The sequence below is a fragment of the Anomaloglossus baeobatrachus genome, chromosome 7, assembly GCF_048569485.1.
Source record: "Anomaloglossus baeobatrachus isolate aAnoBae1 chromosome 7, aAnoBae1.hap1, whole genome shotgun sequence".
In the NCBI taxonomy this organism is placed as follows: Eukaryota; Metazoa; Chordata; class Amphibia; order Anura; family Aromobatidae; genus Anomaloglossus; species Anomaloglossus baeobatrachus.
The window spans coordinates 303,148,090-303,217,938 of record NC_134359.1 but is presented as its reverse complement, the minus strand read 5'-3'; the positions used below and the strand labels follow the sequence as shown (position 1 = coordinate 303,217,938).

General features: G+C 51.3%; 4 protein-coding genes across 4 annotated transcripts; all 4 read left to right on the top strand.

Moving 5' to 3' along the window:
- The first annotated feature begins 13,735 nt into the window (after positions 1–13,735).
- Positions 13,736–36,818, top strand: LOC142246795 (microfibril-associated glycoprotein 4-like). The gene is made up of 8 exons (XM_075319846.1): positions 13,736–13,831; positions 15,039–15,214; positions 23,587–23,790; positions 23,966–24,063; positions 31,757–31,908; positions 31,994–32,090; positions 32,384–32,566; positions 36,275–36,818. Exons 1-8 carry the CDS (start codon positions 13,736–13,738, stop codon positions 36,520–36,522), a joined length of 1,254 nt encoding a protein of 417 aa, XP_075175961.1. The 3' UTR covers positions 36,523–36,818.
- Positions 36,819–48,537: 11,719 nt separating this feature from the next.
- Positions 48,538–53,486, top strand: LOC142246558 (microfibril-associated glycoprotein 4-like). The gene is made up of 5 exons (XM_075319626.1): positions 48,538–48,606; positions 50,881–51,038; positions 51,291–51,387; positions 51,474–51,668; positions 52,202–53,486. Exons 1-5 carry the CDS (start codon positions 48,564–48,566, stop codon positions 52,465–52,467), a joined length of 759 nt encoding a protein of 252 aa, XP_075175741.1. The 5' UTR covers positions 48,538–48,563; the 3' UTR covers positions 52,468–53,486.
- Positions 53,487–57,578: 4,092 nt separating this feature from the next.
- LOC142246557 (microfibril-associated glycoprotein 4-like) lies at positions 57,579–62,997 on the top strand. Its single transcript, XM_075319625.1, has 6 exons — positions 57,579–57,760; positions 57,968–58,052; positions 58,184–58,341; positions 61,690–61,786; positions 61,882–62,076; positions 62,341–62,997. The coding sequence occupies exons 1-6, from the start codon at positions 57,755–57,757 to the stop codon at positions 62,589–62,591; spliced, it is 792 nt and encodes a 263-aa protein (XP_075175740.1). The 5' UTR covers positions 57,579–57,754; the 3' UTR covers positions 62,592–62,997.
- Positions 62,998–67,436: 4,439 nt separating this feature from the next.
- Positions 67,437–69,721, top strand: LOC142246555 (microfibril-associated glycoprotein 4-like). Its single transcript, XM_075319624.1, has 6 exons — positions 67,437–67,460; positions 67,650–67,716; positions 68,489–68,649; positions 68,719–68,815; positions 69,006–69,188; positions 69,366–69,721. Exons 1-6 carry the CDS (start codon positions 67,455–67,457, stop codon positions 69,617–69,619), a joined length of 768 nt encoding a protein of 255 aa, XP_075175739.1. The 5' UTR covers positions 67,437–67,454; the 3' UTR covers positions 69,620–69,721.
- The last annotated feature ends 128 nt before the right edge of the window (positions 69,722–69,849 follow it).

Below are 69,849 nucleotides of genomic sequence, written 5' to 3'. Positions count from 1 at the left end.
ACAATAGTGACGGCACAGAAACAGCACTGCATCAATGCTCTAAAATACTGCACTCCAGAGCTGCACTCACTATTCTGCTGGTGCAGTCACTGTGTACATGCATTACATTACTGCTCCTGAGTTACCTCCTGTATTATACTCCAGAGCTGCACTCACTATTCTGCTGGTGCAGTCACTGTGTACATACATTACTGATCCTGAGTTACCTCCTGTATTATACTCCAGAGCTGCACTCACTATTCTGCTGGTCACTGTGCACATACATTACTGATCCTGAGTTACCTCCTGTATTATAGTCCAGAGCTGCACTCACTATTCTGCTGGTGCAGTCACTGTGTACATACATTACTGATCCTGAGTTACCTCCTGTAGATCTTTTATTATAAAAGTAAAAAACATAGTAATAATATAATAACAGAAATATAACAAAATATCAATCAGAAAATAATCAGCTCAATGAGAACTGGTTCAGCCGCTCGCTCTCTACTGCACTTGCTCTCTCCTCTGCTCGCTCTCTCTCCTGCTCGCTATCTTTTCTGCTCGCTTTCTCCTCTGCTCGCGCTCTCTCCTCCGCTCGCTCTCTCCTCCGCTCGCTCTCTCTTCCGCTCGCTCTCTGTCTTGCGCTCAGACTCTCTTCCGCTCGCTCTCTCCTCCGCTCGCTCTCTCCTCCGCTCGCTCTCTCCTCACACACAATATTCACTAATAACTAATTACATCACTGATGTCTGCTCCGGCTGCCAAAGAAAATAACCAAAATAATAAAATAAAGTAATATTAAGTATAAAATATCCTATAACCCCCCCCCCACTCCAGACCACCATCCCCACCCCCCACACACTCCAGACCACCATCCCCACCCCCCACACACTCCAGACCACCATCCCCACCCACCACATACTCCAGACCACCATCTCCACCCCCCACACACTCCAGACCACCATCCCCACCCCCCACACACTCCAGACCACCATCCCCACCCCCCACACACTCCAGACCACCATCCCCACCCCCCACATACTCCAGACCACCATCTCCACCCCCCCACTCAAGACCACCATCCCCACCCCCACACACTCTCCAGACCGCCATCCCCACCCCCACACACTCTCCAGACCGCCATCCCCACCCCCGCACTGACCTGAGCGCTGCTCCTGCGTCTCATGCCTCAGTCCATGTCCAACGTCCGAGGACCAGATCAGGCAACTCCAGTGTGTACCCCAAATGTCCCAAAGTCCCGGAAGATCAACCCACCTCCCACCACCCAACCTAACGCCTACACCCATATCTATATACACAATATATACAAAATATACAAAAACATCAACAAAACAAAAAATGAAGAAAAAACAAAAAACAACATAACCAAAAAGCCCAAGTTCGAAGCCTGCACTATACACTGATCAAAACAAAACTCTATGGTGTCAGCAGCAGCCCCCCACCAGGAAAGGAGACCAGTAGACTAAGGCACACTAAAAGAAAAGCCCCTCCAGAGAACAGCCGCCCTCCGCGTGTCCAGTCTCTCATACTCCAGAGAAGAGTCGCCCTCCGCGTGTCCAGTCTCTCATACTCCAGAGAAGAGTCGCCCTCCGCGTGTCCAGTCTCTCATACTCCAGAGAAGAGTCGCCCTCCGCGTGTCCAGTCTCTCATACTCCAGAGGAGAGCCGCCCTCCGCGTGCCCAGTCTCTCATATTCCAGAGAAGAGTCGCCCTCCGCGTGTCCAGTCTATCATACTCCAGAGGAGAGCCGCCCTCCGCGTGTCCAGTCTCTCATACTCCAGAGAAGAGCCGCCCTCCACGTGCCCAGTCTCTCATACTCTAGAGGAGAGCCGCCCTCCGCGTGCCCAGTCTCTCATACTCCAGAGGAGAGCCGCCCTCCGCGTGCCCAGTCTCTCATACTCCAGAGGAGAGCCGCCCTCCGCGTGTCCAGTCTCTCATACTCCAGAGAAGAGCCGCCCTCCACGTGCCCAGTCTCTCATACTCTAGAGGAGAGCCGCCCTCCACGTGCCCAGTCTCTCATACTCCAGAGGAGAGCCGCCCTCCGCGTGCCCAGTCTCTCATACTCCACAGGAGAGCCGCCCTCCATGTGCCCAGTCTCTCATACTCCAGAGAAGAGCCGCCCTCCGCGTGCCCAGTCTCTCATACTCCAGAGAAGAGCCGCCCTCCTCGTGCCCAGTCTCTCATACTCCAGAGAAGAGCCGCCCTCCGCGTGTCCAGTCTCTCATACTCCAGAGAAGAGCCGCCCTCCGCATGCCCAGTCTCTCATACTCCAGAGAAGAGTCTCCCTCCGCATGCCCAGTCTCTCATACTCCAGAGGAGAGCCACCCTCCGCATGCCCAGTCTCTCATACTCCAGAGGAGAGCCGCCCTCCGCGTGTCCAGTCTCTCATACTCCAGAGAAGAGCCGCCCTCCGCGTGTCCAGTCTCTCATACTCCAGAGAAGAGCCGCCCTCCACGTGCCCAGTCTCTCATACTCCAGAGAAGAGTCTCCCTCCGCGTGTCCAGTCTCTCATACTCCAGAGAAGAGCCGCCCTCCGCGTGTCCAGTCTCTCATACTCCAGAGAAGAGCCGCCCTCCACGTGCCCAGTCTCTCATGCTCCAGAGGAGAGCCGCCCTCCGCGTGCCCAGTCTCTCATACTCCAGAGGAGAGCCACCCTCCGCGTGCCCAGTCTCTCACACTATAGAGAAGATCCACCCTCCGCGTGCCCAGTCTCTCATACTCCAGAGGAGAGCCGCCCTCCGCGTGCCCAGTCTCTCATACTCCAGAGGAGAGCCGCCCTCCACGTGACCAGTCTCTCATACTCCAGAGAAGAGCCGCCCTCCGCGTGCCCAGTCTCTCATACTCCAGAGGAAAGCCGCCCTCCGCATGCCCAGTCTCTCATACTCCAGAGAAGAGTCGCCCTCCGCGTGCCGTCTCTCATACTCCAGAGAAGAGCCGCCCTCCGCGTGTCCAGTCTCTCATACTCCAGAGAGCCGCCCTCTGCGTGCCCAGTCTCTCATACTCCAGAGGAAAGCCGCCCTCCGCATGCCCAGTCTCTCATACTCCAGAGGAGAGCCGCCCTCCGCGTGCCCAGTCTCCCATACTCCAGAAAAGAGCCAGTCTTCGCGTGGCCAGTCTCTCATACTCCAGAGGAGAGCCGCCCTCCGCGTGCCCAGTCTCCCATACTCCATAGAAGAGCCGCCCTCCACATGCCCAGTCTCACATACTCCAGAGAAGAGCCACCCTCTGCATGCCCAGTCTCTCATACTCCAGAGAAGAGCCGCCCTCCGTACGCCCAGTCTCTCATACTCCAGAGAAGAGCCGCCCTCCACGTGTCCAGTCTCCCATACTCCAGAGAAGAGCCGCCCTCCACGTGTCCAGTCTCTCATACTCCAGAGAAGAGCCGCACTCCGCGTGCCCAGTCTCTCATACTCCAGAGAAGAGCCGCCCTCCACGTGCCCAGTCTCTCATACTCCAGAGGAGAGCCGCTCTCCATGTGCCCAGTCTCTCATACTCCAGAGAAGAGCCGCCCTCCGCGTGCCCAGTCTCTCATACTCCAGAGAAGAGCCACCCTCCGTGTGCCCAGTCTATTATACTTCATAGAAGAGCCGCCCTCCACTTGCCCAGTCTCTCATACTCCAGAGGAGAGCCGCCCTCCACGTGCCCAGTCTCTCATACTCCAGGGAAGAGCCGCCCTCCGCGTGCCCAGTCTCTCATACTCCAGAGAAGAGCCACCCTCCGTGTGCCCAGTCTATTATACTTCATAGAAGAGCCGCCCTCCACTTGCCCAGTCTCTCATACTCCAGAGGAGAGCCGCCCTCCACGTGCCCAGTTTCCCATACTCCAGAGGAGAGCCGCCCTCCGCGTGCCCAGTCTCTCATACTCCAGAGGAGAGCCGCCCTCCACTTGCCCAGTCTCTCATACTCCAGAGGAGAGCCACCCTCCGTGTGCCCAGTCTCTCATACTCCAGAGAAGAGCCGCCCTCCACTTGCCCAGTCTCTCATTCTCCACAGAAGAGCCGGTCTCCGCATGCCCAGTCTCTCATACTCCAGAGAAGAGCCGCCCTCCGCGTGCCCAGTCTCTCATACTCCAGAGGAGAGCCGCCCCCTGCGTGCCCAGTCTCTCATACTCCAGAGGAGAGCCGCCTCCCGCGTGCCCAGTCTCTCATACTCCAGAGGAGAGCCACCCTCCGCGTGTCCAGTCTCTCATACTCCAGAGAAGAGCCGCCCTCCTCGTGTCCAGTCTCTCATACTCCAGAGGAGAGCCGCCCCCCGCATGCCCAGTCTCTCATACTCCAGAGGAGAGCCGCCCCCCACGTGCCCAGTCTCTCATACTCCAGAGGAGAGCCACCCCCCGCGTGCCCAGTCTCTCATACTCCAGAGGAGAGCCGCCCTCCGCGCGCCCAGTCTCTCATACTCCAGAGGAGCGCCGCCCCCCACGTGCCCAGTCTCTCATACTCCAGAGGAGAGCCGCCCTCCGCGCGCCCAGTCTCTCATACTCCAGAGGAGAGCCGCCCCCCGCGTGCCCAGTCTCTCATACTCCAGAGGAGAGCCACCCCCCGCATGCGCAGTCTCTCATACTCCAGAGGAGAGCCGCCCTCCACTTGCCCAGTCTCTCATACTCCAGAGAAGAGCCACCCTCCGTGTGCCCAGTCTTTTATACTCCATAGAAGAGCCGCCCTCCACATGTCCAGTCTCTCATACTCCAGAGAAGAGCCGCCCTCCATGTGTCCAGTCTCTCATACTTCAGAGGAGAGCCGCCCTCCACTTGCCCAGTCTCTCATACTCCAGAGAAGATCCGGCCTCCGCGTGCCCAGTCTCTCCTACTCCAGAGAAGAACCGCCCTCCGCGTGCCCAGTCTCTCATACTCCAGAGGAGAGCCACCCTCCACGTGCCCAGTCTTTTATACTCCACAGAAGAGCCGCCCTCCGCTTGCCCAGTCTCTCATACTCCAGAGGAGAGCCGCCCTCCACTTGCCCAGTCTCTCCTACTCCAGAGAAGAGCCGCCCTCCACTTGCCCAGTCTCTCATACTCCAGAGAAGAGCCGGTCTCTGTGTGCCCAGTCTCTCATACTCCAGAGGAGAGCCGCCCTCCCTGTGCCCAGTCTCTCCTACTCCAGAGAACAGCCGCCCTCCATGTGCCCAGTCTCTCATACTCCAGAGAATAGCCGCCCTCCGCGTGTCCAGTCTCCCATACTCCAGAGGAAAGCCGCCCTCCGCATGCCCAGTCTCTCATACTCCATAGAAGAGCCACCCTCCGCGTGCCCAGTCTCTCATACTCCAGAGAAGAGCCGCCCTCCACATGCCCAGTCTCTCATACTCCAGAAAATAGCCGCCCTCCGTGTGCCCAGTCTCTCATACTCCAGAGAAGAGCCGCCCTCCACATGGCCAGTCTCTCATACTCCAGAGAAGAGCCACCCTCCGCGTGCCCAGTCTCTCATACTCCAGAGGAAAGCCGCCCTCCACATGCCCAGTCTCTCATACTCCAGAGAAGAGCCACCCTCCGCGTGCCCAGTCTCTCATACTCCAGAGAAGAGCTGCCCTCCATATGCCCAGTCTCTCATACTCCAGAGAAGAGCTGCCCTCCATATGCCCAGTCTCTCATACTCCAGAGAATAGCCACCCTCCGCGTGCCCAGTCTTTCATACTCCAGAGAAGAGCCGCCCTCCGCGTGCCCAGTCTCTCATACTCCAGAGAAGAGCCGGTCTTCGCGTGCCCAGTCTCTCATACTCCAGAGAATAGCCGCCCTCTGCGTGCCCAGTCTCTCATACTCCAGAGAAGAGCCGGTCTTCGCGTGCCCAGTCTCTCATACTCCAGAGGAGAGCCGCCCTCCGTGTGCCAAGTCTCTCATACTCCAGAGAAGAGCCGCCCTCCACGTGCCCAGTCTCTCATACTCCAGAGGAGAGCCGCCCTCCACGTGACCAGTCTCTCATACTCCAGAGGATAGCCGCCCTCCGTGTGCCCAGTCTCTCATACTCCAGAGAAGAGCCGCCCTCCACATGGCCAGTCTCTCATACTCCAGAGAAGAGCCACCCTCCGCGTGCCCAGTCTCTCATACTCCAGAGGAAAGCCGCCCTCCACATGCCCAGTCTCTCATACTCCAGAGAAGAGCCACCCTCCGCGTGCCCAGTCTCTCATACTCCAGAGAAGAGCTGCCCTCCATATGCCCAGTCTCTCATACTCCAGAGAAGAGCTGCCCTCCATATGCCCAGTCTCTCATACTCCAGAGAATAGCCACCCTCCGCGTGCCCAGTCTTTCATACTCCAGAGAAGAGCCGCCCTCCGCGTGCCCAGTCTCTCATACTCCAGAGAAGAGCCGGTCTTCGCGTGCCCAGTCTCTCATACTCCAGAGAATAGCCGCCCTCTGCGTGCCCAGTCTCTCATACTCCAGAGAAGAGCCGGTCTTCGCGTGCCCAGTCTCTCATACTCCAGAGGAGAGCCGCCCTCCGTGTGCCAAGTCTCTCATACTCCAGAGAAGAGCCGCCCTCCACGTGCCCAGTCTCTCATACTCCAGAGGAGAGCCGCCCTCCACGTGACCAGTCTCTCATACTCCAGAGGAGAGCCGCCCTCCGCGTGCCCAGTCTCTCATACTTCAGAGGAGAGCCGCCCTCCGCGTGCCCAGTCTCTCATACTCCAAAGAAGAGCTGCCCTCCATGTGCCCAGTCTCTCATACTCCAGAGAGGAGCCACCCTCTGTGTGCCGAGTCTCTCATACTCCAGAGAAGAGCCGCCCTCCACATGCCCAGTCTCTCATACTCCAGAAAATAGCCGCCCTCCGTGTGCCCAGTCTCTCATACTCCAGAGAAGAGCCGCCCTCCACATGGCCAGTCTCTCATACTCCAGAGAAGAGCCACCCTCCGCGTGCCCAGTCTCTCATACTCCAGAGGAAAGCCGCCCTCCACATGCCCAGTCTCTCATACTCCAGAGAAGAGCCACCCTCCGCGTGCCCAGTCTCTCATACTCCAGAGAAGAGCCGCCCTCCGCGTGCCCAGTCTCTCATACTCCAGAGAAGAGCCGGTCTTCGCGTGCCCAGTCTCTCATACTCCAGAGAATAGCCGCCCTCTGCGTGCCCAGTCTCTCATACTCCAGAGAAGAGCCGGTCTTCGCGTGCCCAGTCTCTCATACTCCAGAGGAGAGCCGCCCTCCGTGTGCCAAGTCTCTCATACTCCAGAGAAGAGCCGCCCTCCATGTGCCCAGTCTCTCATACTCCAGAGGAGAGCCGCCCTCCACGTGACCAGTCTCTCATACTCCAGAGGAGAGCCACCCTCCGCGTGCCCAGTCTCTCATACTTCAGAGGAGAGCCGCCCTCCGCGTGCCCAGTCTCTCATACTCCAAAGAAGAGCTGCCCTCCATGTGCCCAGTCTCTCATACTCCAGAGAGGAGCCACCCTTTGTGTGCCGAGTCTCTCATACTCCAGAGAACAGCCGCCCTCCGCGTGTCCAGTCTCTCATACTCCAGAGGAAAGCCGCCCTCCGCGTGCCCAGTCTCTCATACTCCAAAGAAGAGCCGCCCTCCATGTGCCCAGTCTCTCATACTCCAGAGAAGAGCCGCCCTCTGCATGCCCAGTCTCTCATACTCCAGAGGAGAGCCGCCCTCCGCGTGCCCAGTCTCTTATACTCCAGAGAAGAGCCGGTCTTCGCGTGCCCAGTCTCTCATACTCCAGAGAATAGCCGCCCTCCGCGTGCCCAGTCTCTCATACTCCAGAGAAGAGCCGCCCTCCATATGCCCAGTCTCTCATACTCCAGAGGAGAGCCGCCCTCCGCGTGCCCAGTCTCTCATACTCCAAAGAAGAGCCGCACTCCACGTGTCCAGTCTCTCATACTCCAAAGACGAGCTGCACTCCACGTGTCCAGTCTCTCATAATCCAGAGAAGAGCCGCCCTCCATGTGTCCAGTCTCTCATACTCCAGAGGAGAGCCGCCCTCCGCTTGCCCAGTCTCCCATACTCCAGAGAAGAACCGCCCTCCGCTTGCCCAGTCTCCCATACTACAGAGAAGAGCCGCCCTCCACGTGCCCAGTCTTTTATACTCCACAGAAGAGCCGCCCTCCGCTTGCCCAGTCTCTCATACTCCAGAGGAGAGCCGCCCTCCACTTGCCCAGTCTCTCATACTCCAGAGAAGAGCCGCCCTCCACTTGCCCAGTCTCTCATACTCCAGAGGAGAGCCGCCCTCCACTTGCCCAGTCTCTCATAATCCAGAGAAGAGCCGTCCTCCCTGTGCCCAGTCTCTCCTACTCCAGAGAACAGCCACCCTCCATGTGCCCACTCTCTCATACTCCAGAGAAGAGCCGCCCTCCGCGTGCCCAGTCTCTCATACTCCAGAGAAGAGCCGGTCTTCGCGTGCCCAGTCTCTCATACTCCAGAGAATAGCCGCCCTCTGCGTGCCCAGTCTCTCATACTCCAGAGAATTGCCGCCCTCTGCGTGCCCAGTCTCTCATACTCCAGAGAAGAGCCGGTCTTCGCGTGCCCAGTCTCTCATACTCCAGAGGAGAGCCGCCCTCCGTGTGCCAAGTCTCTCATACTCCAGAGAAGAGCCGCCCTCCACGTGCCCAGTCTCTCATACTCCAGAGGAGAGCCGCCCTCCACGTGACCAGTCTCTCATACTCCAGAGGAGAGCCGCCCTCCGCGTGCCCAGTCTCTCATACTTCAGAGGAGAGCCGCCCTCCGCGTGCCCAGTCTCTCATACTCCAAAGAAGAGCTGCCCTCCATGTGCCCAGTCTCTCATACTCCAGAGAGGAGCAACCCTCTGTGTGCCGAGTCTCTCATACTCCAGAGAACAGCCGCCCTCCGCGTGTCCAGTCTCTCATACTCCAGAGGAAAGCCGCCCTCCGCGTGCCCAGTCTCTCATACTCCAAAGAAGAGCCGCCCTCCATGTGCCCAGTCTCTCATACTCCAGAGAGGAGCCACCCTCTGTGTGCCGAGTCTCTCATACTCCAGAGAAGAGCCGCCCTCTGCATGCCCAGTCTCTCATACTCCAGAGGAGAGCCGCCCTCCGCGTGCCCAGTCTCTTATACTCCAGAGAAGAGCCGGTCTTCGCGTGCCCAGTCTCTCATACTCCAGAGAATAGCCGCCCTCCGCGTGCCCAGTCTCTCATACTCCAGAGAATAGCCGCCCTCCGCGTGCCCAGTCTCTCATACTCCAAAGAAGAGCCGCACTCCACGTGTCCAGTCTCTCATACTCCAAAGACGAGCTGCACTCCACGTGTCCAGTCTCTCATAATCCAGAGAAGAGCCGCCCTCCATGTGTCCAGTCTCTCATACTCCAGAGGAGAGCCGCCCTCCGCTTGCCCAGTCTCCCATACTCCAGAGAAGAACCGCCCTCCGCTTGCCCAGTCTCTCATACTCCAGAGGAGAGCCGTCCTCCCTGTGCCCAGTCTCTCCTACTCCAGAGAACAGCCACCCTCCATGTGCCCACTCTCTCATACTCCAGAGAAGAGCCGCCCTCCGCGTGTCCAATCTCTCATACTCCAGAGAGCCGCCCTCCGCGTGCCCAGTCTCTCATACTCCAGAGGAGAGCCGCCCTCCGCGTTCCCAGTCTCCCATACTCCAGAGAAGAGCCGCCCTCCACATGCCCAGTCTCACATACTCCAGAGAAGAGCCACCCTCCGCGTGCCCAGTCTCTCATACTCCAGAGAAGAGCCGCCCTCCGTACGCCCAGTCTCTCATACTCCAGAGAAGAGCCGCCCTCCACGTGCCCAGTCTCACATACTCCAGAGAAGAGCCGCACTCCGCGTGCCCAGTCTCTCATACTCCAGAGAAGAGCCGCCCTCCGCGTGCCCAGTCTCTCATACTCCAGAGAAGAGCCACCCTCCATGTGCCCAGTCTTTTATACTTCATAGAAGAGCCGCCCTCCACTTGCCCAGTCTCTCATACTCCAGAGGAGAGCCGCCCTCCGCGTGCCCAGTCTCTCATACGCCAGAGAAGAGCCGCCCTCCGCGTGCCCAGTCTCTCATACTCCAGAGGAGAGCCGCCCCCCGCATGCCCAGTCTCTCATACTCCAGAGGAGAGCCGCCCTCCGCGTGCCCAGTCTCTCATACTCCAGAGGAGAGCCGCCCCCCGCGTGCCCAGTCTCTCATACTCCAGAGAAGAGCCGCCCTCCGCGTGCCCAGTCTCTCATAATCCAGAGAAAAGCCACCCTCCGCGTGCCCAGTCTCCCATACTCCAGAGGAGAGCCGCCCTCCACTTGCCCAGTCTCTCATACTCCAGAGAAGAGCCGGTCTCCGCATGCCCAGTCTCTCATACTCCAGAGAAGAGCCGGTCTCCGCGTGCCCAGTCTCTCATACTCCAGAGAAGAGCCGGTCTCTGCGTGCCCAGTCTCTCATACTCCAGAGGAGAGCCGCCCCCCACGTGCCCAGTCTCTCATACTCCAGAGAAGAGCCGCCCTCTGTGTCCCCAGTCTCTCATACTCCAGAGGAGAGCCGCCCTCCGCGTGCCCAGTCTCTCATACTCCAGAGGAGAGCCGCCCTCTGTGTCCCCAGTCTCTCATACTCCAGAGAAGAGCCACCCTCCATATGCCCAGTCTCTCATACTCCAGAGGAGAGCCGCCCTCCATATGCCCAGTCTCTCATACTCCAGAGGAGAGCCGCCCTCCGCGTGCCCAGTCTCTCATACTCCAGAGAAGAGCCACCCTCCGCGTGTCCAGTCTCTCATACTCCAGAGGAGAGCCGCCCTCCATATGCCCAGTCTCTCATACTCCAGAGGAGAGCCGCCCTCCGCGTGCCCAGTCTCATACTCCAGAGGAGAGCCGCCCTCTGTGTCCCCAGTCTCTCATACTCCAGAGAGCGCACCTTCACCAGATCACCGAGTATGGTCTTAAACACATCATTCACTGGGAGGATTTTCCGATTTGTCGATACTAAGCACCGTGCGTTCCACGTGTGATAACTAACCACTACACTAACTAGAAATAAAGTGCAGCGGTCCTGAACATCCAGGTCTCCAAACGCTCCATAGTCTCATTCCACATAGGAGAGATCGGCCAGCTGAGACCAGCCAATGGAGGCGCCCACCCTGTTGTATACCTCTGTGTTAAAGGGACAACGAAGCAGGAAATGGTCCATGCTTGCCAGCACAGTACCACACTCCTCTCGAGGGTAATTCCTGTCCTCAGAGCTCCTACACTTCAGATTGTTCCTCACACAGAGTTTCCCATGGAAACAGCACCAAACCAAATCCCAAAACTTCGAGGGGACCGCCCATCTACTCAGTCTTCAGTATCTGGTGACCATCCATTGCCTCTGTCCTCAGTATTCAGTGACCACTCATCTCCTCTGTCCTCAGTATTCAGTGACTGCCCATCTCCTCCATCCTCAGTATTCAGTCACCACCCATCACCTCCGTCCTTTGTATTCGGTGACCACTCGTCTCCTTGAGCCTCCGTATTCAGTGACCGCTAGTCTCCTCCATCCGTCCATCTTCCTTATTTGGTAACCACCTGTCGCCTCTGTCTTCAGTATTCGGTGGCCACCCGTCGCCTCTGTCCTCAGTATCCAGTGACCACCTGTTTCCTCTGTCCTCAGTAGTTGGTGACCACCCATCGTCACTGTCCTCAGTATTCGGTGGCCACCCGTTGCTTCCATCACTTCTTCTCGGTCACTTGTACACAGGTTATGAAGGATCTCAGCAGGAGATTGTTCCAAACATCTTGGAGACCTGACCCCCGATCTTCTTTGTATGACTCTTGTGCGGATCCTTCTGTCTCTTGATCCCAGACAGACGGATGATGTCAGATCGGGGCTCTTTGGGGTCATCACCTCGAGGACTCCTCGTTATTAGTGACTTCGGATGGATGTTGGGGGTCTTTGTCCGTCGGCAGAACACCTTTGGGGCTGATCTGATGTATCATGTGATGGGGAGGTATCTGGATGGACTTCACCCCATGATGCCCCTGTCTGATCTCCTCCCTCCAGGCTCGGGTCGTGCTTTGCTGCCCCCTGGTGGGAGGATTGCTGCTCTGCAGGAATGATCTGGTGTCAGGGCTATGTGAGGCGTGTTTTGGGCAGATAAAGGCTTCAGGCCTGAGCAGCACTGGAGTGTGTGGCCCCCATCAGCGAGGATGCTGGGAGTTGCACTGCCGGTGTCGGTGCTGTCACTTCGTACAGTCTCAGACTTGGCCCCAATGTTTAGTCTGTGGATTTCGGGCCGAGTTCCCAGACGCTTGGACACCAAACTTTCATTACATCATTTTCTGCAGAACATTACCCCCGCGCCGCGGTCTGCGCAGCATTATGTGCTTAACCGCGTGTGTACCAGAGCCGAGGAGATACTGTCAGCTCAGCTGTGTATCTAATCCTCTCCTGTGTTAGACTGTCTGCTGAGCTGTGTATCTAATCCTATCCTGTGTGATACTGTCTGCTGAGCTGTGTATCTAATCCTATCCTGTGTGATACTGTCTGCTGAGCTGTGTATCTAATCCTCTCCTGTGTGATACTGTCTGCTGAGCTGTGTATCTAATCCTATCCTGTGTGATACTGTCTGCTGAGCTGTGTATCTAATCCTATCCTGTGTGATACTGTCTGCTGAGCTGTGTATCTAATCCTCTCCTGTGTGATACTGTCTGCTGAGCTGTGTATCTAATCCTATCTTGTGTGATACTGTCTGCTGAGCTGTGTATCTAATCCTCTCCTGTGTGATACTGTCTGCTGAGCTGTGTATCTAATCCTCTCCTGTGTGATACTGTCTGCTGAGCTGTGTATCTAATCCTCTCCTGTGTGATACTGTCTGCTGAGCTGTGTATCTAATCCTCTCCTGTGTGATACTGTCTGATGAGCTGTGTATCTAATCCTCTCCTGTGTGATACTGTCTGCTGAGCTGTGTATCTAATCCTATCCTGTGTGATACTGTCTGCTGAGCTGTGTATCTAATCTTATCCTGTGTGATACTGTCTGCTGAGCCCTGTATCTAATCCTATCCTGTGTGATACTGTCTGCTGAGCTGTATCTAATCCTCTCCTGTGTGATACTGTCTGATGAGCTGTGTATCTAATCCTCTCCTGTGTGATACTGTCTGCTGAGCTGTGTATCTAATCCTATCCTGTGTGATACTGTCTGCTGAGCTGTGTATCTAATCTTATCCTGTGTGATACTGTCTGCTGAGCCCTGTATCTAATCCTATCCTGTGTGATACTGTCTGCTGAGCCCTGTATCTAATCCTCTCCTGTGTCATACTGTCTGCTGAGCTGTGTATCTAATCCTCTCCTGTGCGATACTGTCTGCTGAGCCGTGTATCTAATCCTCTCCTGTGTGATTCTGTCTGCTGAGCTGTGTATCTAATCCTCTCCTGTGTGATACTGTTTGCTGAGCTGTGTATCTAATCCTCTCCTGTGTGATACAGTCTGCTGAGCTGTGTATCTAATCCTATAATGTAGTGGTTCCATGTTACAGATCCGAGCATCTCATCCTCTGGACGCCGTCTTGGAGGCACATTCAGCAGGTGTCTGTGCTGATGATGAGGATACACTGAGATCGGATAAAACTAGAAAACAGGTGAAGAAGGAAACAAAACTCTGAGCAGCGGCCAAAACCATCAATGACCAACCCTGCAGCCGCGAGCGCTCCACAACTCTCTACAGACAGATGCAGCTGAGTTGTGTACCACAAACAAGAAGAGTCACCAGGAGGAGCATCAGACGAGGATCATACATAGAGAGTCATGAGGAGGAGGATCATACATGAACAGTCACGAGGAGGAGGACCATGTGAGGATCATACATGAAGAATCACCAGGAGGTGGATCATATATGAAGAGTCACCAGGAGGAAGACCATACATGAATAGTCATGAAGAGGAGGATCAGGTGAGGATCATAAATGAAGAGTCACCAGGAGGAGGATCATATGTGAAGCGTCACCAGGAGGAGGATCAGGTGAGGATCCTACATGAAGAGTCACCAGGAGGAGAATCAGGTTGGGATCATATATGAAGAGTCACCAGGAGGAAGATCAGGTAAGGATCATTCATGGTCACCAGGAGGAGGATCAGATGATGATGATGATATATAGTTACAAGGAAGCAGACCGGGTGAGGATTGTACATGGAGAGTCACATGGAGGACAAGGATCAGGTTAGTATCAGATATAAGGACTCACAAGGAGAAGGATCAGGTGATGATCATTCATGAAGAGTCACAAGGAGGAGCATCAGGTGAGGATCATACATGAGGAATCACCAGGAGGAGGATCGAGTAAGGATAACAGATGAAGAGTCACCAGGAAAAGGATCGAGTGAGGATCGTAAATGAAGAGTCACCAGGAGGAGGACCAGGTGAGGATGATACATAAAGAGTCACAAGGAGGATCGAGTGAGGATCATCCATGAACATTCACCAGGAGGAGGATCAGGTGAGGATCATAAATGAAGAGTCACCAGGAGGAGGATCAGGTGAGGATCATAAATGAAGAGTCACCAGGAGGAGGATCAGGTGAGGATCATAAATGAAGAGTCACCAGGAGGAGGATCAGGTAAGGATCATAAATAAAAAGTCACCAGGAGGAGGATCAGGTGAGGATCATAAATGAAGAGTCACCAGGAGGAGGATCATAAATGAAGAGTCAACAGGAGGAGGATCAGGTGAGGATGATGCATAAAGAGTCACAAGGAGGAGGATCGAGTGAGGGTCATACATGAAGATTCACCAGGAGGAGGATCAGGTGAATGAAGACTTAAACATTGCAGACACAAGTGCTGATAACAGACAGTCAGAGGGTGGAATCGCCGCACGACTCGTACACATTTCATAAGTCGACCTCTCAGCTCTTGGCTCCATGTACAAATCATAACAAAACACCATAAATCATCTATGACAGATCTGGCGGGAGACCAGAAACCTCTAGATAGGAAACCACCAGGGATTGGAAAATTGTGGAGAGGGACAGGAAGATGTGAAGCCAATGGGAACGAGTCACAAAGTTCACGGCATCTTCTCCAGAAAGTTTGACCCTTTATTGATCGTGTCTGGAAATTTTTCAACATTTTGCCCTAAAAATCACAACAAAAACAGGACAATCGTCCAGAACTAGAAACTCGTCCCCTCATTGTCTGATTTTTGGATATTTCAGCTCTTAATTATACAGATTTTTATATTACTGGTCATCTCCACGGCCGGCTGCAATCACAAGTATCCAACCGAAATGTCTGAAATATCTGAGGGTTGTTCACCCCGTTGTTACGCCTTATGGTCCATCTCCCCGCTCACCAGTCCTGGAGCTCGTGTGACCTTTGTTTCTCAAGAGTTTCTCCTCTCTTGCGAGTTAGGTCTTCAGACTTCTTCATGATCTCTTTGATTGTGAATCTTGATGCTGCTCATCATCTTCCTCTTTTCTTGAATGTTCCGCAATGACGCAGTCTTCTACGATGAGCTTCATCTCCTCATAATGTCCCAGGAGAGGATGAGGCTTCTTTTAGTGAAGGAGATTTTTAAGGTTCTTTGACCCATTTCCACAATCCTCCACATAAACATCACGTCCCACTATGTATAATGTCTTCACCCGGCATCGGCGGTGCCAAACCAACCACAGTAAAGTCCCTGTCACACACAGAGACAGATCTTTGGCTGATCTGTGGTTGCAGTGAAATCATGGACATATTGTTCCATTTGTACACAGCCACAAACCTGGCACTGATTGTCCACAATTTCACTGCAACCACAGATCTACCACAGATCTACCACAGATCTACCACAGATCTACCACAGATCTACCACAGATCTACCACAGCTCTACCACAGATCTACCACAGCTCTACCACAGATCTACCACAGATCTACCACAGATCTACCACAGCTCTACCACAGATCTACCACAGATCTACCACAGATCTTCCACAGATCTACCACAGATCTACCACAGCTCTACCACAGATCTACCACAGCTCTACCACAGATCTACCACAGCTCTACCACAGCTCTATCACAGATCTACCACAGATCTACCACAGATCTACCACAGCTCTACCACAGATCTACCACAGCTCTACCACAGCTCTACCACAGCTCTACCACAGCTCTACCACAGATCTACCACAGCTCTACCACAGCTCTACCACAGATCTACCACAGATCTACCACAGATCTACCACAGCTCTACCACAGATCTACCACAGATCTACCACAGATCTACCACAGCTCTACCACAGCTCTACCACAGATCTACCACAGATCTACCACAGATCTACCACAGATCTATCTGTGTGTGTGACAGGGCCTTTAGGTGAGAAGTTTTTTGGCTCTCATGTCTTGTAGATTTGGTGACCCTATGTATGCAGGGGTGTAGCTATCTGGGTGCACAGATGGCAGCTGTATAAGGTCCTTAGAGCCTTTGTGGAGCCAGAAAATCCTCTACCCTATAGGAAAACTCTCAATGTCACCTGATAGGTGGGTGAGTACGCCTCTATGTATCACCCCCACAGAGGTCCGAAGCATTGGGAGGGATCTTTCTTTTGCTTCTTTTCATGTATTGCGGTCCCCACCTTTCCTCACTAACAGCCCGGACCATCCTGGGATGTACTGCTGAAGCTTGGTGGTTTGGAGAGTAGCACCATTTAAAGGTCTCCACCTTTCCTTGGACTATCGTGTCATGTGCTGCCCAGGGTTGGTGGTCCGGAGAGTTGCATCATTTGGGTTACTGCTGTGCAGTTCACCTTTGTCCCCAGTGGTCTCCTCTGGTCCTGGTGAGATTTCTCTCTTTTATGGTCCTCACCTTTGGTCGGTCATCCTGTCATGTGCTGTCCAGGGTTGATGGTCCAGAGAGTTGCACCATTTGGAGTAATTCTATGGGGGTCACCTTTGTCCCCTGTGGTCTTCTCTGGTCCTCGTGGAATTTCTCTCTTTTGTCACCTCTTTTATGGTTCTCACCTTTCCTCGGACCATTCTATTATGTGCTGCCCTTGATTGGTGGCCTGGAGAGTTACACCATTTGGGGTAATAAGATGGAGTTCACCTTTGTCCCTAGTGGTCTCCTTCAGTCCTGGTGGGATTTTTCTTTTCTTGTCACCTCAATTATGGTCCCCACCTTTCCACGGACCATCCTGTTCTGTGCTGCCCATGGTTGGGGTCAGCAGTTGGAGTAATCCTATGGATGTCACCTTTGTCCCCAGTGGTCTCCTCTGGTCTTGGTGGGGTTTCTCTCTTTTATGGTCCTCACCTTTCCTCGGACCATCCTGTCATGTGCTGCCCAGGGTTGGTGGTCCGGAGAGTTGCATCATGCGGGGTAATGCTATGGCAGTCACCTTTGTACCCAGTAGTCTCCTCCGGTCCTGGTGGGATTTCTCTCTTGTATGGTCCTCACCTTTTCGCGGACCATTCTGTTCTGTGCTGCCCATGGTTGGTGGTCAGCATTTGGGGTAATCCTATGGATGTCACCTTTGTCCCCAGTGGTCTCCTCTGGTCTTGGTGGGGTTTCTCTCTTTTATGGTCCTCACCTTTCCTCGGACCATCCTGTCATGTGCTGCCCAGGGTTGGTGTCTGGAGAGTTGCATCATGCGGGGTAATGCTATGGCAGTCACCTTTGTCCCCAGTGGTCTCCTCTGGTCCTGGTGGGGTTTCTCTCTTCTATGGTCCTCACCTTTCCGTGGACCATCCTTTTCTGTGCTGCCCATGGTTGGTGGTCAGAATTTGGGGTAATGCTATGGAGGTCACCTTTGTCCCCAGTGGTATCTGTCAGGGCCAGGCGGTCGGGCAGACCCAGGAGGTGGATCCACTGGGCCGAACTCTAAGATGGTGGTAAGGAGTCCGGTAGCTGAAGCACTATGGGCAGTAGAACAGTCCGTGCCAGTGAGTGTAACGAAGAAGTCCCTGGGACCACGGAGTCACAGATGGTAGTCCGGGTGACGTAGCTCAGGTTCGGAAGCCGAGGTGATGTCAGGCGGGGTCCGGAACCTTTGGAGCGTGATGACGGGTCACCGCAGGGATCCGAGATGGTACGGACTGTCAGATGGCAGACGGACAGCGTGCGGGGTTCGGGATTCAGCAGGACCGGATGGCGAGGCAGGAACAGCTCTAGAAGAGAGATACGTGAGTATGGCACGAAGACACAAGGAGACCTGACTCCTAGCTTGGAAAACACGAAGATCAGGCCCCGCCCTCTTGGACAATACACCCCTTTATACCCTGTACCTGTTTAGCCTCATTTCCTGTTAAAGGACGCTGGCCCTTTAAGAAAGGGTCAGTGACCGCGCGCGCGCCCTAATGCGCATGCGCGCAGCCCGGGTGCCAGAAGCCAGGGAAGGAGGCTGAGAAGAGGACGCAGGGGAGCCGGCCAGGGCCTGGGAAGCCGTCGGGCGCCGCGATCGGAGACCAGGGGGCCTGGGAAGGACGGGCACCGGAGCCAAGGACCCGGGGAGCGTGGCAGGTGAGCCGGGGAGCGGGGCTGAGGACCCGGGGAGCGGAGCAGAGGACCCGGGGAGGGGAGCCAAGGACCCGGGGAGCGTGACAGTACCCCCCCCCCCCACGCCCCCCTCCCCGCAACCGGGACATGAAGGCACGGATCAGAGGAGTGCCCACGTTCTCCCTGGGCTCCCAGGACCTATCCTCAGGACCATACCCCTCCCAGTCCACCAGGAAGAACTGGCGACCTCGTACGGTCTTCATGGCCACGACATCCCTTACCGCATAGACGTCGTCATCGGCAATAGGTGGAGGAGCCGGACTGGCAGCAGCGGAGAAGGGACCAAGGACAACCGGCTTGAGCAGGGAGACGTGGAATGAGTTGGGTATCCTCATCGTGGCCGGGAGCTGTAGCTTGTAGGAGACCTCATTGATCTTGCTGAGGACCTTAAACGGCCCGATGTAGCGAGGACCCAGCTTGTAGGAAGGTATCTTCAATCGGATGTACTGGGAAGCAAGCCAGACCAGGTCACCAGGAGAGAAACACGGAGGATCCAGACGCCTCTTGTCAGCGTGTTTCTTCATCCGCTGGGAAGCGCGTCCAAGGGACGCCTGGACAGAGTCCCAAATGGTAGCGAAGTCACGGGCTACAGTATCAGCCGCAGGGACATCCGAAGAAGGGGATATAGGCAATGGGACGGAGGGCTGAAGTCCGTAAACGACATGGAAGGGAGACTTGGAGGACGACTCACTGATGTGGTGGTTATGTGAGAATTCAGCCCAAGGCAGAAGCGTGGACCAGTCGTCGTGATGGGCGTTGACATAGTGACGTAAGAAGGATGTCAAGATTTGATTGACCCTCTCCACTTGGCCATTAGACTGAGGATGGTATGCAGAAGAAAAGTCCAGAGTTACTCCCAGATGGTTGCAGAGCGCCCTCCAGAAGCGGGAGGTGAACTGAGTTCCTCTGTCGGACACGATATGGGATGGAAAACCATGCAAGCGGAAGATGTGATGTATATAGGCTTCCGCGAGTTCCTGAGCAGAGGGCAGTCCAGCCATGGGGATGAAGTGAGCCATTTTGGAGAACCGGTCCACCACGACCCATATGACTGTGTGTCCAGAGGATAATGGCAAGTCCGTAATAAAATCCATCGCTATGTGTTGCCACGGCACTGAGGGTATAGGCAGAGGCAGAAGACGGCCATAGGGCAGGTGTTTGGGCGTCTTGTTCCTGGCACAAGAGGAGCAGGCAGAGACAAAAGCGGTGACGTCCGTGCGAAGGGATGGCCACCAGTAATGGCGTACAATCGCACCCCATGTTCTCTTCTGGCCTGCATGACCGGCTGTTTTTGAGGCATGACCCCAGTGTAACACTTTTTGCCTGTCAGTCTCAGAGACATAGGTCTTTCCGGGCGGTATCTGGGCCAGGGTGACAGGGGCCACCGGAATGATCTTGCTAGGAGAGATGATGGGTTGGGTAGTCTCTTCCTCCTGCTCCATGGGCATGAAAGACCTAGACAAGGCATCAGCGCGTACATTCTTGTCCGCGGGTCGGAAATGGAGCTGGAAGTCAAACCTGGCAAAGAATAGGGACCACCTGGCTTGCCGTGGGTTCAGTCGCTGAGCGGACCGCAGGTATTCCAGGTTCTTGTGGTCCGTGTAGATAATCACGGGGTACACTGCTCCTTCCAGGAGGTAGCGCCACTCCTCCAGAGCCAGTTTGACCGCCAATAGTTCTCGGTCACCGATGGTGTAATTACGTTCAGGCGCTGAGAAGCTCTTGGAGAAGAAACCGCACGTCACCATCTTGCCGGAGGAGGACTTCTGCATGAGCACTGCTCCGGCTCCCGAGGAGGAGGCATCCACCTCCAAGGTGAACTGGCGGTTTAACTCCGGACGGTGGAGTACAGGAGCGGAGGCAAATGCTCGCTTCAGAGAGCAAAACGCGGCGTCGGCCGCAGGTGACCAGTCCTTTGGATTAGCCTCCTTTTTGGTCAAAGCGGAGAGAGGAGCAGTCAGGGCAGAGAAGTGAGGGATAAACTGGCGGTAGTAGTTGGCGAATCCCAGGAACCGTTGGATTGCCTTCAGTCCAGAAGGGGGAGGCCAGTTGAGTATGGAGGAGACCTTCTTTGGATCCATCTGCAGTCCAGTGCCCGAGATGATGTATCCCAGGAAAGGGAGAGAAGACTGCTCAAAGACACACTTCTCGTATTTGGCGTAGAGACGATTCTCTCTCAGTCTTTGTAGAACCAGCTGTACGTTCTCTCTGTGGGTCTGGAGGTCCGGAGAGAAGATAAGGATGTCATCCAGATAAACTACTACACAGATGTAGAGGAGGTCCCGGAATATGTCGTTCACCAATTCTTGGAAGACTGCTGGTGCGTTACACAGGCTGAAGGGCATCACGCAGTATTCATAATGCCCATCGCGAGTATTAAACGCGGTCTTCCATTCGTCCCCAGAGCGGATACGAACTAGGTTGTAGGCACCCCGAAGATCCAGCTTGGTGAACACACGGGCTCCTCTGAGCCGGTCGAACAATTTGGGGATGAGCGGCAGAGGGTACTTGTTTTTAACCGTGATCTGATTCAGACCCCGGTAGTCGATGCATGGGCGTAGGTCACCCTCTTTCTTCTTAACGAAGAAGAAGCCTGCTCCCGCAGGAGAGGAGGATCTCCGGATGAATCCCCTTGCCAGGCTCTCTGTGATGTAGGTAGACATGGCCCTGGTTTCGGCTGGAGACAACGGATATATCCGTCCTCGAGGCGGTGTAGTTCCTGGGAGCAGGTCGATGGCACAATCGTAGGGACGGTGTGGCGGAAGTACCTCAGACTCCTTCTTGTCAAAAACGTCTGCGAAGGACCAATAGGCCGAAGGCAGTTCCGGTAGGTTCTCTGGAACCGGAGGTCGTCGGATGGGTTGTATGGACTTCAGACACTTCTCATGACAAGCAGGACCCCATCGGGTGATTTCGCCAGTACCCCAGCTGACTGATGGTTCGTGTGTCCGCAACCAGGGAAGTCCCAGCAGGATTTGATGGGACATGTGTGGAAGGACGTAGAGAGCGATGTTCTCGGTGTGCAGGGCACCGATACGCAGTTCGACCGGACTGGTGACCCAGGAGATGGTATCAGAGAGGGGTCTCCCATCCACAGAGGCAATCACTAGGGGCTTCTCGAGTGGAGTAACAGGCAGCTGGTACTTGTCCACCGTGGCCTGCTGGATGAAATTGCCTGCTGCTCCAGAGTCGAGGTATGCCTCAGCCGTGAAGCGCGTCTCTCCCGTTGACACTTGCACAGTCCACATAACCGGGTCTGAGAGAGTCCCAGCACCTAGGGTGGCCTCTCCTACCAACCCTAGGCTTTGGAGTTTCCCGGCCTTTCCGGACAGGAGCGTAGGAGGTGTGTGTCCTCTCCGCAGTAAACGCAGAGACCCTTGGCGAGCCGCTCTGCTCGACGTTGTTCAGACTGTCGTACTCGGTCGATCTGCATGGGCTCGTGGACGGGAATCCCAGCTGTTGATGACTGAGATACGGAGGGCTTCTGTGGAGGAGAGGAATGCCGTACCGGACGTCTCTCACGAGACAGCTCTTTGGAGCGCTCCTGAAAACGAATGTCCACTCGAGTTGCTAGGGCAATCAGGGCATCTAGGGTGGAGGGCACGTCACGACCCGCCAACTCATCTTTGATGCGACTCGAGAGTCCTTCCCAGAAGGCGGCTGTTAGGGCCTCATTATTCCACCCGAGTTCTGAAGCCAAAGTGCGGAAACGGATGGCGTATTGGCCCACCGTCAGTGTTCCTTGACGTAAGCGGAGGAGGGATGAAGCAGACGCAGAGGCGCGTCCCGGCTCGTCAAAGGTGCTGCGAAAGGCCTGCAGGAACTCTTGAAGATCCTTGGTCATAGGGTCCTCCTTCTCCCACAACGGGTTCATCCACGCCAGTGCCTCGCCCTCCAGGTGAGACATGATGAAGGCGACCTTGGCTTGGTCGGAGGCAAACAGATGTGGCAGCTGCGTGAAATGGAGGGAGCATTGGTTTATAAACCCCCTGCAGGACTTGGGATCTCCGGCGTACCGGGGTGGTGAGGCCAAACGCAGTCTGGAAGCATCCGAAGAAGCAGCCACGGGAGCGGGGGACGTGGCTTGACTAGTGGCGGCTTGGGATGTCGAAGACGTGACTGCCGCTTGTAGCGTGGTCAGGCGGGTGTCCACGGAAGTCATAAAGTTCAGCATGCGGGTCTGGACTTCACGCTGGCGTTGGAGTTCCTCTTGCAAGGCTGCTAGTGCTGCAGCGGGATCCATGGCCTGATCTTACTGTCAGGGCCAGGCGGTCGGGCAGACCCAGGAGGTGGATCCACTGGGCCGAACTCTAAGATGGTGGTAAGGAGTCCGGTAGCTGAAGCACTATGGGCAGTAGAACAGTCCGTGCCAGTGAGTGTAACGAAGAAGTCCCTGGGACCACGGAGTCACAGATGGTAGTCCGGGTGACGTAGCTCAGGTTCGGAAGCCGAGGTGATGTCAGGCGGGGTCCGGAACCTTTGGAGCGTGATGACGGGTCACCGCAGGGATCCGAGATGGTACGGACTGTCAGATGGCAGACGGACAGCGTGCGGGGTTCGGGATTCAGCAGGACCGGATGGCGAGGCAGGAACAGCTCTAGAAGAGAGATACGTGAGTATGGCACGAAGACACAAGGAGACCTGACTCCTAGCTTGGAAAACACGAAGATCAGGCCCCGCCCTCTTGGACAATACACCCCTTTATACCCTGTACCTGTTTAGCCTCATTTCCTGTTAAAGGACGCTGGCCCTTTAAGAAAGGGTCAGTGACCGCGCGCGCGCCCTAATGCGCATGCGCGCAGCCCGGGTGCCAGAAGCCAGGGAAGGAGGCTGAGAAGAGGATGCAGGGGAGCCGGCCAGGGCCTGGGAAGCCGTCGGGCGCCGCAATCGGAGACCAGGGGGCCTGGGAAGGATGGGCACCGGAGCCAAGGACCCGGGGAGCGTGGCAGGTGAGCCGGGGAGCGGGGCTGAGGACCCGGGGAGCGGAGCAGAGGACCCGGGGAGGGAAGCCAAGGACCCGGGGAGCGTGACAGTATCTTCTGGTCTTGGTGGGATTTCTCTCTTCTATGGTCCTCACCTTTCCGTGGACCATCCTTTTCTGTGTTGCCCATGGTTGGTGGTCAGCATTTGGGGTAATGCTATGGCGGTCACCTTTGTCCCCAGTGGTCTCCTCTGGTCCTGGTGGGGTTTTTCTATGGTCCCCACTTTTCCTCGGACCCTCCTGTCATGTGCTGCCCAGGATACTCGTGTGTACAGGGCTGGACGGTGGCATCGCAGCCCCTCGTCCTGTGCGCCATTTACACATCCCCCCGTCTCAGTCCTCCCGTCACATCCCTGGAGTAGGGGAGGCTGTGGAAGGAGGGGGCCCAGGACCAGACGCTCCATATAAATACAAGACCTTAAATAGCAACCCCACACTACACAGGACACAGCAGACATGGAGGTAAGGGGGAGCGCAGCGCTGTCTGCGGGGGGCACCACGGCTGAATGTGGGTCAAGGGGTTGAGGGAAATCTGGCCTGAAAATGGGGTCACCACAGGACTGACGGGGGTGGAAGACATCGCATCTTAAAGGGATAGTCCATGCTGACCAGGACTTTGTGGTTTGTTGTGTTGCAGGCTGCGGGGCGCCCCGGGACACTACATCCTCCTCCTCCTGCTGGCCGCCCTCAGCTCAGTGGGGAGTCAGCAAACGGGAAAGCAGAACGGGGATCATTGTAAGTGACATGTAAGGTGGACGTCCAGGACCCTGCGCCCCCGGATGCAGCAGAGCTGGACGTGTACCTCTCTACAGCTCCAGTGCTGGGGCATCGCAATAACTCTACACGTTCTAGAGAAAACCCACAAATCATTGTATCACTTTATACCTGACAAACTCAGCTCTGCTACATCTGACAAACTCAGCTCCACTACATCTGATGAGCTCAGCTCTGCTACACCTGACAAACTCAACTCCACTACATCTGACAAACTCAGCTCCACTACATCTGATGAGCTCAGCTCTGCTACACCTGACAAACTCAACTCTGCTACATCTGATGAGCTCAGCTCTGCTACACCTGACAAACTCAGCTCCACTACATCTGATGAGCTCAGCTCTGCTACACCTGACAAACTCAACTCTGCTACATCTGATGAGCTCAGCTCTGCTACACCTGACAAACTCAGCTCCACTACATCTGATGAGCTCAGCTCTGCTACATCTGACAAACTCAGCTCCACTACATCTGATGAGCTCAGCTCTGCTACACCTGACAAACTCAACTCCACTACATCTGACAAACTCAGCTCCACTACATCTGATGAGCTCAGCTCTGCTACACCTGACAAACTCAACTCTGCTACATCTGATGAGCTCAGCTCTGCTACACCTGACAAACTCAGCTCCACTACATCTGATGAGCTCAGCTCTGCTACACCTGACAAACTCAACTCTGCTACATCTGATGAGCTCAGCTCTGCTACACCTGACAAACTCAGCTCCACTACATCTGATGAGCTCAGCTCTGCTACACCTGACAAACTCAGCTCCACTACATCTGATGAGCTCAGCTCTGCTACATCTGACAAACTCAGCTCCACTACATCTGATGAGCTCAGCTCTGCTACACCTGACAAACTCAACTCTGCTACATCTGATGAGCTCAGCTCTGCTACACCTGACAAACTCAGCTCCACTACATCTGATGAGCTCAGCTCTGCTACACCTGACAAACTCAGCTCCACTACATCTGATGAGCTCAGCTCTGCTACATCTGACAAACTCAGCTCCACTACATCTGATGAGCTCAGCTCTGCTACACCTGACAAACTCAACTCTGCTACATCTGATGAGCTCAGCTCTGCTACACCTGACAAACTCAGCTCCACTACATCTGATGAGCTCAGCTCTGCTACACCTGACAAACTCAGCTCCACTACATCTGATGAGCTCAGCTCTGCTACATCTGACAAACTCAGCTCCACTACATCTGATGAGCTCAGCTCTGCTACACCTGACAAACTCAACTCTGCTACATCTGATGAGCTCAGCTCTGCTACACCTGACAAACTCAGCTCCACTACATCTGATGAGCTCAGCTCTGCTACACCTGACAAACTCAGCTCCACTACATCTGATGAGCTCAGCTCTGCTACATCTGACAAACTCAGCTCCACTACATCTGATGAGCTCAGCTCTGCTACACCTGACAAACTCAACTCTGCTACATCTGATGAGCTCAGCTCTGCTACACCTGACAAACTCAGCTCCACTACATCTGATGAGCTCAGCTCTGCTACACCTGACAAACTCAGCTCCACTACATCTGATGAGCTCAGCTCTGCTACATCTGACAAACTCAGCTCCACTACATCTGATGAGCTCAGCTCTGCTACACCTGACAAACTCAACTCTGCTACATCTGATGAGCTCAGCTCTGCTACACCTGACAAACTCAGCTCCACTACATCTGATGAGCTCAGCTCTGCTACACCTGACAAACTCAGCTCCACTACATCTGATGAGCTCAGCTCTGCTACATCTGACAAACTCAGCTCCACTACATCTGACAAACTCAGCTCCACTACATCTGATGAGCTCAGCTCTGCTACACCTGACAAACTCAGCTCCACTACATCTGATGAGCTCAGCTCTGCTACATCTGATGAGCTCAGCTCTGCTACACCTGACAAACTCAACTCTACTACATCTGACAATGTTGTGAAATTCAAGTCGTCTCTCAATCATATGACAAAGTCTGGACATCTAAATGTCAATCTGTGTCAGCTCTGCTTCATGCCGCTAACAGCTCTGCAACATCTGAAAGTCATTATTTGCCGCTTGTGACAAACTCATCTCAGCTCAATCTGGTAAACTTGTCTCAGCTAGTTCTGAAAAATGAATCTAACAAATTCATCTCTACTACATCTGACAAACTCATCTCTAAACATGACAAACTCAGCTCTGCTACATCTGATAAGCTCAGCGCTGCTACATCTGACAAACTCAGCTCTGCTACATCTGGTAAACTCATCTCAGCTAGTTCTGCAAAATGAATATCCGAGTAATCTAACAAATTCATCTCTACTACATCTGACAAACTCATCTCTAAACATGACAAAACCAGGACTGCTACATCTGATAAGCTCAGCTCTGCTACATCTGACAAAGTCAGCTCTGCCACATCTGATGAGCTCAGCTCTGCTACATCTGATAAGCTCAGCTCTGCTACATCTGATAAACTCAGCTCCGCTACATCTGCTCCGCTACATCTGCTCCGCTACATCTAGACTTCTTTTTCTAGTGGTATGCACAGGTAAGTGGTTGTCCTGTGGTTGACATCTGTTGCAGTGTAGACGGGCGGTGTAGCAGAGCTGGGGTGTAGTGTAGAGGGGTGGTGTGGCAGAGCCGGGGTGTAGTATGGAGGGGCGGTGTAGCAGAGCCGGGGTGTAGTGTAGAGGGGCGGTGTAGCAGAGCTGGGGTGTAGTGTAGAGGGGTGGTGTAGCAGAGCTGGGGTGTAGTGTAGAGGGGCGGTGTAGCAGAGCTGGGGTGCACTGTAGAGGGGCGGTGTAGCAGAGCTGGGGTGTAGTGTAGAGGGGTGGTGTGGCAGAGCCGGGGGTGTAGTATGGAGGGGCGGTGTAGCAGAGCCGGGGTGTAGTGTAGAGGGGCGGTGTAGCAGAGCTGGGGTGTAGTGTAGAGGGGTGGTGTAGCAGAGCTGGGGTGTAGTGTAGAGGGGCGGTGTAGCAGAGCTGGGGTGCAGTGTAGAGGGGCGGTGTAGCAGAGCTGGGGTGCAGTGTAGAGGGGCGGTGTAGCAGAGCTGGGGTGTAGTGTAGAGGGGTGGTGTAGCAGAGCTGGGGTGTAGTGTAGAGGGGTGGTGTAGCAGAGCTGGGGTGTAGTGTAGAGGGGCGGTGTAGCAGAGCTGGGGTGTAGTGTAGAGGGGCGGTGTAGCAGAGCTGGGGTGTAGTGTAGAGGGGCGGTGTAGCAGAGCTGGGGTGTAGTGTAGAGGGGAGGTGTAGCAGAGCTGGGGTGTAGTGTAGAGGGGTGGTGTAGCAGAGCTGGGGTGTAGTGTAGAGGGGCGGTGTAGCAGAGCTGGGGTGTAGTGTAGAGGGGCGGTGTAGAAGAGCTGGTGTGTAGTGTAGAGGGGCGGTGTAGCAGAGCTGGGGTGTAGTGTAGAGGGGTGGTGTAGCAGAGCTGGGGTGTAGTGTAGAGGGGCGGTGTAGCAGAGCCGGGGTGTAGTGTAGAGGGGCGGTGTAGCAGAGCTGGGGTGTAGTGTAGAGGGGCGGTGTAGCAGAGCCGGGGTGTAGTGTAGAGGGGCGGTGTAGCAGAGCTGGGGTGTAGTGTAGAGGGGCGGTGTAGCAGAGCCGGGGTGTAGTGTAGAGGGGCGGTGTAGCAGAGCTGGGGTGTAGTGTAGAGGGGCGGTGTAGCAGAGCCGGGGTGTAGTGTAGAGGGGTGGTGTAGCAGAGCTGGGGTGCAGTGTAGAGGGGCGGTGTAGCAGAGCTGGGGTGCAGTGTAGAGGGGCGGTGTAGCAGAGCTGGGGTGTAGTGTAGAGGGGTGGTGTAGCAGAGCTGGGGTGTAGTGTAGAGGGGCGGTGTAGCAGAGCTGGGGTGTAGTGTAGAGGGGCGGTGTAGCAGAGCTGGGGTGTAGTGTAGAGGGGCGGTGTAGCAGAGCTGGGGTGTAGTGTAGAGGGGTGGTGTAGCAGAGCTGGGGTGTAGTGTAGAGGGGCGGTGTAGCAGAGCTGGGGTGTAGTGTAGAGGGGCGGTGTAGCAGAGCCGGGGTGTAGTGTAGAGGGGTGGTGTAGCAGAGCCGGGGTGTAGTATGGAGGGGCGGTGTAGCAGAGCTGGGGTGTAGTGTAGAGGGGCGGTGTAGCAGAGCTGGGGTGTAGTGTAGAGGGGCGGTGTAGCAGAGCTGGGGTGTAGTGTAGAGGGGCGGTGTAGCAGAGCCGGGGTGTAGTGTAGAGGGGTGGTGTAGCAGAGCCGGGGTGTAGTATGGAGGGGCGGTGTAGCAGAGCTGGGGTGTAGTGTGGGGACAGTGGGATCTCACTATGACCTCATATTTCTCACATCTGTGCAGAGGAGCGATGCTCTGCAGCTACATTCCAGCGGAGCCCAGTGGACGCCTGACACTCGATGCTCCCCACCTGAGCCCCAGCCTCCCCCCACTCTGGGGGGCGCAGACTTTCCAGCTGTTTTTTTGGCCCCCGGAGCTCGCACCTGTTCTCAGGCTCAGACTATTTACATAGTAAGGTCAGGGCTGGATTTTGAGGGATTCTCCATAGATTCGACACTTCAAGTGTTTCTCAGACATTTGCCCATTGGATACAATGTATCACGTCCATTCTTTGTTTCTTCTGCACAGCCCCCTCTTATTTTATACTCCAGTCACATCCTAACCTGCGGCAGTCATTGGCTTCGCTGTGGTTTGGGCAGACGCACCTTAAAGGGGTTGTCTGGTTTCAGAAGAAAAGTCTGCAGTTCTCTATGTTATTGCAGACAACTGATTGTGACAGTACACAATGCGCATACTGTCAGGATTCCTCTGTGGTGGGTGGTCACCTGCAGACTAGACTTCTGCAATTCTCTTCTATTGAAAGAAGCCACGTGCCCTTTTCACACTGTCAGGATTCCCCTGCTGTGGGCAGTCACCTGCAGACTAGACCTCTGCCATTCTCTACTAATGAGAGAAGCCGGGCGCCCTGTGCACACTGTCAGGATTCACTTGCGATGGACAGTCACCTGCAGACTAAACTTTTGCAATTCTCTTCTATTGAGAGAAGCCGCACCCTGTGCACACTGTCAGGATTCCCCTGCTGTGGGCAGTCACCTGCAGACTAGACTTCTGCCATTTTCTTCTATTGAGAGAAGTCGGGTGCCCTGTGCACGCTGTCAGGATTCCCCTGCTGTGGGCAGTCACCTGCAGACTAGACTTCTTCCATTCTCATCTATTGATTGAGAGAAGCCGGGTGCCCTGTGCACACTGTCAGGATTCCTCTGCGGTGGGTGGTCACCTGCAGACTAGACTTCTGCCATTCTCTTCTATTGAGAGAAGTCGGGTGCCCTGTGCACACTGTCAGGATTCCCCTGCTGTGGGTGGTCAGTTGCAGACTAGATTTCTGCCATTCTCTTCTATTGAGAGATGCCACGTGCCCTGTGCACACTGTCAGGATTCTGCAGACTGCAGTCACTTACAGGAATGCAGACCTTTCTTCTGAGACCGCACAACACCTTAATGACTTTCCCGAGCTACTAAAAGTTACCCTTAAATGCAGTGCATTGTGGGAGATGCAGAAGATGTGACTTTATACACCACACCCGTCCCTCAGCAAGATGTGATCTGAGAGATCACAGAAAACCAGCAGACTTGTGAATGCAGCTCTGGAGGTGACTGGAGGATAAGACATGATGTAACAGCAGAATAGTGACTACAGCTCTGGAGGTGACTGGAAGATAAGACATGATGTAACAGTAGAATAGTGACTGCAGCTCTGGAGGTGACTGGAGGATAAGACATGATGTAACAGCAGAATAGTGACTGCAGCTCTGGAGGTGACTGGAGGATAAGACATGATGTAACAGCAGAATAGTGACTGCAGCTCTGGAGGTGATTGGAGGATAAGACATTATGTAAGAGCAGAATACTGACTGCAGCTCTGAAGGTGACTGGAGAATAAGACAATATAACAGCAGAATAGTGAGTGCAGCTCTGGAGGTGACTGGAGAATAAGACACAATGTAATAGCAGAATAGTGACTGCAGCTCTGGAGGTGACTGGAGGATAAGACACGATGTAACAGCAGAATAGTGACTGCAGCTCTGGAGGAGACTAGAGGATAAGACATGATGTTGTGGCGCCCCTGAGGCTTCCGTCGCCACAGGTCATTGCACCCCATCCAGCGGTGTGATGCCCCATTCTGGGAGAGGAAGAGAGTGAACTCCGGTCCCCTGGTAAATCCACACTACACCCATTGCTAGGAACACACTGGGACCAGGGAAAGTGGCAGTTACCCTCCCATGCTGCATGCTGGGAGGGGCCGTAAGACCCATCCCTGCTCCTATAGGGTAGAACAGGGCAACTGGGGAGGTGGGAGGAGCCACAAGAGAGCAGACACAGAGAGGAAGGTCAAGTTAGTAAGTTTCAGTTTACCTCAGGGAGTGAGAGGGTGAGGAGCCAGCATGTAGCTGTGAAAGAGAAAGGAGCTCTGTGAGCTCAGAGTGTCCACAACAGAGAAAGAAAGCAACAGAGTCGAAGAGAGAGTGCGGAAGGAGAAGGAGGCCTGCTGGAGGCAGGCAAGGAGGAGAAGTAAAGAGGAGAGAAAAGCCCCAAGTCGGTCAGGGGCTAGAAAGAAGAAAAGAGACGCTTCCTGGTGAAGATCCTGGGACTCGAAGGGTCCAGGTGACACCACGCAGAGAACAGAAGGAGTCGCAGGGCCACGGGTAGCTGTAGAGCTGTCCAGGGCAGTTTAGAGCTGCGGTGGCCTGTTCCACAAGAACATCGGTGGAGGGATCAAGCTGCGACAGGGGACGGTCCCTAGAGACTGGAGGAGTGCAAAATCATCTCCAAACAGTAAAAACCGAGGCCCAGGGAATGTTGTAGACTCCCCGGGCCAGAACCCATAGCAGACCTTCCAGAAAAGGGGTAATCAGCCGACAGGTGACCCCCCAGCCTGGAGGCTGTAGTGGAGGCTAAGCAAGGTTTATCCTATCAAAGGCAAGGCTAAGGAAGACAGCAGAAGATAGAGACACTAAAGAGAAGGGTACCGGCTTTTACTCTCAGAATCACCCAGAAATGGCGGAGGTCCCTGACAGTGGTCTCAGCAGTCCAAGGGTTCCTGCAAGACTGTGACAAGAATTGTGAGTAAAGAACTTGAAACTGTACCCTTGAAGTCGCCTTTGTTATTTCAGCTGCATAGACATTCACAAGCACCAACTGTGCCCCGGGGCATTGCTCCACCTGTGGGGAGTAGTACCACCATTGCTGCCATATCATCCCCCGGAGGCCTCATACAGCAGCGGCGGCTTAATAGCCGCATACCACAGGTGGCGTCACGAACACAAACTTTATTCACCAAGCCACATATTCTACTGACATCCACCAGTGCCACGGAGCCAGGCCCAGCCACCACTGACTACCACCGGACTAGTCCGGCCCGGCACCGGGTGTCCCATAGCCCTGGGGTGGGCGAGTCAATGTAACAGCAGAATAGTGAGTGCAGCTCTGGAGGTGACTGGAGGATAAGACATGATGTAACAGCAGAATAGTGACTGCAGCTCTGGAGGATAAGACATTATGTAACAGCAGAATAGTGACCACAGCTCTGGAGGAGACTAGAGGATAAGACATGATGTAACAGCAGAATTGTGAGTGCAGCTCCGGAGGTGACTGTTGTCTGACCCCTATGTTGACCCCTATGTTGACCTCTGGTGTTGTTGCAGTGTGCTCCACCTCTGACCAGTATCCTGTAGATTGTGAAGATGTCTGTGAGAACGGAGACGAGGACAGCGGCCCGTACGTCATCTACCCGGCCGGCCCGGGCATCGCGGTGCCCGTGTACTGTGACATGGCCACTGATGGCGGGAAGTGGACGGTGGGTGCCCGGCTCTGCGCCTTCACCGGTCACATCTCCGGCCTGTGCTGATAGCAATCTTCTGTTTTGGGCTTTCGGGTCACAGGTCATCCAGAAGAGGTTCAACGGCTCGGTGAGCTTCTACCGGGGATGGGGCGACTACAAGGCCGGCTTTGGTAGAGCGGACGGAGAGTACTGGCTGGGTGAGTGACCGTCCTCTTCCTGTCCACCACCAATATGGCCGCCTTTATGGCTCCTCTGTGGGCTGTCGCCATCTCATCCTGACCCTGGACTGGCAAATCTCCCCCCAAATTACTGCAAATCAGGGGCCTGGTAGAGCTGGGAGGTCCACAGAGGGGTGAGGGCCACCATTATACCACTGCCCTCTTCAAGGATGGAGGCTGCACTTCAGACCATCGCTCCTCCGCAGACCATCGCTCCTCCGCAGACCATCGCTCCTCCGCAGACCATCGCTCACACCCGTCTCTTCCCATAGGGTTACACTACATGTATCTCCTCACTCTCCGGAATAAGTACGAGCTGAGGATCGACCTGGGAGACTTCGAGAATAACATGACCTTCGCCAGGTATTCGGAGTTCTCCATCTCCCCGTACAGCATCAACCCCGAGGAGGACGGATACTCGCTGCACGTGGACGGCTTCACTGACGGAGGGGCAGGTAACCACCACATGGACTCACGGGTGACGGGGCCATAAGATGAGGTTACAGAATTAGAGGGGACCCCAACTGCTGTACCTGCCCCCACTAATGAAGGCATTGATCCACAACATCCCCTGCAGCTTCTCTGGTGGGTTTCTGTAGAGCATCTCCCAAATACACATTGTATCAGACGGTACCAGTGACATAGATTGAGCGGGTGTTAGAGGATGAACCCATCGTCCCCCAATGTCACCAACCCTGCAGATTGTGATTGGATCCTGAGGGCACCTGACTGCAACAGGGGGCCTATTTGTGCCCCAAATCCATTCATCGTTCCAGAACTGAAAGGAAAGATCTCTGACATTGGAGGGATCTTTCCTGGAAGTTTCAGTTTTCACCTGTAGGAAACTAGGATTGTATCTCATGCCCTGGCATGATAGGAAGGGGCAGTGGTAGTATGACCCCACCTCTAGGGGCAGTGGTAGTATGACCCCACCTCTAGGGGTACTGGTAGTATGACCTCACCTCTAGGGGCATTGGTTGTATGACCCCACCTCTAGGGGTACTGGTAGTATGACCCCCACCTCTAGGGGCAGTGGTTGTATGACCCCACCTCTAGGGGAATTGGTAGTATGACCCCACCTCTAGGGATAGTGGTAGTATGACCCCACCTCTAGGGACAGTGGTAGTATGACCCCACCTCTAGGGACAGTGGTAGTATGACCCCACCTCTAGGGACAGTGGTAGTATGACCCCACCTCTAGGGGTAGTGGTAGTATGACCCCACCTCTTGGGGCAGTGGTAGTATGACCCCACCTCTAGGGGTAGTGGTTGTATGACCCCCACCTCTAGGGGCAGTGGTTGTATGACCCCCACCTCTAGGGGCAGTGGTTGTATGACCCCCCCTCTAGGGGTAGTGGTTGTATGACCCCACCTCTAGGGGTAGTGGTTGTATGACCCCACCTCTAGGGGCAGTGATTGTATGACCCCAGCTCTAGGGGCAGTGGTTGTATGACCCCACCTCTAGGGGCAGTGGTTGTATGACCCCACCTCTAGGGGCAGTGGTTGTATGACCCCACCTCTAGGGGCAGTGGTTGTATGACCCCACCTCTAGGGGAATTGGTAGTATGACCCCACCTCTAGGGATAGTGGTAGTATGACCCCCACCTCTAGGGACAGTGGTAGTATGACCCCACCTCTAGGGACAGTGGTAGTATGACCCCACCTCTAGGGTTTAGTGGTAGTATGACCCCACCTCTAGGGGTAGTGGTAGTATGACCCCACCTCTAGGGGAATTGGTAGTATGACCCCACCTCTAGGGGTAGTGGTAGTATGACCCCACCTCTAGGGACAGTGGTAGTATGACCCCACCTCTAGGGACAGTGGTAGTATGACCCCACCTCTAGGGACAGTGGTAGTATGACCCCACCTCTAGGGGTAGTGGTAGTATGACCCCCACCTCTAGGGGTAGTGGTAGTATGACCCCACCTCTAGGGGAATTGGTAGTATGACCCCACCTCTAGGGGTAGTGGTAGTATGACCCCACCTCTAGGGGTAGTGGTAGTATGACCCCACCTCTTGGGGCAGTGGTAGTATGACCCCACCTCTAGGGGTAGTGGTAGTATGACCCCACCTCTAGGGGTAGTGGTAGTATGACTCCCACCTCTAGGGGCAGTGGTAGTATGACTCCCACCTCTAGGGGCAGTGGTAGTATGACTCGCACCTCTAGGGACAGTGGTAGTATGACCCCACCTCTAGGGGTAGTGGTAGTATGACCCCACCTCTAGGGGCAGTGGTAGTATGACTCGCACCTCTAGGGACAGTGGTAGTATGACCCTACCTCTAGGGGTAGTGGTAGTATGACCCCACCTCTTTGGGCAGTGGTAGTATGACCCCACCTCTAGGGGTAGTGGTAGTATGACCCCACCTCTAGGGGTAGTGGTAGTATGACCCCACCTCTAGGGGTAGTGGTAGTATGACCCCACCTCTAGGGGCAGTGGTAGTATGACCCCACCTCTAGGGGCAGTGGTAGTATGACCCCACCTCTAGGGGCAGTGGTAGTATGACCCCACCTCTAGGGGCAGTGGTAGTATGACCCCACCTCTAGGGGCAGTGGTAGTATGACCCCACCTCTAGCAGCAGTGTTAGTATGACCCCACCTCTAGAGGGGCAGTGGTAGTATGACCCCACCTCTAGAGGGGCAGTGGTAGTATGACCCCACCTCTAGAGGGGCAGTGGTAGTATGACCCCACCTCTAGAGAGGCAGTGGTAGTATGACCCCACCTCTAGAGAGGCAGTGGTAGTATGACCTCACCTCTAGAGAGGCAGTGGTAGTATGACCCCACCTCTAGAGGAGCAGTGGTAGTATGACCCCACCTCTAGAAGGGTAGTGGTAGTATGACCCCACCTCTAGAAGGGTAGTGGTAGTATGACCCCACCTCTAGAACGGTAGTGGTAGTATGACCCCACCTCTAGAAGGGTAGTGGTAGTATGACCCCACCTCTAGAAGGGTAGTGGTAGTATGACCCCACCTCTAGGGGCAGTGGTAGTATGACCCCCACCTATAGGGGTAGTGGTAGTATGACCCCACCTCTAGAAGGGTAGTGGTAGTATGACCCCACCTCTAGGGGCAGTGGTAGTATGACCCCCACCTCTAGGGGTAGTGGTAGTATGGCACCACCTCTAGAGGTAGTGGTAGTATGACCCCAACTCTAAGGACAGTGATAGTATGACCCCCACCTCTAGGGGCAGTGGTACCGTCAGTGGTAGGAGTGATTTGCATACACTAGGATTATTGGTTGGGGTGGTCTGTACCCACTTTTATGGCTAGTAGTAGCGATGTTCAGTAACCAATTCTAGGGGCAGTGGTAGAGGTGGTCTGCACCCACTTCTAGGGACAGTGGTTGGGGTTGTCTGCACACACTTCTAGGGGCAGTGGTCAGGGTGGTCTGCACCCACTTCTAGGGGTAGTGGAAGGGGTGGTCTGCACACACCTCCAGTAGCAGTGGTAGGGATGGTCTGTACTCATGTCTAGGAACAATGGTGGGGCTGATCTGCTCACACATCTATGGGTAGTAGCAGGGATGATCTGCTCACTCTTCTAGGGGCAGTGGTAGGGGTGGTCTGCTTACACTTCTAGGGGCAGTGCAGGGGTGATCTGCTCACACTTTCACACTTCTAGGGATAGTGGTAGGGGTGGTCTTCTCACACTTCTAGGGGCAGTGGTAGGGGCAGTCTGCACATACTTCTAGGGGCAGTTGTAGGGGAGGTCTGCACACACTTTTAGGTGCAGTGGTCGGGGTGATTTGTACCCACTTCTAGGGGCAGTGGTATGGGTGGTCTACACACACTTCGAGGGGCAGTGGTAGGGGTGTCTGCACCCACTTTTAGGGACATTGGTAGGGGTGGTCTGCATACAATTCTAGGGACAGTGGTAGTGGTGCTCTGTACCCACTTTTAGGGGCAGATGTAGTTGTGGTCTGTACCAACTTTTATGGGCTGTGGTAGGGGTGGGCGGCTTACACTTCTAGGAACAGTGGTAGGAGTGGTCTGCACACACTTTTAGGGGTAGTGGTAGGAGTGGTTTTTACACACCTTCAGGGACAGTGATAGGGGTAGTTTGTACTCACTTTTATGGGCTGTGGTGGGGTGGTCTGCATACATTTCTAGGGGCAGTGGTATTGGTGGTCTGTACGCCCCTCTAACCACCTTCCTCATTGTGTGCAGGTGATTCTCTGTCCTACCACAGTGGGATGAAGTTCTCCACGTATGACAGTGACCGCGATGTCAATCTCCAGAACTGTGCTGCGCTCTTCACCAGTGGCTTCTGGTTCAGAGCATGTCATCTGGCTAACTTGAATGGCGCTTACCTCCCTGGCACTCACCTGGCCTTCGGTAGCGGCATCATCTGGTCTCATTTGAGGGGTTTTTATTATTCTCTGAAGACCACGGAAATGAAGATCAGACGGCAGTGATGTCCTCCTGACAAGTGAAGACTCGTTATATGGATGATTACTATCTCGTTATATGGATGATTAGTAGAATCTTGTGCACACGGGAGATGCCAGGAAACTCATGTAATCCTAAATCTGTATCCTAACCCCTGACTTGACCCTTTCTACCTGTGCTTGGATGTTGTAGACCCCCTAGCAGCCCCTCTGCATGTGCCCAGCTCCTCAGTCCTTGGTTACAGTTACTGTTGATGTTACATAGAGGTTGTTGTACCTCCTGAACTTGTAGTAAATGCTCAATAAACAGCGACACAATGAAATGTGCCTCGTTATGAGAGATCACGCTCAGATTATTACTCACAATAGCAGTGTATGGCAGTTATCAGCTTTATAATGCCTCGTGGTGGAGCTGCTGATGGTGTGGTCGGTTTATAGACGATGTCCACAGCGTTGACTTTATAAAGGGTTCTCCACTTTGACTTGTTAGAAGGATTCCTTAACAAGAAGCACAAAATACCTCGCGCTGAGGCCCCCAATTCAGCTGTGACCTGACAGTGAGTGTTATATTTCCCAGCAGCGCCACCACAGGCGAAATGAAGTATTACACAGAGCTCCTTCATATCAATATGTTTTCTGTGATATTCAGGTAAGGACAGGTCCTCCAGATACAAACTGCTCTACGGTCTGAGCAAAACATGAGGGTCCTGAACAGAGGACCCCTCGAATCAGAAAAAAATAATAGGATTTATGAAAATGAGTTTTCTAACATGGACACAATGTTACTCTGTTCATTGTAGTTGTGCCTCCTCTGTGTCTCCATATAGTAATAGTGCCCCCTCTGATCCTCCATATAGTAATAGTGCCCCCTCTGGTCCTCCATATTGTAATAGTGCCCCCTCTGTGTCTCCATATAGTAATAGTGCCCCCTCTGTCTTCCATATAGTAATAGTGCCCCCTTTGGTCCTCCATATAGTAATAGTGCCCCCTTTAGTCCTCCATATAGTAATAGTGCCCCCTTTGGTCCTCCATATAGTAATAGTGCCCCCTCTTGTCCTCCATATAGTAATAGTGCCCCCTCTGATCCTCCATATAGTAATAGTGCCCCCTCTGGTCCTCCATATTGTAATAGTGCCCTCTCTGTGTCTCCATATAGTAATAGTGCCCCCTCTGTCTTCCATATAGTAATAGTGCCCCCTCTGTGTCTCCATATAGTAATAGTGCCCCCTCTGTCTTCCATATAGTAATAGTGCCCCCTTTGGTCCTCCATATAGTAATAGTGCCCCCTTTAGTCCTCCATATAGTAATAGTGCCCCCTTTGGTCCTCCATATAGTAATAGTGCCCCCTCTTGTCCTCCATATAGTAATAGTGCCCCCTCTGGTCCTCCATATAGTAATAGTGCCCCATCTTGTCCTCCATATAGTAATAGTGCCCCCTCTGGTCCTCCATATAGTAATAGTGCCCCCTCTGGTCCTCCATATTGTAATAGTGCCCCCTCTGTGTCTCCATATAGTAATAGTGCCCCCTCTGTCTTCCATATAGTAATAGTGCCCCCTTTGGTCCTCCATATAGTAATAGTGCCCCCTCTTATCCTCCATATAGTAATAGTGCCCCCTTTGGTCCTCCATATAGTAATAGTGCCCCCTCTTGTCCTCCATATAGTAATAGTGCCCCTATTGTCCTCCATATAGTAATAGTGCCCCCTCTGGTCCTCTATATAGTAATAGTGCCCCCTCTGGTCCTCCATATAGTAATAGTGCCCCCTCTGGTCCTCCATTTAGTAATAGTGCCCCCTCTGGTTCTCCATATAGTAATAGTGCCCCCTCTGTCCTCCATATAGTAATAGTGCCCCCTCTGGTCCTCCATATAGTAATAGTGCCCCCTCTGGTCCTCCATATAGTAATAGAGCCCCCTCTGGTCCTCCATTTAGTAATAGTGCCCCCTCTGGTTCTCCATATAGTAATAGTGCCCCCTCTGTCCTCCATATAGTAATAGTGCCTCCTCTTGTCCTCCATATAGTAATAGTGCCTCCTCTTGTCCTCCATATAGTAATAGTGCCCCCTCTGGTTCTCCATATAGTAATAGTGCCCCCTCTGTCCTCCATATAGTAATAGTGCCCCCTCTTGTCCTCCATATAGTAATAGTGCCCCCTCTGGTCCTCCATATAGTAATAGTGCCCCATCTTGTCCTCCATATAGTAATAGTGCCCCCTCTGGTCCTCCATATAGTAATAGTGCCCCCTCTGGTCCTCCATATTGTAATAGTGCCCCCTCTGTGTCTCCATATAGTAATAGTGCCCCCTCTGTCTTCCATATAGTAATAGTGCCCCCTTTGGTCCTCCATATAGTAATAGTGCCCCCTCTGGTCCTCCATATAGTAATAGTGCCCCCTTTGGTCCTCCATATAGTAATAGTGCCCCCTCTTGTCCTCCATATAGTAATAGTGCCCCTATTGTCCTCCATATAGTAATAGTGCCCCCTCTGGTCCTCCATATAGTAATAGTGCCCCCTCTGGTCCTCCATATAGTAATAGTGCCCCCTCAGTGTCTCCATATAGTAATAGTGCCCCCTCTGTCTTCCATATAGTAATAGTGCCCCCTTTGGTCCTCCATATAGTAATAGTGCCCCCTCTTATCCTCCATATAGTAATAGTGCCCCCTTTGGTCCTCCATATAGTAATAGTGCCCCCTCTTGTCCTCCATATAGTAATAGTGCCCCTATTGTCCTCCATATAGTAATAGTGCCCCCTCTGGTCCTCCATTTAGTAATAGTGCCCCCTCTGGTTCTCCATATAGTAATAGTGCCCCCTCTGTCCTCCATATAGTAATAGTGCCACCTCTCGTCCTCCATATAGTAATAGTGCCACCTCTCGTCCTCCATATAGTAATAGTGCCCCCTCTGTCCTCCATATAGTAATAGTGCCACCTCTCGTCCTCCATATAGTAATAGTGCCACCTCTCGTCCTCCATATAGTAATAGTGCCCCCTCTGTCCTCCATATAGTAATAGTGCCCCCTCTGGTCCTCCATATAGTAATAGTGCCCCTCTTGTCCTCCATATAGTAATAGTGCCCCCTTTGGTCTTCCATATGGTAATAGTGCCCCCTCTGGTCCTCCATATAGTAATAGTGCCCCCTTTGGTCCTCCATATAGTAATAGTGCCCCCTCTGGTCCTCCATATAGAAATAGAGCCCCCTCTGGTCCTCCATATAGTAATAGTGCCCCCTCTAGTCCTCCATATAGAAATAGTGCCCCCTCTGGTCCTCCATATAGTAATAGTGCCCCCTCTGTCCTCCATATAGTAATAGTGCCCCTCTTGTCCTCCATATAGTAATAGTACCCACTTTGGTCATCCATATAGTAATAGTGCCCCCTTTGGTCTTCCATATGGTAATAGTGCCCCCTCTGGTCCTCCATATAGTAATAGTGCCCCCTCTGGTCCTCCATATAGTAATAGTGCCCCCTCTGGTCCTCCATATAGTAATAGTGCCCCCTCTGGTCCTCCATATAGAAATAGAGCCCCCTCTGGTCCTCCATATAGTAGTAGTAGGGCGGGGTGCTCAATCAGAAAAATATACAAAAAAACTGACCAGCACATCTAACAGGTGTGAACAGGTGCTAGCTGAAAACTCATTATAACTAAAAAACATATACAGCTGCACACTAAAATGCTAACAATGAATAAGTGAACTCTGGCATTGCATTGCTTAGCATTTTAGTGTGCAGCTGTATATGTTTCCTGTTTTCATGTGTTTTCAGCTAGCACCTGTTCACACCTATTGGATGTGTGGGTCAGTCTTTTTGTATAATAAGGGGATGAGACGCCTCTATAGAGGGATTGTCCTGTGTCATTTTTTAGGGAGCATAAATAAAGGCGCTCCAGGTCCCCCCTCTCTGTCCACTCCCCCCCCCCGCCCCCCTTCCCAGAGGGTCCATGGACTTACATTAGTCAATGCCATATTTCGGAAGGAGTCTGCTGCAGGTGCCATGTGCATGGGTCACAGTGGAGACTTCTACCGGCAATTTCCGCAGTGAAAGAAGAGAAAAACGGAAGGACGACCCCTGGTGGTGGAAAAGGGTCTGGAGCTGCGCCTATGGTTCAGTTCACATGTCCAGTAATCATCCGTAAGAACGGATCCAGCAGTAATCTAAAAGGCAAAAAAAGCTCTGCAGACCCAACTTTTTTTAAAAAAATTGATTTTTGCAGGATCCGTGTTTTTAACATTGGAATCTAAGGAAAACTGATCCGTTACCTGATCGCCATTTATCCTTCTTTTGAAAATGATCCAGTAAGAAAAAATAGATCCTTCATAAAAGAAAGAAAAACGGACAGCTAAATAGTTAAATAGTTGAATGGATCCGTTTTCTATAGACTTCCATGCTAAAAAAATGGATCCTGCAAAAATCAATTTTTTTCAAGACGGACAGAAAATTGATGTTTGCAGACCTTTTTGCCAACAGATCCGTTCTAAGGGATGATTACTGGACGTGTGACCTCAGCCTTACAGGGATCAGGCGCGGCCCCCGCAGGTTCACATCTAGGGGACACGACTGTTCGCTGGACATTCATCTCTTCAGGTTACGGAACATTTTAGCTCAGAAAAGCCGTATCGTCGGCACGTTGCCTTGGATGACTATGAGAACGATGCACGAGACGTGATCTACAGATCTCTCTCCCTCTCCCTCTCAGGTTGGGTTTAAGAAGACCGTGGAAGACCGGCCGGTAGGTGATCGACTCAGTGGTTGTCATAAGATCATCTGATGGATCTTCATTTTTTAGATCTTTTTCTAAGCTTGTCCACCTCATGTTGGGGCCACAGACAATTATTGTGAGTCCCATTCAGCAGCGCACCTTGTGAGAAGCTCATTTTCAGGGTCCCCCCTTCCAAAAAAATGTCCAAAAAGAAAATATTTTGTAAACCGCTTTCTACATTTAGTGCCAGAAATCCAAGATTGCCCCAAAGTTATTGGTTTACGTAGCCAGTTAGTCTGCAGATGTGGTGGTAATCATGAGGTTATAAGCGCGCTAAAGCTGCCCGGTTGCTGTACTGAGAGCCCAGCTGCTGGCTATCCACCTCCAGCTTTCAGTCATGCAGGTGTCAGAGTGTGGCTACAGTCTGATAGCTGCCTTCAGGCTTAGAAGGCCACAACGGGGTAGAAGATGGTCAACATACCTGAGCCAAAGCTTAGCAAGAGGATATCTTACCCCAGTCCAAGAGGCTCAGGCTTAGAATGCCATAGCAGGGTAGAGGATAGCCAACTAACCCAAGCCTGAGCTTAGGAAGGGGACATCTTACCCCAGTCCAAGAGGCTCAGGTTTAGAAGGCCACAGCAGGGTAGAGGATAGCTAACTAACCCGAGCAGCAGCTTAGGAAGAGGACATCTTACTCCAGTACAAGAGGCTCACTGTTCTGAAGGTAGAAAGGGCGGCAGAGGGGCGAGGAACCTGAAGGCCAAACAACTAGATGGACATTTTAAGTGGGCGCATTGTCACACCGGCATTACTTCTGTGCACATGTTTATGCACAATGCTGATAGACGCTTCGTCTTTTCTACTTCTTGAGTTAGTAGTTCTGATCGGTTAGGTTTTGTAGTAAGAACTTGGTGGTATCGCTGCTACTGACGGTCATCCTTTCTTCTTCTGAAGCTCCATAACCTAATGGATTATAATGAACACGCCTGTGTGTATATCATGTTGTCACGGGGTCAGTCTCCCATATCACACGATCAACAGAGCGAGAGATGGCTGTACAATCCAAAGCATATTTATTCCAAGCAATTCAGAATGTCCATCAAATAATCCACAAAACAGAAGGTAAAATTAGTCCAGTAACACAAATATAGTCCGGTAAGCGATAAATAAATGTCCAGTTTCTCTCTGGGAAGCCAGTTTCTCTCAGAGGTTCAATCTTTCCTCCTTCAAGTTCTCAAACAGACTGACTGCCCCAGGTAAGCAAAAGGTCTTAAGGCCCACCTCCCCCACACCCAGGGACAGAAGCGCCTCAAGAGGCTATAATCTTGCACTATAGGGGGTGATTACTTACAAACAATACAATGTACACAGAAGCAGTACAAATAATGGACAGTGAACCAAGCTTTAAATAGCAATCTACAGCAAGATACACCTCCCCCCATATCCCACCATCACACATGTGAACAGGTGTTTATCCAGGAGCAAAACCACAGCCAGTGAAGTAATTTCAGTGATCACCACAATCATCAACCGTTATCCCAAAAGTCATATTTTTCATCTATCAAACATGGAGATCTTCCATTTGTGCCGTGTCCCCGTGTCATGCCCCACGACTTGCTGTGTATTGTCTTTCTGTTCCTAGGTAGAAGCTTTGACTTTCCTTGTATTTTGTCCCTTCCTCCTCCCTGTAGCTCTGTGATGTCAGCGTTCCCTGCCCTTCTTCTCCATGTAGTGTTTAGTACCAGCCATCTTATGTAACGTTGTACGCTCTCTGAGAAGATCCGCTCTTTTTACCTGATATATTTACATCAATACAAGATTTCGGTTAAGCATTCACCTTTTCCTGGAGTCTTCTTACAATGAGATTGTGGCCGAGTTAAACTTTCTGACGAACTGATATGAACGTGAATACGGCGAAAACGAATACCCGAAGAAACGGTGTGCTCAGGCGCCCCAGGTGTATGTAACTCGTCCTACAGTAGATGCGTCTGAATCTGGTGGAAGTCCGCAGCTTCCTTTTCTAGGTAACCGGATGGAATTGTTGAGATGAGGGTAGAGTTGTGAAATGGACAAAAATGAAGAAACGTCAAGATGCAAATTCAGAAACCAACTTAAGAACAGAGAACCAGGGATTTAGCGGAATTGAAGAGCCGGAACGCCGTGCACATTGCAGATTTATAATCCCTTCTGTAAGGACACAGAGTGAGGGAAATGTCACGTTTGTGCTTCATGGTCCCAAAATGAAAGAATATAGTCAAGGAGTGGACCTGTCGGCTGTGTCCTGGGGGCGGTCGCTTGGATCACGACTATTAATGGATTCTTATAAACACACATTGTCGTTACAGTGTATTTTATACACAATTTTCCAAAATGACCAAAAAATTGTGGCAAAAAAGTCAACAATCCTGCAACGTCTGAACCTGAGCGTCGCGATGAAGAGGCGGAAATAATGGCAGGATATAAGAGGACACTAAAAAAAATAAATAAATACTAAGTCATTTCATTATTTGTTGGTTTGTGTCACTTTTCAGAAGACATTCTCTACAAGGCAAGGAGCAGCGCACATTCTGCATCCACGGCCATGGAACCTTCTAGTAGGATACAAATCGTCATGTCATGACATGTAATAACAGTAATTGAGATCTGTGACAACAATCCACCTCAATGATAGACGAGCAGATAGGACGGAGCAGTCACTAGTCCTGACCATGTAACATGTGGAGAACGCAGCAGCACTTACTATGGCCGGCTCTTGCTTCCCTGTCACGTTGCGGTGACTTGCGTGTGATTTTTGGATCATATTCAATAGGAAGTAATTACACAGTAAACAAGAGTACAAATATTAGTCTATGACTGACACAAGCACCCGTAGGCTCTGGATAAGTGTCAGTGAGAGGTTCTAGAGTCACTGACAGTCTGGATCGTCTTCTCTGATGTTTTGCTTGTGAAGCTGCAGGTTCTGAGCTCAGTGGGTGTTCTCTCTCTGTCTGGATCGTCTTCTCTGACTTTTTGCTTGTGAAGCTGCAGGTTCTGAGCTCAGTGGGTGTTCTCTCTCTCTATGGATCGTCTTCTCTGATGTTTTGCTTGTGAAGCTGCGGTTCTGAGCTCAGTGGATGTTCTCTCTCTCTCTGGATTGTCTTCTCTGACTTTTTGCTTGTGAAGTTGCAGGTTCATGGATTGTCTCCTCTGACGTTTTGCTTGTGAAGCTGCAGGTTCTGAGCTCAGTGAGTGTTCTCTCTCTCTATGGATCGTCTTCTCTGATGTTTTGCTTGTGAAGCTGCAGGTTCTGAGCTCAGTGAGTGTTCTCTCTCTGTCTGGATTGTCTTCCCTGATGTTTTGCTTGTGAAGCTGCAGGTTCTGAGCTCAGTGGGTGTTCTCTCTCTCTCTGTCTGGATCATCTACTCTGATTTTTTGCTTGTGAAGCTGCAGGTTCTGAGCTCAGTGGGTTTTCTCTCTGTCTGGATCGTCTTCTCTGATGTTTTGCTTGTGAAGTTGCAGGTTCGGAGCTCAGTGGGTGTTCTCTCTCTCTCTGTCTGGATCGTCTTCTCTGATGTTTTGCTTGTGAAGCTGCAGGTTCTGAGCTCACTGGGTGTTATTTCTCTCTGTCTGGATTGTCTCCTCTAACTTTTGGCTTGTGAAGCTGCAGGTTCTGAGCTCAGTGGGTTTTCTCTCTGTCTGGATCGTCTTCTCTGATGTTTTGCTTGTGAAGTTGCAGGTTCGGAGCTCAGTGGGTGTTCTCTCTCTCTCTGTCTGGATCGTCTTCTCTGATGTTTTGCTTGTGAAGCTGCAGGTTCTGAGCTCAGTGGGTGTTCTCTCTCTCTCTGTCTGGATCATCTACTCTGATGTTTTGCTTGTGAAGCTGCAGGTTCTGAGCTCAGTGGGTGTTCTCTCTCTCTCTCTGTCTGGATCGTCTTCTCTGATGTTTTGCTTGTGAAGCTGCAGGTTCTGAGCTCACTGGGTGTTATTTCTCTCTGTCTGGATTGTCTCCTCTAACTTTTGGCTTGTGAAGCTGCAGGTTCTGAGCTCAGTGGGTTTTCTCTCTGTCTGGATCGTCTTCTCTGATGTTTTACTTGTGAAGTTGCAGGTTCGGAGCTCAGTGGGTGTTCTCTCTCTCTCTCTATGTATCATCTTCTCTGATGTTTTGCTTGTGAAGCTGCAGGTTCGGAGCTCAGTGGGTGTTCTCTCTCTCTATGTATCGTCTTCTCTGATGTTTTGCTTGTGAAGCTGCAGGTTCTGAGGTCAGTGGGTGTTCTCTCTGTCTGGATCATCTTCTCTGACTTTTTGCTTGTGAAGCTGCCGGATCTGAGCTCAATGGGTGCTCTTTCCTCTGTTTGGATCATCTTCTCTGACTTTTTACCTGTGAAGCTGCAGGATCTGAGTTCAGTGGGTTTTCTCTCTCTATATGGATCATCTTCTCAGAACTTTTGCCTGAGAAGCTGCTGTCACGTTAGGAACAGGGAAGTACTCAGCATATGGCAAAAGGGAAGGGAAGGGAAACCCTGAGTCTAGGGAAGAGGGAGATGGTGACCCCTGACCAAACCTACCTCTGGGGCCTGGGTTCACGCACTGCTCTAGATAGGTTCTGCACTAAGCAGGATACCTGACCCTAGGCTGACCATCTATATGGGCGCTAGGTAGGGAGCGGATGAGATGAGCTCTTTGTCAACCCCACTGAGCGCTAAAGGACACAAGGGATAACAAACAAGGGAAGGAAACAACTTATCTCCAGATGCATCAGGAAGAGACACTGAAAACAACAATCAGGTTACCCCAGAAGAATGCAAGCCAACTGATACACTGAAGACTTGTAAAGGGTAGAGGACGTATCACCAGCACTGAGAATTGGGAAATGAGGGAATATATAGACACCAAGGAAGTGCTGATGAAAAGCAGCTGAAAAGGTGAAGAACTCCGCAGGGTCCTAAAGGGAAAGGGATGAAAATAAAGCAGAGAAGATACATACGATACCAAATACTTCAAACAGGAATGATAGAAGCTCAGGAGGCAGTTTGCGCAGACAAATGCTGTGACCTTCTATGGCTGGACACCACAGGACTGTCTGTCACTCATGACACACCTGTGGCAGCTTCAGATTCTGAGCTCTGTAGGTGGCCTGTCTCTGTCTAGATCCTCTTCTCAGACTTTTTTTCTTATTTTCTTACTCTTATCTGTTAGTGGTAGCTGAGTGGCCATCAATCTGTCCCTCTGGCATTGTTCTTCATTGGCCTAGTTAAAGAGATGAGTGAATCGATCCAGAAGAAATCTATTTCTTTTCAATTATAAAAAAGTTTCAGCTTCCACCAGTCGGCCACCATTTTGCTGTCTTGTGAGGGCCAAAAAGGAGTTAAAATAAAATTCACTATATTCACCTGTCATCACAGCTTTAGGGTCCTCTTTAGTGGTTAAGTATACTATGCAGAGGCGGTTTCTGCACCAAAACGTGCAATACCTTATAGCCTGGTTTATGTGACGCCCTGGCAAAACCAGGTTGTCACAGAGCCTGCACAAATCCACCAAAGTGCAGGCCATTCTCCTCCTTGGCGCCAGCACAGTCCCCACATAGATGTACACCAGCCAATCAGGCCCTACTCACCCCCTCCCCAGGAAAATGGGAGGGATCGAGAGGAGCTTAGGAAGGGACAGAGCAGAGTTTAGCTTCAGTTTGAGCTGTAGTGAGTGAAGAGCTGACAGGAGGGAGTTGGAGCTCCCTGGAGAGGTTGGTAGTCGGGGTTGGAACCCTGAACTACCGGACTAGGTGGCAGTGAGGGCCACAGGCGACGGAGATCCGGTTGCGGGGAACCTGAGGCCGACTGGGGCAGGGTTGTAGCCCGCCGGTGCCGAGAGAGGGGTTTCCGGTCAGGAGGCCATTCAAGCGGACTAGTCCAGACAAGAAAGGGACAGACAGAGAGTGTGGAATAAAGAGCCCCTGACTGTATATCTGGGTGTGGGACCCGAAGACACCCACCAAAGTTGACCGGCTATTGGCAACTTGGTTTCCAATACAGACTGTGTGTGGTTACTGACCATCCAAATCATCAGCAGCTGATCCAGCACCACGACAACCGAACTGTGAGTTTCCTGCTCCCTGCAATCCCTCACAATCCCCAGGGCCCCGGGACTACACCTCCCCTACCCGTGGAGGGGATACTACCTTGCTGCCCCGCTCCATCAGCCCCGGGCTCCCACATACATGGCAGTGGTGGTGTCACCACAGGTGGCGTCACCGACAAAGACTCTATCCCCTGTAAATGACCCCTTTTCACTCGTGGGCAATGGACGGCTGCGCGAGCCTCGGATCCGGCAGCCACTCGAGCCACAGCCATCGCCCAGATCCGAGTGCCTCGAGCGGCCCCCCGGTTGTGATCTGTCCCCCGCCCGTGACATTTATAGGTCAGCTTCAGTCCTCCTTAATGGACACAATGGTCATGGGTGCATGTAAATAGAGGAAAGAAGATCCAAGCCAATGTTCAGGAAGCAGTAATCTACGGCAGACACATCTAATTTTCCAAAGTACTTTATTCCAATATCATGTGCAGTTAAAAGTAGTGAGGACAGAGCCGGGTGCAGGCCCCCTAATGGACGACGGCCGTTTCGCACGTCCTTGTGCTTCTACGGGTTCTCTTTAGTGATTAACATCAAGTGGTCACATGGGAAACAGGCGCCAAAAGAGCCAGAAACTAGAAAAACTGGCGGTGGTGGTGGGAAGGTGGTGGTGACCAACACGTTGGGGCCTAGGATCGGTGAGTACCATTTTTTTTATTACAATATTTTTTAACCCCTACCATTTCTTTATTACACTTCGGGGCTAGGGGCATAAGAAATTCATTTTTACGATAATCTTGGCATCTTTGATTCAGAGCGATTTTATTAAGGACCAAATCAGATCTGCCTGAAACTAATTTTGGGATATTCACAGAATTTTATGACAGATTCCTTCAGGATGGTGATGAGCCCATCTGGACTATAGAGAACTCGGTGACGCGCCTGTGTGTCCCGGTATGACGAAATAAACAGTTTAGAAACTAATTCCTGTAAATGTACAAGTCCCCATTGTATCTCCTATCACTTTCCGATAAACCTGTGCACTTATTTATCCTGGCACCGACCTTCCAGGAAGTTCAGGTTGAGTTAATATTGGATCCGTTATGGGGCAATGACACGTGAGCTTGTGCTTTATAAAGCAGAGACCTGATCACTGTCCACAGTCTACAGAAATCCGCAACCATGAAGGTGAGAGCGGAGCGGGGGAGGGGAGCCGTGATACAATGTTACCTGCTGGAAAGTTCTAAGTTCTACCATTGGCGATTCTCACATAACTGATTATATTCCATTATTTCCTCCTATCAGACGCCGCTGCTCAATGTCGTCCTCCTCCTGATGCTGACGAGAGGTCATTCTGCGCCTCTGAACCAGGCGAATCGTGAGTCCAGCTCCTCTACCCCAGGGATGATCACCAAACCAATCATCCAATTCTTCACTAATGGTTTAGAGATTGCAGAGAAATCTACAGAAACAATTTGGTTGCAGAAATGGATTACATTTTGGATACCTCTAGGAATGTGCCTCATATTCTCTGGGTCTGGGGTTCTTCTGGGATGAGATGTGGCCAGATGGCGGGCAGCGCAATTTCTTGTAGAGTCAGATGATTGTACATCGATAGGTGCTCAGGTTGGGGGTTTTACTCACCACCATTTATACGCTATGGGTACATTTAGGACATTTCATTGGTAACATTGACTCTAGGGTTTGTCCCTCTTGGGGCATCATAGTCAATATGTGGTCAGATATGGTATTCCGAGCTTGAGTGGTAGTGTCCAGTATAACTTACAAGATGGCCCTGGCTGGAGAGTGCCCACAGCCTCTTTAACATTAGAAACTTTACCCAGATAAGGCCCTTGACCAGATATCACATTTACAGTCTCTTTGTAGACATTGATTTCATACAATTATCTTTTGGACACTTTATCACTACAGCGCTCACATTGCCAAAACCTCAGCCATTTCTCCCCGGTGCTTTTTCCTCTGCTGACAGCGAGGCATTCTGTCTCTCTTTCTCCCTGTCTTCATCATGCTTCTACCTGTCCCTGTATCACACAATCTTGGTGGCAACTCCTGGGTTCATCTGGGTTTAAAAAGTCCAAGTGGCACCATCACTAGGCTTCTCACCTTCCTCACCCTCACTAGGCTCCTCACTCTCTTCAACCTTACTACACTAATCACCAGGCTCCTCACTGTCACTGGGCTCCTCATCCTCCTCATTCTCACTGGGCTCCTCACCCTCACTAGGGTCTAAATCCTCCTCACTCTCACTGGGCTCCTCACCTTCACTAGGGTCTAAATCCTCCTCACCCTCACTAAGCTCCTCAACCTTTTCACCCTCTTAGACTCCTCAACCTCTTCACTGTCACTAGGCTTCTCACCCTCACTGGGCTTCTCGCTCTGCTCACCCTCACTAGGCTAATCAACAGGCTCCTCACTCTTATCAACCTCACTACACTAATAACCAGGCTCCTCACTCTCACTGGGCTCCTCATCCACCTCACTCTCACTGGGCTCCTCATCCACCTCACTCTCACTGGGCTCCTCATCCACCTCACTCTCACTGGGCTCCTCATCCACCTCACTCTCACTGGGCTCCTCATCCTCCTCACTCTCACTGGGCTCCTCACCTTCACTAGGGTCTAAAACCTCCTCACCCTCACTAAGCTCCTCAACCTTTTCACCCTCTTAGACTCCTCAACCTCTTCACTGTCACTAGGCTTTTCACCCTCACTGGGCTCCTCACCTTCCTCACTCTCACTGGGCTCCTCACCCTCACTTGGCTCCTTATCCTCCTCACTCTCACTTGGCTCCTCACTCTCACTAGGCTCCTCACCCTCCTCACTATCACTGGGCTGCTTAGTTTTACTGGGCTCCTCACCTTCACTCTCACTATGCTTCTCACCCTCCTCATTCTCACTGGGCTCCTCACCCTCACTTGGCTCCTCACCCTCACTTGGCTCCTCACTCTCACTTGGCTCCTCACTATCACTGGGCTGCTTAGTTTTACTGGACTCCTCACCCTCACTCGCACTTTGCTTCTCACCCTCCTCATTCTCACTGGGCTCCTCACCCTCACTGGGCTCCTCACCCTCACTCGCACTTTGCTTCTCACCCTCCTCATCCTCACTGGGCTCCTCATGCTCACTAAGCTCCTCATCCTCCTCACCCTCACTAGGCTTCTCATGCACTGGATGTTCTCTTCCTCCTCTCCATATAGGCTGGCACTGCTTACCCCTCTAGGGACAGTCACAGAGACATTCTCTCCTGTGTAACCTGGGGCAACAGACCACTTCAGATTTGCCCTCTTCAAATGTATAAGTCCTGGGTTTAAACAAGCAGTGTAGCTCCTATCAGCTTTACATTCCCTCTGCAACTGACCCAGACCAGCCCTTATAATCAAAATGTATGGTCACTCTTCCAAAATTAAGTACTATAATCAATGATTACTGCGGTTTCCTCTGAGGCCGGAGAGAATTTCAGAATCTGGAAGGAGAATAGACCAAAACTGTCACATCTCCCAGAGCCTTCCACTATAAAATGAGCAATAGGCAATAGAGATATGAGGTTGTTCTCGTAGTTTTACATTTTAAAGGACATTTTTATATTGTAATGACAACAACATCTGCCCTAATCTTGTGTCCTCTCCTTCTAGTCAATATCTGCAGAGATACCTGCCATCCCCTGGACTGCTCGGATGTGTTTGCTCAGGGTCTGAACTCGGATGGGGTGTACCTCATATACCCCGGTGATGTAAACTCTTCCCCGGTACCTGTGTATTGTGACATGAGCAGTGATGGAGGACCCTGGACGGTGAGTACCTTGCAATGACTTTTGGGTAGCACATTTCAGAGAGTGGTGCAGCACGAGAGAAGTCTTATAGCTGGGAGTGGGAGGCTCAGATTATGGAGGATGTTAGTCTGAGATCGTGTTCCTTGCTGTCATTTGATGCACGTCTTAGCAACGTCTGAGTCTCGCTCTATAGATGACGTCTCTCCCACCTCTCATCTCAACGCTGCCCCCTGCTGACTCAGTGGGACTACAGCTGAACTGTTCATCTTGCAGGTCTTTCAGAAGAGGTTTGATGGTGGTGTGGATTTCTATCGGGGTTGGGAAGACTATAAGTTTGGCTTTGGCCGAGCCTCTGGAGAATACTGGTTGGGTAACTGGACCTTCCTCACTACTGGGGTCATTGGCTTCACATTTGGGGGGAACATAATCCTGACCCCTGGACATTCCTCTCTTCAGGTTTACAGAACATTTTCCTCCTGACCCAGAAGAAGAAGTATCGTCTGCGCATCGACATGGAGGACTTCGAGAACAACACACGACATGTGACCTATGACTCCTTCTCCCTCTCGCCTCTGGCCGTCAACCCTGACGAGGACGGGTACAAGCTGGATATTGATGGGTTTAAGGAGGGAGATCCTGAGAAACGCGCTGGTAGGTGACAGACGGGCGTATGTAATACCCTGCCATTTGCCAAACAGTTCATATATAATACGGTATTGTATAACAATGCAATACAGTGGCCAAAAGACTAACAGCACCATGCCGTGCAAAAATAATACTGCTATAAAGTATCTTATAACAATGTCATACAGTGCCCAAGAAGCATAAAAGCATGATACTGTGCATAAATAATACTGCTATACAGAATCTTATAACAATGCCATACAGTGACCAAAAAGAGTAACAGCACCATACTGTGCAAAAATAATTTTGCAATACAGTATCGTATAACAATGTCATATAGTGCCCAAACAGAGTAACGGCATCATACTGTGCATAACTAATAGCATCACACAGCACCATATATAAAAAGTAGTGCCATAAAGAAGCAAAAAACAATAATTATGCCATACAATGCTAGTATATAGTAATAGCGCAATACAGCGACCAAAGTATGAAAATTAAATAAAAGGTACATAGGTAATTTTCAAGAAAATTATTCAGTTAATTTTTCTCATTGACAGGAAATTCTCTACCGAATCACAATCAGATGAACTTTTCTACCTACGACCGGGACAGAGACATCTATGCCGCCGGTAGCTGCGCAGTGATGTATCACGGGGCGTTCTGGTATCACAAATGTCATGGCGCCAATCTGAACGGGAAATATCAGCAGGGAGTCACCTCGGAGTACGCCACCGGCGTTGTGTGGGCCACGTGGAAAGGAGCTTATTATTCATTAAAGAGTAGTGAGATGAAGATTGCGCCAGTTAAGTCAGAAGAGCAGTGATGGCGGCACAAAGTCACATGACCGAAGTGAGGGAAACCGGCAGAGAGTAGCGGATCACCGGCATCATGTACATAGCGTCACCACAAAACAAATGTATTTATAGAACTGGACTCTATCTTTCATTTTTTACCATTCAGTAGATGGGAATATTTTTTTTCTGTCCCAGATGTGCTAGTGATTGCTCCAAAGTCTCCACCACATGGTCTTGTCCTTGGTTCCACCTTTGGCAGGGATCCGTCTTGGCCAACCTCAGGATCCTCTGCTGATCTAATGGATCAGTCCAGTCCTCATCTTGGCCCATAAGAACCAGAATGAAGCAGAGCATGGTTTTGTGCTATGTAGTAGTATGAAAGTTGGTGTCTCCCTTCTCTGCTAAGGACAAGAGAAGGTAAGAGTCGGCTGTTGGGTTGTGGAATGGGCAAGAATCGAGGAATGACAACCAACCGGTTAGGGATAAGGGGACTGGCTATGTGTTTTCACAGAGAGAAATAATCAGGGTAAGCGTCAGACCCACAGCCATGACGGAGATACAGATGATGATAATTGTGCTTGGATCTATCATGGAGGCTCCTGTCACAACCAGTCATGGCACTAATGTTCATGGAAAATACCAGCATGGCGCCACCAGTAATTCAGCTCCCCCCATCATATCAAAAAGCCAACTATTCCCTACAGTGGCCAGAGATGAAGATTGTGCCACCATCTGGTGACGTCAGTAAACCGTAACCGAGATCTATGACTACAACCCACCTCCCTGACACACGACCAGGCGAGACTGAGCAGGAACTAGTCCTGATTAAGTCCTGGAAGAAACCTGAGCAGGGAGGAAACAATTCTCTGTTCTTGAATCTGTCCAAACGATCATGGAGAATGAACGGGTGAAGACCACAGACAAGATTGGGTGAACCCTCCAGATGTGGCCGACTCGGGTGTCTCGTCTTATGTTGTGGTGTCACCTGTGCATATCGGCTCATATTATACACTGTGTTTACATCAATGTTCTCTGTGTAATTGTCGTAATAAAGCAAATATTAGATTATCACAAAGACCTTTTATTGGTTATTATTAACCAGTCATTGTAGGGTAAGAGGATGTCTTATAGACTGGGATAATCTACTGGTCACCCACTTTATGATCCAGGAGGACAATGTCTCCCTCTGATACAACCACAGAGGACAATATTGTGGCCACTAGTCAAGTAATAGTAGCCACTTAAAAAGTCATGATGCCCCCTCTAAAAGTACTGATGTTGCCTCTCATAAGTATAGTAATTGGAGCGCGCCAGTGCTCTCCTCACCTGCAAACAGCTGGCGGCACCTCGACATTAGGCCACTGTCTTGACCTATCAATGGTTGGATGTTGGATGGAGGGAGGATGAGACCATTATGGTGAGGGTCCAAGAGTTGGAGAAGGGGTGAACATATCATTGGTGGAACCTGTGCGACTGCACAAGGGCCCGAGAGGTAAGGGGGCCCATTATTAACTCTATTATTTCCTAATTTCTAAAGGGCCCATATATTGTTCTTGCATGGGGGCCCTTTTCTGTCTGTGTCCACCAGTGAGTTGGAGGAAATACTAAAAGTCTCAGAATGTCATTTCATAAAGAAATTGAAGTTTTTCCACCTCTCCTCAGAACCATTGTTACACCTATATAAAATCCTAATTCAATGTCCCCGACAGCCATAGATTCTTACTAGCCCATGACTGTTACCATGCATCATGGTCTGACCTCATATAGTGGATATATCCAGGTGGACCAGCACTGGTGACCATGGCTGCAAACAATCAATGCATCATGGTTGGGCCTCATATAAGGGATATATCCAGGTGGACCAGCACTGGTGACCATGGCTGCAAACAATCAATGCATCATGGTCAGACCTCATATAGCGGATATATCCAGATGGACGAGCACTGGTGTGTTACGGGGGAACCGTCAGATTAGGACCAGGGGGTATATATCCCAATCGCCAGTCGGGGCCCACCGTGCTCCAGATGGTAATGGAGATGCTGGCACCCTGTGGGTTAGGTGGAGACTATAGAGCTGGATGGCTCTGAGATAACCCAGGGAACCGGTCACGTGTGTAGTGACACGTCAGACCGGACGACAACCCAGTTAGCGTTTCGGTGGAATTGGCGCAACCCCGACCACGTGTGCAGGGAACACGTCAGGCCGGATGGTGATCTGGTAGCGTTGACCGAGAAGACCGCTGCGACAGCGCCCTGTCGGCCACGTGTGTCAGACACGACATGCCGAGTGGTCCTTCGATTAGCGTTTCTGGTCACTACTCGAATGGCCACGTGTATAGAGGACACGTCAGGCCAAGATGTCACACCAGTAGCGTTGACTGGGAAGCCAAGGAGGATAGTAGGTTCACACACCCAATCCTGGAACACCCTGTTAACTCCACAGGGGTCCTGGGGTATGCTGTCCGTGCGCGTAGGAGGCACAACCGGACAGGTGGTGCAACAGGTGCGTTGTCCGTGTGCGTAGAGGACACTTTTGGACAGGTGACGCAGCAGGTATGCTGTCCGTGTGCGTAGGAGGCACAACTGGACAGGTGATGCAGCAGCCGCAGCCCAGTTAACGCCACTGGACTGCTATAGCACAACAGGAACGGTAGCAAGGAAGCACGGCGCTTGACCCTCATGTACTGAGCCACGAATCTTGGCATTACAGGTACCGTTCGCCTAGCCCTACCTACCGCTTCCAACAAGGCTTATGCCACCATGAATTCTAAGTGAAGACTGCGCACCTCCATGTTGTCTCCAGCCCCTTTTATAACCTAGATCCACCCCAAACCCAGGGTGGGACCACCAAGGTCCAACAGCAGAATGCCATTTCATCAGCGACGTCACCAGCGGCCTATCCGGAACCGCCACGTCATTGATGACCTCATGGCAGCCACGCCCCAAACACATCACCAGTCATCGTCTGACGACCAATGGTGAGGTGCCAGATCATAGGGGCGGGCCTCTGCGAGCCAGTCCGGAGTTGCCACGTCATCATGACACCTGACACCCTCTGCCCTATCAGGGCCTGCCACCTCACGGACATGCTCAGTGAGGTCCTTACCGGACCTAGCCTCTGATGCACTAAGTGCCTGGGCATGCTCAGTAGCCTGAACAACAGGCTCAGAAATCAGACTATCTGCCTGAGCATGCTCAGTAGGCACATCCCAGAACTTAGACACAGCAAGAAGTGCAAGTACCTGTGCAAAGAGGATGTTAGGATTAATTGTGAGAGCATGCTCAGTAGCCTGAACTGAGGACTTAAGCCCGCTTTACACGCTGCAATGTATCTTACAATGTGTCGGCAGGGTCATGTCGTAAGTGACGCACATCCGGCATCGTAAGGTACATTGTAGTGTGTGACAGTTACGTGTGACTGCGATTGAACGTTAAAACATTCATCGCACGCACGTCGTTCATTTCTCATGAATTGAACGTCAGATTCTTCATTGTACCCGGGGTAGCACACACCCCAGGAATGATGAACAGATCTTACCTGCGTCCTGCGGCTCCCGCTGGCAATGCGGAAGGAAGGAGGTGGGCGGGATGTTTACGTCCCGCTCATCTCCCCCCCTCCGCTTCTATTGGCTGGCTGCCGCGTGATGTCGCTGTGACGCCGAACGTCCCTCCCACTACAGGAAGTGGACGTTCGCCGCCCACATCGAGGTCATATGGAAGGTAAGTACGTGTGACGGGAAGTTACTCGTTTGTACGACACGTTCAACAAATTGAACGTGCCGCACATACGATGGGGGCGGGTACGATCGCATACGATATCGTATGCGAAATCGTAACATGTAAAGCAGGCTTTAGTCTCGGAAATGACACAATCAGGCTGAGCATGCTCATTAGGCAAAACACCGGACTTAGACTCTGGCTGGGGTGAATCAGCGTGCACATGCGCACTAGCCGCCTCTCCACACTTAGACGTGGTGGAAGGAGCAGCCAACTGGACGACCCGAGGGACGGCCAAGAAAGGCAGCCGACGCCTGGGAGGAAATGGAACCGCAGCAGGCTGCTTGCGTCTATGGTGGTGCCGGTTCGTAACACTGGTGACCATAGCTGGAAACAATCAATGCATCATGGTCTGACCTCATATAGTGGATATATCCAGGTGGACCAGAACTGGTGACCATGGCTGGAAACAATCAGTGCATCATGGTCTGACCTCATATAGTGGATATATCCAGGTGGACCAGAACTGGTGACCATGGCTGGAAACAATCAATGCATCATGGTCTGACCTCATATAGTGGATATATCCAGGTGGACCAGAACTGGTGACCATGGCTGGAAACAATCAGTGCATCATGGTCAGACCTCATATAGGGGATATATTCAGGTGGACCAGCACTGGTGACCAAAGCTGGAAACAATCAATGCATCATGGTATGACCTCATATAGTGGATATATCCAGGTGGACCAGAACTGGTGACCAAAGCTGGAAACAATCAATGCATCATGGTCGGACCTCATATAGGGGATATATCCAGGTGGACCAGAACTGGTGACCATGGCTGGAAACAATCAGTGCATCATGGTCAGACCTCATATAGTGGATATATCCAGGTGGACCAGAACTGGTGACCATGGCTGGAAACAATCAATGCATCATGGTCTGACCTCATATAGGGGATATATCCAGGTGGACCAGAACTGGTGACCATGGCTGGAAACAATCAATGCATCATGGTATGACCTCATATAGTGGATATATCCAGGTGGACCAGAACTGGTGACCATGGCTGGAAACAATCAATGCATCATGGTCTGACCTCATATAGGGGATATATTCAGGTGGACCAGCACTGGTGACCAAAGCTGGAAACAATCAATGCATCATGGTCGGACCTCATATAGGGGATATATCCACATGGACCAGCACTGGTGACCATGGCTGGAAACATTCAGTGCATCATGGTGACAGAGATGGGGACTGGCTTTTCTATTGAATGAAGCCCCCTTCATCCTCAGCTCTGGACACATGCTGTTATAAGAAGCCAGAAGTGGAGTTGCCCAGACTCGGTATGACGGCAACTTAGGGTAACTTTCTAGAGTGAAGAGAGCCATATTTCCTGTAAATGCACAAGCCCCGCTCTGTCTCCTATAACTTCCTGCGCAGTCTGAAAGATTTCATTATCCTCTTCCTCGGCGCTGACCAGGAAGTTCACATTGGGTTAATATTGGGTCTTGCACGCGGGTAATGACTTGTGATCTCGGCCATTATAGAGAAGAGACCTGGACGCCATCTCCAGGCTGGAAATTTCCCCGACAATGAAGGTAAGATCAGCGGTGGAGGGGGCCGATGATACAATGTTACCGGTGAGAGCCGAGTCCTGATGATTTAGGAGCTCATTATGAGACCAGACATGAGTAAATCCTGCGCAATCTTCTCCTTCTGTCTCTGGATTCGTATTATTGACTCCTCAGATCTATTGCTGGAGATGTTAATCCGTAATAACGTCTATACAATTCTCCTCCAATCAGAAGCTGGTGCTGAATTTTGTCTTCTTTCTGCTGCTGCAAAGCGGTCATGTGACCCCAGGATCCGCGCCTCTGAACAATGCGAGTCGTGAGTATAGCGCCACTGGAGATATATTAATGATTGACTTTATCATTATTTTAGGGTAAAGTGTAATAACATCTTCAGATATAAACGCTCCACGGAGCCGTCTGACCTCATTTTGTGTCCTTTCCTCCTAGTCAATAGCTGCACATGTTCCTGCCAACCTCTTGACTGCTCGGACGTGTTTGCGCAGGGTCTGACCTCAGATGGTGTGTACCTGATATATCCCGGTGGTGTGAGCTCTTCCCCAGTGCCTGTGTATTGTGAAATGAGCAGTGAAGGAGGACCCTGGACGGTGAGAAATTAGAGTTTCTTCTGAGCAGTACAATTCAGAGAGCTGGTGCAGCTGTAGAGAAGTCTTGGAGATGGGAGTAAGAGGCTAAGATGCTGGAGGAAGGGGGTATTAGATCATTACCTATTCCTATACTGTCATCGGATTCATGCTCCAGATCATTAGCAAAACAGATGAGACACGTAGGATAGTAGACAGAGATGAGGAAGAGATGTATTGAGGAGCAGCACTGTGGAGAGGACAGGCAGCTGATAGTCAGATGAGGAGGAGATGTAGGGCGGTGCAGAACTGTGGAGAAGACGGGCAGGTGACAGAAAGAGATGAAGAGGAGATGTAGGGCGGTGCAGAACTGTGGAGAAGACGGGCAGGTGACAGAAAGAGATGAAGAGGAGATGTAGGGCGGTACAGAACTGTGTAGAGGATGGGTAGGTGACAGAAAGAGATGAAGAGGAGATATAGGGCGGTGCAGAACTGTGGAGAAGACGGGCAGGTGACAGAAAGAGATGAAGAGGAGATGTAGGGCGGTGCAGAACTGTGGAGAGGACGGGTAGGGTGATAGACAGAGATGAGGAGAAGATGTAGGGGGGTTCAGAACTGTAGAGAGGATGAGTAGGTGATAGAGATGAGGAGGAAATGTAGGGCGGTGCAGCACTGTGGAGAAGACAGGTAGGGTGATAGACAAAGGATAGAGAGGAGATATAGGGTGGTAGCGAACTGTGGAGAGGACTTCTACGATTACAGACAGAGTGGAGGAGGAAAAGTAGGGAAGAGCAGAACTGTGGAGAGGACAGTTGGAGTGATAGACAGAGATGAGGAGATGTTGGGCAGTGGAGAACTGTGGAGAGGACGGGTAGGTGATAGACAGAGATCAGGAGGAGATGTAGGGCGGTGCAGCACTGTGGAGAGGATGGGTAGGGTAATAGACAGATATGAGGATGAGATCTAGTGAGGTGCAGCACTGTGGAGAGGACAGGTAGAGTTGTATACAGATATGAGGGTAGAGATATAGGCCGGTGCAGCACTGTGGAGAGGATGGGTAGAGTTGTATATAGAGATGAGGAGGAGATGTAGCGCGGCGCAGAATTGTGGAGAGGACAGGTAGAATTGTATATAGAGATGAGGAGGAGATGTAGTGTGGTGCAGTACTGTGAAGAGGATGGGTAGAGTTGTAAATAGAGATGAGGAGAAGATGTAGGGCGGTGCAGCACTGTAGAGAGACCAGGTGGTGGTAGACATAGATGAGGAGGAGATGTAAGGCGATGCAGCACTATGGAGAGGATGGGTAGAGTTGTATACGGAGATGAGGAGGAGATTTAGGGCAGTGCAACACTGTGGAGAGGACGGGTAGAGCTGCATATAGAGATGAGGAGGAGATGTAGTGGGGTGCAGCACTGTAGAGAGGACAGAGAGGTGATAGATAAAACTGAGGAGGAGATGCAGGGCGGTGCAGCACTGTGGAGAGGATGGCTAGAGATGTAGACATATGTAGAGGGGTTCAGTTTCAAAGCATTGTGGGAGAGTGTGAGGTCTATATTGATTTTTTTTAGCAGATGAGCATCCAATGTAGTGATTAGTGACACAGAGGTGAGGGTAAGAGAGTAACTTTGATGTAAGTGACCAGGCCTTTAGTGCTGGGGTCAGTGATCATTGCCGCTATTTGGGAATGCGGAGGGAAGGAAACGTGAGAATGATTTATGTTAGATTAATGGGTAGTGAAGAGACGAGTGTGGAGAAACAGACGTAGGGACAGAAATGATTGTAGAGTATCCCCGAATCAATGGGTGATACTGGTATATAATGTGTCATGTGTGACAAATGTAGGGTTGTCCTGAGAAGAAAAATACTTGTGGTAAGAGGACAACAGGAGAGCAAATGAGGTCAGGTGAAGGCCAGATCATGAGTATCTCTGCTTCTATGTGCAAAAGAATTAGTAAATTTGGAAAGAGTTAGGCGGGCTTTACACGTTGCGACATCGCTAGCAATTGCTAGCGATGTCAAGCGCGATAGCACCCGCCCCCGTCGTACATGCGATATATGGTGCTTGCTGCCGTAGCGAACATTATCGCTACGGCAGTGTCACACGCACATACCTGGTCGACGACGTCGCTGTGACCGCCGAACAATCCCTCCTTCAAGGGGGATGTGCGTTCGGCGTCACAGCGACGTCACCACGACGTCACTAAGCGGCCGGCCAATAGAAGCGGAGGGGCAGAGATGAGCGGGACATAACATCGCGCCCACCTTCTTCCTTCCGCTTTGCCGGTGGACGCAGGTAAGGAGATGTTTGTCGTTCCTGCGGTTTCACACACAGCGATGCATGGTGCTGCAGGAACGACAAACAACATCGTATCCGCAGCAGTAACGACATTATGGAAATGAACGACGTGACATAGATCAGCGATTTTTTACGCTTTTGCGCTCGTTCATCGTCGCACCTAGGATTTACACATTGCGATGTCCCTACCAGCGCCGGATGTGCGTCACAACAACCGTGACCCCGACGATATATCGGTAGCAATGTTGCAACGTGTAAAGCCCGCCTTATGCGGGCTTCACACGGTACGATCTATCGTGCGATTGCATGAGCGATCGCACCCGCCCCCGTCGTTTGTGCATCACGGGCAATTAGTTGCCCGTGGCGCACAAAGTCGTTAAACCCCCGTCACACGTACTTACCTGCTGAGCGACCTCGCTGTGGACGGCGAACATCCACTTCCTGAAGGGGGAGGGACGATCAGCGTCACAGCGACGTCACACAGCGGCCGTCAATAGAAGCGGAGGGGCGGAGATGAGTGGGACGTAAACATTCCGCCCACCTCCTTCCTTTGTGTATTGCCGGCGGGAGCCGCGGGATGCAGGTAAGCTGTGTTCATCGTTCCCGGGTTGTCACATGGAGCGATGTGTGCTGCCCCGGGTACAATGAACAACCTGCGCCATTAAAAATAAACAATTTTAAATTTAAAGATAGAAAATGAGAGTCAGACGGGGGCATTGAGCTGTAAATAGGAATGGTGGTGTCACCCGTAATGAGGAATCTGGGAAGAAACACGGTCAATACACCGGTGGGGCAGCCGCGGGGTCCAGTGTAGAGAATGAGAATGACCTGGAAACTCCTTCGCCCTGGACAGTAACAGGTCTGGGGATATGTTAGAGCTGGGGCAGGAGACAAATCGTTATCAGACTGTTAAAAAACTTGTTTCTGAGAGAGATTGCAGGTCAAAAAGAGCTTCATCAACTGAGTCATGAAGAGTGATGATGAGCTGTTTGAGAACTCCAAATGCACAAGAAGCATCAGTTATATCTCCTGGGTTTTTCTATGAGGACTCATTATGGTCATCTCCTCATTTCTAGGTGTTTCAGAAAAGGTTTGATGGGAGCGTTGACTTCTATCGTGGCTGGAAAGAATATAAGAACGGATTTGGTAATGCGGATGGAGAGTACTGGCTCGGTAAGGTATATAACTTGTCTGTTATATATGTTTTATCCTTTTTTAATCCTTGATATGTATAATGACAGTACAAGTCCTCCTGCCACCACCTCCAGGTCTGAAGAACATTCAACTCCTCACCCAGAAGAGGCCATATCGTCTTCGGGTTGACCTAGTAGACTTTGACAATGATGTTCGGTCTGGGACCTATGACACCTTCTCTGTGTCTCCGTTTGCCATTGATCTAGAGGACGATGGGTACAAGCTGTATATCGGTGCATTTAAAGATGGTGACCCCAACAAACCTATCGGTAGGTGGTCCACATCTTCAGGAGTTTTTATGGTCTTTGTTCTATGTCCCTGCCCTCTACATCTTCACTCCTGCTGCCTTCACTTTGATGTTCTCCTTACAACCTTGACTAGTGAGGTCATTGTATCATAGAAGGAACAAAACGGGAAATATTATGTGAGGGTGACAAACTAAAAGATGGACACAAGGTCCAGGCAGGGTGAAGAGTTGACCTCAGATACTTCACACTTCTTAATGTTATCTTTTTTTTCTATAATCTCAACAGGAGATTCACTGAGAAGTCAAAACCAGATGAAATTTTCCACTCATGACAATGATAGAGACACGAGTACAGGTAACTGTGCAGCCAATTTTCGGGGAGCCTCCTGGTATAACGCTTGTCACATGGCCAACCTAAATGGCCTCTACCTGAAGGGCAAAAATGACCAAAATGGAAAGGGCATGACTTGGAAATCATGGAAGGGGCAACTCTACTCACTGAAGTCATGTGCGATGAAGATTGCGATCAACACCTAAATCCTGGATGTCTCATCGAGGTTCTAAAAGGGAATCTCCACGAGGACGAGAAAATCAGAAGGGTCAACAAAGCCGACGAAAAGCCGACAATGCAGCTGAATACACTTACATCTTTGGAATGGGACTGGATTATGTTCCTTCTGTGAAAAACCAAGACTTGTCTGTTAATCTCTTTGTATTATCAGGATCTGTATTAATTCTTCTGTATGTGTATAGGGATTGGATGGATTTAGTTGTGTACTCTACCTACAGAACATGAGAAATGATGGTCAGTGAAGCATTGGGGGGGACACATTGGGGGATGTTCTTTACAAAACAAAGACTTTGATACTAACAAACATAAAACTATAAAAAGAGTGAAAGAAAATACATTGTGTGCAATAATAAAAGTAATTATTGTAATTATTCCTCTTCTGTCTTGTATATAAGTCTCATAAACATCAGTCTATAGAATAAATGAGTCCTCCTATAATCTACAGATAAATGAGTCCTCCTATAATCTACATATCAATGAGTCCTCCTATAATCTACATATCAATGAGTCCTCCTATAATTTGTAGATACATGAGTCCTCCCATAATCTATATATCAATGAGTCCTCCTATAATCTACATATCAATGAGTCCTCCTATAATCTACATATCAATGAGTCCTCCTATAATTTGTAGATACATGAGTCCTCCCATAATCTATATATCAATGAGTCCTCCTATAATCTACATATCAATGAGTCCTCCTATAATCTACATATCAATGAGTCCTCCTATAATTTGTAGATACATGAGTCCTCCCATAATCTATATATCAATGAATCCTCCTATAATCTACAGATACAGGAGTCTTGCTATAATCTGTAGATACATGAGTCCTCCTATAATCTATAGATACATGAGTCCTTCTATAATCTAGATATGAGTGTGTCGCCCAGGGCTATGGGGTACTCGGTCCCGGGTGGTGTATAACTGGGGAAATGTCATTTGGTGGCCGTTGCCCAGTCCCGTGCCCTGGGTGCTTTTTAAAAGGGGTATATTTACATTGGAATTTTGAATAAAGTTTATACGTGACACCACTTGCGGGTTGCGGCTATTTAGTGGAGCCGCCGCTGCACTGTTCTCACTACTGGGGCTGGTGTTAATGGCAGCCTGGATGTTGGGCCCTCCGCAAGTAGGGCCAGGGCCCAGAGGATAGATAATGTTGATGGGCTCGGAAAGAAGGTAGGCCACACACGGGATTGCAGTATAACCGGTTCCTTTATTCACGGTGAGATGTAAACTGGTCTCCCGAGGAAGGCTGGTGCTGACCGCAGGTCCCCTTAGTCCCAGTGCTGGTGTAGTGACCTGGTGGCTTCTTCCCCTGCACCTGTCTTTGGTTGGTGGGTTCCCGTGGCTTGGAGCGACTGGGGATCCCCTCCTGGTTGTCTCTTAACAGCAGTCCGTATGACGGTAGCGTGAACCCTGTGGGGTCGGAGTCTCAGGTTCTGTCCCCGATTCTCCCGTTGCTACTGTGTCCCGAACTTCAAGGTCAGTGAGGTCCTTGATGGTCCCCTCACTGTGCAAATTTTATCAGGTCTGCCTGGAGCGTTTGCCTGACCTAGGATTCTGTACCCTGTTGGTGCGTGGTTCCGGGAGTACTCCACCGGCAACCAACCGCCTGGGCCCTCAGGTCACTGTCACACTCCTCTCAGTGCTTCCACTCTCTCCCACTGTCGCTGCTAGACTTCTTACTATCCACTGTCTGCCCCTCCCACCTGGTCGTCTAGTGGACTGGTCTTCTGGGTACCCTGGGGGTAGGCCCTGCATCCTGGTGGGGATGCAGTACCTTGTAGCTCCCTGATGGCTTCAGAGGCGCTACATGAGTCCTCTTTGTGGACATGCCTCCACATTTTTAGATTTCTATATTAACTCAGCGAATGTAAGTAAACAAGATCAGGATTTAATAGAGCTGCCTGCGCCGGCCAGTGGACAGGGGTGGAGGACGGGGTTAGATGGCCTCATTCTAGAGATCTCCTCATTGCTCCTCACGTGTCCCGGCTCCAGTGCCGGACTTTGCTTCCTTCCCTATAGCAAGTTCCCTCTGTGTTTGCTTCAGTTACTGTGGTAACTAAGCAAAATCCTCCAACATCACCAACCTTTTAGGGCCGGCTCAGGTAGCTGCCGCCTGAGTATTCAGGTAGTAGAGCGCCCTGCTATCACCCGCTTTTCCAAGAGTCTACTTAGTAATCTTCAGCCAGTTGTCTAATTGCGCAGCTCTGCAAGGGGAACATTGGTGGAAAAGAGGTGATTTTTTTTTATACTTTCGATCGCCAAAGTCAGTAAAAATATCGAAAAGTTTCCATCATGTACATTTTTTTCACAAGCGCTGACTGCGGAGGCTTTTTCTTACTTTGACCCCTTTGTGTGATCTTTGGTGGATGATTTTGGTGTCATTGGATTGGTTAGAAATTAATGTACGCTGTGCTGTGATTGGCTGCAGTGGGCAGAGAAGATTTGAGCAGCTTTAAAATAGTGTGGTGGCAGCAACCAATCAGAGCACAGCTTTCATTTTACCTCAGCAGTGTAAGAAACGAAAGCTGTGCTGTGATTGGTCACTATGGGAAGCAAAGGCAGATTTTATTTTAGACCATGACCATAAGAGTGTGGTGGTGTCCATAGCAACCAAAGCACAGCTTTCGTTTTACCTCAGCAGTGTAAATACTGAACGCTGAGTTGTGATTGGTTGCTATGGGAAGCCAAGGCAGATTTTCTTTTAGTCAGAGTCCATAGCAGTGTGGTGTTGTCCATAGCAACCAATCAGAGCACAACTTTCACTTTACCTCAGCAGTGTAAGAACTGAAGGCTGCGCTGTGATTGGCTGCTATGGGCAGTAAAGGCGGATTTACTTTTAGTCAGACTCCATCATAGAGCGCTGGTCACCACGATCCTCTCAGTATTCGGAGCTTGTGGTGGATGAAAATTCTGTTTCAAATAATGTGATCGAAATGGCTACAAGGGGGAGTCGTAATTCACCCGACAACTTTTCCTACATTTGCGATTGTTTTGTAGTGAAGAAACAATGAAGGAACATTATGGACTTCCTGAGAAAAGGGTATTATGTGTAGTTTGGTGGAGATCTAGGTGATGAGGACAAGTTGTGGCTCCACATGTAGTGTCTTCTGTCTGTGGAGAAGAACTATGACCATGGTCAAAACAGAGGAAAGGGCTTTGGTTTTGGCCTATAGTCTGGAGGAAACCGCAAAATCCTAGTGATGACTGCGACTGTACGCGTAACATGAGCGGATTCAACCTTAAATAAGGAGATTATATACCTGGACCCCCGTCAGTGGATCGCCCTGAGCCTCACTAACAGGAACACTCGTCCCGTCACCTCTGGAGAACCTTGAAGATTCTCCTGATTCAGAACATGAAGACCCGGATTCTGATGAGACTTTCACGCTGGTCCTAACGAGCCCCAACGTTTTTCACAGCTCACATTAAATGATTTTGTCCGGGTCTTGAACCTTCCTAAACATTCTGCAAAACTTTTAGGCTTTAGACTAGAGGAAAAGAACCCGCTAGCTCCTGGTACCTGATTTTCATGAAACAGAAAACTTTTCTCTAGATTCCAGATGGTGCTCTGGTGTATTGCAGTGATGTTCCTGGGCTGATGGGAAAATGTAACGTTGAGAACAATGGGAGTAAGCGTAGACTCTTTACTGATTCATCCAAAAAGCGTCTGAAAGCTGCAACTGCACAATGGCAGCACGTACGGTTCACTGCCTCGAGGGCATTCTGTGCACTGGAAGGAAAGCTATGAGTATTCAGACTTAAAACTTGAGAATGAGGATCAAAGGTGGTCAATATGTGGTGATCTGAGAGGTCTCTCTTTGCTCCTTGGGCAGCAAAGAAGATACACAAAGTCACCATGCTCTTTGTGTGAATGGGACGGCAGTGATAGGACTCTTCACTGTTGGCCAACGAGAACATCTTTGAAACCTGGACTTGAGAACAAAAGTTTTAGTTGATCCCAGTAAAGTTCTCCGGCCACCGCTCCACATTAAGCTTGGACTGATGAAGCCGTTTATAAAAGCTCTACAGAAAGAAGGAGAGACTTTCACCTGTGCACCAAATGTCAGGGACTGTCTGAAGCAAACCCGAAGGAAGGCATAAGGACCGGATATTCGGAAACTCATGAAGGACCACATGTTCGAAACAAAAATTAAAGCTGATGAGAAAAGGGCTTGGAATTCTTTTAAAGAAATTGGGGGGAAGTCTTGAGATAGGGGAAAGGTCTCCAACAGCAGGGACTTTCTTTACAAAACAAAGACTGTCTGATTCTAAAAGACAGGAAAATGTAAAAAGAGGAACAAGCAGATACAATGTGCCGAACAGTAAAAATAATATGGATTTTAGGTCTTAAGTGACATTTTCTTTACGCGGCCTCTGTCTGTCTGGATTCTTGTAAATAAAGAAAAACAAGAAGATATAATGTATCCTAGAACATCCCAGATGTGGACATTTCTCCAGATATCTAGAGTTTCTGCACCACGTTGCCCGCCGTGATAGATGTCCGTCCAGATCCATGTACGAGGGGGGGGGGGGGGTGGAGTCTAGATGGTGTCCATGGAATTATGGATCCTAATGGAGGTTGTTGTCATCTTTTCTTCAATCAGAACATCTTCAAAGAACAGGAACTCCTGAGATGTTTGTGACAACCTCAGCGATTCTTGAGTACAATGGACAGAGCCTTTCTGAGAAGGCCTCACTGAGGCTGGTTTTCCCCAAATGTCCCGTCCCTCAGTGTTCCCCAATTTGCCCATTTTTGGGTTCATATATAGTCTCTATGTGGCAATGTCTCCACATCAGTGAATCTCGGAGACTCTCAGCCATGAAGGTAAGGCATCGCTCTTCTGCATTTCTGTGATCTTCTGTGTTTTCATTTCCAGATTTTTAAAAGGATTTTCCTTGATAAATATTTATAATCACTTTAAGAGCTGAATCCTGACAGTATGCCCCTGATTAGGACGTGTGACGCGCCCCAGCGCTGTGTGATGGTTCTAGGCGTCTTCTCATTGTCTTGTAGGTCTTCATCTTTCTTGGGTTTTATCTTCTTCCACAAGTCACTGGCAGCTGGAGCAGAACTCCACCGGGTGAGTGACGTAAACGGCGTGATCGAAGGACAATCCTGCACCAGGGACGTGGCCGGAGCTGCTGGGAGTTGTAGTGCACTGGGGGGTGATGGCGCTTCTTCTGAGAAGTCTTACTAGTGAAGATCAATGAGAAAGATGGGACTTAGCCCAAAGAAGGAAAGAAAATCATCTCACCAGTGTCAGGATAGTGAGGAGGGTCCACGAGACACATCCACATACACAGGCACGCTCACTGTATATAAACTGTAAGCTCACTGTGTACAGTATGTATGCTCGCTATATATTGTATGCTCACTATACACAGTATGTACACTCACAGAATGTATGCTCAGTGCTCACTATACACAGTATGTATACTCACTATATATAGAATGTATGCCCACTATACACAGTATGTTTGTTCACTACATATGTATACTGACTATACACAGTATGTATGCTCACTCTATACATTTACAGAAGCACGCTCACTATATGCAAGCTCACTATATACTGTATGTATGCTCACTATATTTGTACGCTTACTATACACAGTATGTATACTCACTATATATAGAATGTATGCCCACTATACACAGTATGTATGCTCACTATATACAGTATGTATGCTCACTTCATACATTTACACATACATAAGCACGCTCGCTATATATGCACGCTCGCTTCACACATGTGGATAGTTTGGTAATCAGCTTTCTACAGGAGGCTGACTCTCTTGCGCCTCGGCCATGATCCCGCTCATAAGTTCTCACTAACACTCTCCATTTCCCAGCTCCGCGGCTCTTGTCTGAGGGCGGATGGTTTCCCGCTGACTGTCAGGATATGAGGGACCCTCACAAAGCCTCCAGTGGTGTATACATCATATATCCCCATGGAGAGCAGCGCCCCCTGCCGGTGTACTGTGAGGTGACAGGTGACGGGCTGGTGTGGACGGTGAGTGCTATTGTGGGGTGACGGGTGGGATTATACCGCCCCTCGTACTGACCTTACCTCCCCTTACAGGTGTTTCAGCGGCGGATGGATGGTTCGGTGAACTTCAACCGCTCCTGGCAGGATTACGTTGGAGGCTTTGGGACCGCAGACGGCGAGTACTGGCTCGGTAAGCGCCGGCTCCTCCACACGTCTCCCCCAGGAGCTGCTGTTTGAGGGTCCGCACAGTTCAGTATTTCTGGGTTGTGGGTGCAGTAAATGTGGCTCCATTCGCAGCTCTGGGGGCCCACAGCGCAGCCTCATTGAATATTGGGGGCCTGGGATCTCTTGACATGTTTGACCTCTCTCCTTGGTACCAGGACTGCAGAACATTTACCGCCTGACCGTAAGCGGTGACTACGAGCTGCGGGTGGAGCTGGAAGATGTGGAGGGGACGTGGGTGTCAGCGCAGTACGCAAACTTCAGCCTCTCCCGCCATGCCCTGAACCCCGAGAGTGACGGATACCGCCTACATGTGGGGGTCTTCACCAACGGAGGGGCAGGTAAGACCAAATACGTAATACTGAGGCCGATGACTCTTGTAATCAGCTCCAGGGAGGTCCAATAAGGTGTGGCGCTAAACAGGTGATAAATGCGTTTTATTTCTCTGTGGGGGAAGGGAGGGGGAGGACATTTTCATACCCTGGACAATCCCTTTTAAATGACCTAATTTTCGGCAGGGGACGGCCTGAGCCTGCACGCCGGACACGCATTCTCCACCTATGACAAGGACCAGGACGGACACGCTCAGAACTGCGCGGATTATTGGGGGGGAGGCTTCTGGTATCACTCTGGGGGCTGCGCCGAGGCCGGCCTGAACGCTCGCTACCACATGAGTGACCCCTTTCACCCCGCATTTACCTGGACCCCTTGGGTGGATTTCCCACAGACGCTGCGGGGGAGTCAGATGAAGCTGAGGAGGATCTTGGAGTGATGGAGCCGCCATGAGCCGGAGCGGGGCCTGTGTATACAGAGGGGAGATAGATAGATAGATAGATATATCTATATATATCTGACTCTGGCAATAAAACTATTGGTGGCAAACGAATGTGTACGACTTCCATTAATGAGTACACCCCTGATATCGCCAGTAGAGCGGACCAGACAGATGACTCGTATTGGTTATGTTAGCTTTGGTGACATTTTCAAGGCAGCGTGAGAAAT

What these genes read in the sequence shown, in the direction of transcription:
- LOC142246795 (XM_075319846.1), top strand. Translation starts at nt 13,736, where the DNA reads ATGAATAGTCATGAAGAGGAGGATCAGGTGAGGATCATAAATGAAGAG. An exon ending in AGGACACAGCAGACATGGAG is followed by an intron (nt 23,791 to 23,965) that starts GTAAGGGGGAGC and finishes GTTGTGTTGCAG; the next exon opens with GCTGCGGGGCGCCCCGGGAC. An exon ending in CTTCACTGACGGAGGGGCAG is followed by an intron (nt 32,567 to 36,274) that starts GTAACCACCACA and finishes CATTGTGTGCAG; the next exon opens with GTGATTCTCTGTCCTACCAC.
- LOC142246558 (XM_075319626.1), top strand. Translation starts at nt 48,564, where the DNA reads ATGCTGACGAGAGGTCATTCTGCGCCTCTGAACCAGGCGAATC. An exon ending in GTGATGGAGGACCCTGGACG is followed by an intron (nt 51,039 to 51,290) that starts GTGAGTACCTTG and finishes TTCATCTTGCAG; the next exon opens with GTCTTTCAGAAGAGGTTTGA. An exon ending in AGATCCTGAGAAACGCGCTG is followed by an intron (nt 51,669 to 52,201) that starts GTAGGTGACAGA and finishes TCTCATTGACAG; the next exon opens with GAAATTCTCTACCGAATCAC.
- LOC142246557 (XM_075319625.1), top strand. An exon ending in GTGAAGGAGGACCCTGGACG is followed by an intron (nt 58,342 to 61,689) that starts GTGAGAAATTAG and finishes CCTCATTTCTAG; the next exon opens with GTGTTTCAGAAAAGGTTTGA. An exon ending in TGACCCCAACAAACCTATCG is followed by an intron (nt 62,077 to 62,340) that starts GTAGGTGGTCCA and finishes TAATCTCAACAG; the next exon opens with GAGATTCACTGAGAAGTCAA.
- LOC142246555 (XM_075319624.1), top strand. An exon ending in CTGGAGCAGAACTCCACCGG is followed by an intron (nt 67,717 to 68,488) that starts GTGAGTGACGTA and finishes TCCATTTCCCAG; the next exon opens with CTCCGCGGCTCTTGTCTGAG. An exon ending in CTTCACCAACGGAGGGGCAG is followed by an intron (nt 69,189 to 69,365) that starts GTAAGACCAAAT and finishes AATTTTCGGCAG; the next exon opens with GGGACGGCCTGAGCCTGCAC.